At 46.0% G+C, this 71,302-nt stretch overlaps 4 protein-coding genes across 5 annotated transcripts in view; 2 read left to right on the forward strand and 2 right to left on the reverse strand.

Moving 5' to 3' along the window:
• CORO1A (coronin 1A) overlaps positions 1–41 on the forward strand; it is a 70,547-nt gene extending 70,506 nt beyond the window's left edge. The window contains exon 11 of the mRNA XM_073636009.1: positions 1–41. This exon is cut by the window's left edge and continues 784 nt beyond it. The gene's annotated coding sequence lies outside the window, so the exon portion shown is untranslated.
• Positions 42–10,724: 10,683 nt separating this feature from the next.
• Positions 10,725–20,556, reverse strand: LOC141147603 (bolA-like protein 2). Its single transcript, XM_073634835.1, has 3 exons — positions 20,401–20,556; positions 16,061–16,158; positions 10,725–11,007 (listed from the first exon to the last, which is right to left on the reverse strand). Exons 1-3 carry the CDS (start codon positions 20,473–20,475, stop codon positions 10,908–10,910), a joined length of 273 nt encoding a protein of 90 aa, XP_073490936.1. The 5' UTR covers positions 20,476–20,556; the 3' UTR covers positions 10,725–10,907.
• A 296-nt stretch (positions 20,557–20,852) lies between these two features.
• LOC141148491 (structure-specific endonuclease subunit slx1-like) lies at positions 20,853–41,015 on the forward strand. Its single transcript, XM_073636010.1, has 7 exons — positions 20,853–20,937; positions 24,333–24,564; positions 28,688–28,739; positions 32,829–33,170; positions 34,247–34,374; positions 37,835–37,919; positions 39,705–41,015. Exons 2-7 carry the CDS (start codon positions 24,392–24,394, stop codon positions 39,732–39,734), a joined length of 810 nt encoding a protein of 269 aa, XP_073492111.1. The 5' UTR covers positions 20,853–20,937; positions 24,333–24,391; the 3' UTR covers positions 39,735–41,015.
• Positions 41,016–42,772: 1,757 nt separating this feature from the next.
• Positions 42,773–57,672, reverse strand: SGF29 (SAGA complex associated factor 29). Of its 2 annotated transcripts, none has more exons than XM_073636012.1 (10): positions 57,551–57,672; positions 56,488–56,584; positions 52,750–52,825; positions 52,603–52,675; positions 52,445–52,509; positions 52,245–52,374; positions 50,344–50,490; positions 50,229–50,264; positions 49,725–49,887; positions 42,773–46,691 (listed from the first exon to the last, which is right to left on the reverse strand). In XM_073636012.1, the coding sequence occupies exons 2-10, from the start codon at positions 56,560–56,562 to the stop codon at positions 46,575–46,577; spliced, it is 882 nt and encodes a 293-aa protein (XP_073492113.1). In that variant the 5' UTR covers positions 56,563–56,584; positions 57,551–57,672; the 3' UTR covers positions 42,773–46,574. The 2 variants fall into 2 exon arrangements, with proteins under 2 accessions (XP_073492113.1, XP_073492112.1); XM_073636011.1 differs by having other exon boundaries at positions 57,438–57,564.
• Positions 57,673–71,302: the final 13,630 nt, after the last annotated feature.

The following is a 71,302-nucleotide window of genomic DNA, read 5'->3' on the forward strand; positions in this document are numbered from 1 at the left end:
ATCTTGTGTTACCCAATAAATGATTCCTTGTCTGTTCTGTATCTGAGATAGAAAATTCATAACGATGTGCAAACAGAATAAAATGTTTTTACTTTGAATAGTAAAGCCAAATCTTTAGGGGAAGATCTCGTAGGGGAAGGTGACACAGGGGAAGGTCACAGAGGGGAAGGTCACACAGGAGAAGGTCACACAGGAGAAGGTCACACAGGAGAAGGTCACACAGGGTAAGGTCACATAAGGAAGGTCACACAGGGGAAGGTCACACAGGAGAAGGTCACACAGGTGAAGGTCATACAGGAGAAGGTCACACAGGGGGAAGGTCACACAGGGTAAGGTCACACAGGGGAAGGTCACACAGGGGAAGGTCACACAGGAGAAGGTCACACAGGAGAAGGTCACACGGTAAGGTCACAGAGGGGAAGGTCACACAGGGGAAGGTCACACAGAAGTAGGTTACACAAGAGAAGGTCACACAGGAGAAGGTCACAGAGGGGAAGATCACATAGGGGAAGGTCACACAGGGTAAGGTCACACAGGGTAGGGTCACATAAGGGGGAAGGTCACACAGGGTAAGGTCACACAGGGGAAGGTCACACAGGGGAAGGTCACACAGGAGAAGGTCACACAGGAGAAGGTCACACGGTAAGGTCACAGAGGGGAAGGTCACACAGGGGAAGGTCACACAGAAGTAGGTTACACAAGAGAAGGTCACACAGGAGAAGGTCACAGAGGGGAAGATCACATAGGGGAAGGTCACACAGGGTAAGGTCACACAGGGTAGGGTCACATAAGGGAAGGTCAAATAGGGGAAGGTCACACAGGGAAAGGTCACAGAGGGAAAGGTCACACAGGAAAAGGTCACAGAGGGAAAGGTCACAGAGCGAAAGGTCACACAGGGGAAAGTGACAGAGGAGAAGGTCACACAAAGGAAGGTCACACAGGAAGTCACACAGGTGAAGGTCACACAGGAGAAGGTCACAGAGGGGAAGGTCACAGAGGGGAAGATAACACAGAAGTAGGTCACACAAGAGAAGGTCACAGATGGGGAAGGTCACACAGGGGATGGTCACACAGGTAGAGGTCATACAGGAGAAGGTCACACAGTGGGAAGGTCACACAGGGGAAGGTCACAGAGGGGAAGATCACATAGGGGGAAGGTCACACAGGGTAGGGTCACATAAGGGAAGGTCACACAGGGGAAGGTCACACGGGAAGGTCACAGAGGGGAAGGTCACAGAGGGGAAGGTCATGCAGGAGAAGGTCACACAGGGAAGGTCATATAGGTGAGGGTCACACAGAAGGTTACACAGGGGAAGGTCACAGAGGAAAAAGTCACACAGGGGAAGGTCACAGAGGGGAAGGTCACATAGGAAAAGGTCACATAGGGGAAGGTCACATAGGGGAAGGTCACACAGGGGAAGGTCAGATAGGAGAAGGTCACACAGGGGAAGGTTACACGGGGAAGGTGACATACTGGAGGGGAAGGTCACACAGGAAAAGGTCACACAGGGAAAGGTCACATAGATGAAGGTCACACTGGGAAAGGTCACATAGGGGAAGGTTACATACTGTAGGGGAACGTCACACAGGAGAAGATCACACAGGGGAAGGTCACAGAGAGGAAGCTAACATAGAGGAAGGTCACATAGGGTAAGGTCACACATGGGAAAACTATATAGTAAATACCAAAGGTCACTGGAAATAGCAGTTAGTTGCCACCACAACCTACTGTTCTGTGTGTAACCCCTTGCTACTGCCCCTTTAATGGGTTCTGAACAATAGAAGGGGGAGGTCCTGATCATGTGACCTCTGTGATTGGCTTTCATATGATCGTGAGCCCCTCCCACGGTTAACAGTGACCAGGAGCTATCGCTGACAGCTCGGTTGAAGTGCTGGGAGCATGCTCTCTGCACAACACAGTAGTGCTCTGTGACGCATATGTTCTGCAAACACATGAAAGTGATTGTAAAGGCTCGTTTTTTGTTTTTTCCCCTAAGATAGGAAAACGGAAAATTGTATCAATTACTTACCGTAATTTTCTTTTCCTGGCGCCAATCCATGGTAGCATACATGTGGTAGTATGCTGCCATGTTGGCACCGGGAAAGAGGTTTATACGAACCTGCTCTGTGCAACGAGCTGCCCCTTTCCTCCTCTTCTGGGGTTCCCTGCCAGCACTCTCCGCTTTTCCTCTGAGTGTCCCCATAGCAAACCCTGTGCTATTAGGGGCACACTTGTAGGTGAGCTCCTGAGCCAGGCTGTGTGCATTCATAGATACACACAACACAGCTTGGCCCCACCCCCTCCACACAGGATTTGTCTGACAGCAGCAGGAGCCAATGGCTCCACTGCTGCCTGTGTATCCTGTCAGAAAAGGAAGAGAGAAGAGCAAAGCTGCAGCTGGGAACAGCATGGAATCGATAGAGCACTCAGGTGAGTGTTTGGGGGTGGGGGGAGGGTAGATGGAGCAGCTAGTGGAATGCCGAGAATACATTAAGGTAAAAAACCTTTTGACTTCAGAACCTCTTTAAGGCATGATTCACACCTATGCATTTTCAGTGCTTTTTGCATTTTGCAGATTTGCACTACAGAATGTGTTCCATAGGAAACCATGATAAATGGACTGTATTGCAAATCTGCAAAATGCAAAAAGCACTAAAAATGCACAAGTGTGAATCAGGCCTAAAACTTACTTGCCCTGCTGTAGCACATATGTGTTATGCGATTGACAAAAAGTTAAAGTACGCCTGTCAGGAGGGCCACCATTGCTAGCAATACCAGTCATAGACCAGCAAAAAACTGTTCTGTGTTATGCCGCGTACACACGGTCGGACTTTTCAGCTACAAAAGTCTGACAGACTTTCGACAGACTTTTGGCGGACTTTCAACAGACTTTCTAACGACCGGACTTGCCTACATACGATCACACAAAAGTCCGACGGATTCGTACGTGATGACGTACACCGGACTAAAATAAGGAAGTTCATAGCCAGTAGCAAATAGCTGCCCTAGCGTGGGTTTTTGTCCGTCGGACTAGCATACAGACGAGCGGATTTCGGGGTCCGGCGGAGTTACGACGTAAAGATTTGAAGCATGTTCCAAATCTAAAGTCCGTCAGATTTGCGGCTGGAAAAGTCCGCTGAAAGTCCGGGGAAGCCCACACACGATCGGATTGTCCGCCGGACTTGGTCCGTTGGACTTTTGTAGCCAAAAAGTCCGACCGTGTGTACACGGCATTATCCATAGATAGTAGTAGGTAAGTAATAATATATAGGTGATACCTATATTTTATATATATATATATATATATATATATATATATATATATATATAAATAAATAATGGGCACTCACCAATTGTGTATATTTATTATATAGGTGATTCCCCACTATTTATTTGATTTTCCCCAAAAAACGGGCGATTGTCTTAAGCTTAGTTTTTGCAAAAAGTATATTGTTAATATGTGAAATGTCATCACTTTACAAGAGAGAAAGCAGCCGGAGGACCATAAGAAGCGATCAATGAAGCACTGATGTCACTTTCTTTTCTTTTTCGGTGCCGCTGTATCTGAACTACAATTACCATCAAGCAGTGGGAATTATTAACTACAATTATTGGGATGTAGGTTGGATTTTAGGAGGGGTTATTGTGTGTGATAAAGCAGGAGGTTTCTGGCCTGTCAATCATAGTGTTACATCATTCTAGGCAAGACAGACTAGTAGTCTTTTGGCCTATCAATCATGATGTTGGCTCCTCGTAATCTTCTGGCCTGCCAATCATGGTGTTAGGCCCTTGTGGGCAGGAAAGACCAGTAGTCTTCTGGTCTTCTAATTAAAGTATTATGCCCATGAAGCAGCGGGATTTATTAACTTCAATGAATGGAATATGGGTGGGATTTTAGCAGGGGTTTTTGGGTGTGATAAAGCAGGAGACTTCTGGCCTGTCAATCATGGTGTTAGGTCCTCGTGGGCGGGACAGACCAGGAGTCTTCTGGCCTGTCAATCATGGTGTTAGGTACTCGTGGGCCAGACTGACCAGGAGTCTACTGGCCTGCCAATTATGGTGTTAGGCCCTTGTGGGCAGGACAGACCAGGAGTCTTCTGGTCTGTCAATCATGGTGTTATGTCCATCAAGCAGTGGGAATTATTAACTTTAAGGAATGGAACATGGGTGGGATTTTAGCAGGGGTTTTTGGGTGTGATAAAGCAGGAGTCTTCTAGCCTATCAATCATGGTGTCAGGTCCTTGTGGCAGGGACAGACCAAGAGTCACCTGGCCTGTAAATCGTGCTGTTATGCCCTCATGGCGGGACAGACCAGGAGTCTTCTGGCTTGTGAATGATGGTGTTATGCCCTTGTGGGCAGGACAGACCAGGCATATTCTGGCCTGTCAAGCATGGTGTTAGGTCCACGTGGGCCGGACTGACCAGGAGTCTTCTGGCCTGTCAATGGTGGTAGATCCTTGTGGGTGGCAGAGAGCAGTTTTCTGTCCTGGTAATCATGGTGTTATGTCACTGTAAGTGGAACAGACCAGGAGGCTCTTGGCTTTTCAATCATGCCGTTATAGAGGGAGGGACAGACCAGAACTCTCCTGCTCTGTCAATCAATATGGCTGTGAAAGTGGAAGGGACAGATTGGAAGCCTGAAATTCCTGGGTCCTCCACTGACACCACCTTTAAAATCTACCGTGGGGAAGTTACACAAAATGGTGACCCGGGAAAGGAGGTCACAGCAGCCACCAGTCTTACATACCGAATAATAAGGACACTGAACCCTGGAAATGCTGCATTAAATAACAGATTGATCAATGGCTGCTGCTTGTTTAAAAACAGAAGACCATATTTGTTAAAAGTAGGAACTGACATTTATAGTAGTGATGAAAAATACCGGACAGAGCTCTACTTCTGTAAAATACTATTGAATAGGGTAACAAGAAATTCTGCGCTGGCAAAAAAAAAGGAAGAATAAGCAGCTAACACAACCAATGGGATATAGGCATATAACAGTAAAACAAAAATTTATGTGTAGCGCTAAAAGTTCATAAAGATAATGTCCAACCAATGATGAAAGGTATCAAGAAAGAGCCTAGAAGAAGGTCCTCCATGTGTGTAAGACTCATAAAGTGGTTGATGTAATTTCAGTGACTTCGTGTGAGGAACATATCAAATATGTGACATCTGGAATGAACACAGAAGAGACACACCACCAATAACTATAGGGAGGCTTACCAGATGACGTGGACCCAAGAGGGCATACGCCCAACTGGGTCCAATCAGGCTTGGGTGGTGGGTGATGATAGATGTTCCAGAGGAGTGATGAGGATGGAAGTCCGAGAGCAGACCGGATGCTCATCAGCGATCATACACATGATCAGTCCCGGGTCAGAAAAATACTGTAAAATACTATTATACTGATTTATAATGGAGAGGATAGGGGTGTATTTCTCAATACCGCAACCTGCTTGGGCCTCATTTACAGGACGTACCTATCTGTACACCCGTGTGAAGGGCAGCCTGCATTGGAAGCATAGGTGTTTGTGCATTTGGGTACAGGCAGTCCAATTCATGTTTACTGGGAAGCAGTGACTGCACGGACACAGACGCTGGTCACGATTTGGACGTTGTGACGGTGTGTGTCCCTGAACACAGACAATGTGAATTCGGGAACATGCACCCGCACGGTCCCCAAATTGGGACCAATAGCTTTGTCTGTGCAGTCGCTGAGTACCAATAAACATGAATGGGACTGCCTGCATGAGAATGAACAGAACACCTCTGCATCCCGTAGGGGCAAAGACGGCACAGGTGTACGGATAGGTACATGAATGAGGCTTTGAGATAACGGAAAAAAATAATGTAGCCACCACATTTAAGGACTGGCAAGCTGAAAAACATGACATTTTTGGTTTGGGGTTTAGATACACTTTAATAAATCCCACCATGTACTAACAACACATGATAGCAGTACATTATAAGGCACTGCTTGCATCCATTCACTTGTCCCAGGCAGCAACAAAGCAGTAAACTTCTAGCAGTCAGTGGGGCGTCTCACCCAATCAAGGGGATATCATCACCAAATGGAAATAAAGCAGCATATAGTGAAGGCCGTCTCACTTGTGAAAGGATTTATTGTAGCAACCTACATGTACAGTCAAAGAAAACGATCGTTATAAAACAAAACAGCCGCGGCATTCAGCGTGCTTAGGCTGGATATGAGACACAAGCACGTTGAATGCCGCGGCTATTTTGTTTTATGACGATCGTTCTCTTTGACTGTACATGTAGGTTGCTACAATAAATCCTTTCACAAGTGAGACGGGCTTCACTATATGCTGCTTTATTTCCATTTGGTGATGATATCCCCTTAATTGGGTGAGACGCCCCACTGACTGCTAGAAGTTTACTGCTTTGTTACTGCCTGGATGGATGCGAGCTTTGCAGTGTATTTTAACCATCTACTTACTGGTAGGGGTGCACCGAATGGGTTTTTTGGTGTCGAAACAGATACCAAAAATAAAAAATACACTAGGCCGAAACCGATACCGAAAATGACTGTTTTAAAAAAATGTTTTTATATATTTTAAATAAAATGTATACATTTTTATATAACACATTGCTAATCGTATCAGCAAAATTTCCATGCAGTGCACCTCTAGCAGATATGATACAGGAGATGGTCAGAGACTGAAGACATGATACAAGAGATGGTCAGAGACTGAAGACATGATACAAGAGATGGTCAGAGACTGCAGACATAGTACAGGAGATGGTCAGAGACTGCAGACATGATACAGGAGATGGTCAGAGACTGCAGACATGATACAGGAGATGGTCAGAGACTGCAGACATAGTACAGGAGATAGTCAGAGACTGCAGACATAGTACAGGAGATGATCAGAGACTGCAGACATAGTACAGGAGATGGTCAGACTGCAGACATAATACAGGAGATGGTCAGAGACTGGGGACATGGTACAGGAGATGGTCAGAGACTGGGGACATGGTACAGGAGATGGTCAGAGACTGCAGACATAGTACAGGAGATAGTCAGAGACTGCAGACATAGTACAGGAGATGGTCAGAGACTGCAGACATGATACAGGAGATGGTCAGAGACTGCAGACATAGTACAGGAGATGGTCAGACTGCAGACATAATACAGGAGATGGTCAGAGACTGGGGACATGGTACAGGAGATGGTCAGAGACTGGGGACATGGTACAGGAGATGGTCAGAGACTGGGGACATGGTACAGGAGATAGTCAGAGACTGCGGACATGGTACAGGAGATGGTCAGAGACTGGGGACATGGCAGAGGAGATGGTCAGAGACTGCGGACATGGTACAGGAGATGGTCAGAGAAAGCGGACATGGTAGAGATGGTCAGACTGCGGACATGGTACAGGAGGTGGTCAGAGACTGCGGACATGATACAAGAGATCAATGCAGCCTCACCAGTGCTTGTCAGATGCAGCCTCACCAGTGCCCATCATGCAGTCCGCGTTTGCCCCTCAGATGCAGCCAGCGTGTGCCCATAAGATGCAGCCCATGTGTGCCCATAAGATGCAGCCTCCCTGTGCCTATAAGATGCAGCCTCACCTGTGCCCATCATGCAGCCTGCCATTGCCCGTCATGTAGCCTGCCAGCTCCCGAATTAGAGCGGCGATCTCCGTGTGTCACGGAGCTGCATTTGAATTGCCTGGGTCGCAGTAACAATGTCCCGCCTCCTGAAATCACGTCACACCATTGGATCAGTGTGCTGTCTGTCACAGGAGGCGGGTCATTGTTACTACGGGCTGTGCAGTTAAGCTCCGCGACACACGGAGATCGCAGCGAGGAGGGAGGGAGGGGAGGAGAAGAGAGAAGACTGCGGCGCACTGCACCAGAAAGACACCCAACATAATGGGCGGCACCAGGGACAGGGCCCTGCCCCCTTTTTCGGCATGATTTCCTTTTCGGCATTTTGCCAAAAAGGCCATTTTCGTCCGATATGTTTCGGTGGCCAAAATTTCGGTGCATCCCTACTTACTGGTGATTGACGAGTTCAGATGTGATCCCTTGGGAAGTTATTAATCAATGCCTATCACTTGCTGATATCGGGTAAGCAGATTTGATTCTCACGTGGTGTAGTGTGCTTCCCTATACACACTGAAAACTGGTGAAGGGATTTTCATCTTATCCTATTTTAATACTTCAAAGGCTGTTGCTCTTTATCAGCTCTGCATGTGGACTTTTTATATTTGCTTATCAACAAATAGTGCTGGCTGCTTTCCTCTTCCAATATTAGTACCTTTTTCAGTAGCACAGATACCCGTTTTTATTGTTTTAAAAATATAGTGGAACCAATTTTCTTCAGAAGTCACCTAATTAGTAAAACGAGTCCACCTCTGTGTAATTTAATTTCAGTATAAATACAGCTGTTCTGTGAAGCCCTCAGGAGGTTTGTTAGAGAACCTTGGTGAACAAACAGCATCGTGAAAGGCCAAGGAACACACCACACAGGTCAGGGATAAAGTTGTGGAGAAGTTTAAAGCAGGGGTAGGTTATATAAAAATATTTTTTATATCTCCATATCCCAAGCTTTGAACATCTCAAAGAGCACTGTTTAATCCATTATCCGATAATGGAAAGAGTATGGCACAACTGCAAACCTACAAAGACATGGCCGTCCACCTAAACTGACAGGCCGGGCAAGGAGAACATTCATCAGAGAAGAGCCAAGAGCCCCATGGTAACTCTGGAGGAGCTGCCGAGATTCACAGCTCAGGTGGGAGAATCTGTCCACAGGACAACTATTAGTCATGCGCCAGTGTTAATTTTGGCAGCAAATTTCGCTTTAGTTTTAGGCTTAAGACGAAGATGGCATTTTAGTCTTTTGACTAAAATGCCATTTTAGTTTTAGTCGTATTTTAGTCATCTCAGTCGTTTTAGTTTTAGTCAAGTTTTAGTCAACTAAATTAACACTGTCGTGCACGCCACAAATCTGGCCTTTATGGAAGAATGGCAAGAAGAAAGCCATTTTTGAAAGAAAGCCATAAGAAGTCCCGTTTGCAGTTTGTGAGAAGACATGTGGGGGACACAGCAAACATGTAGAAGAAGGTGCTCTGGTCAGATGAGACCAAAATTTAACTTTTTGGCCTAAAAGCAAAACGCTGTGTGTGGTGGAAAACTAACACTGCACATCACCCTGAACACACCATCCCTACCGTGAATCATGGTGGTGGCAGCATCATGTTGTGGGGATTCTTTTCTTCAGCAGGGACAGGGAAGCTGGTCAGAGTTGATGGGAAGATGGATGGAGCCAAATACAGGACAATCTTAGAAGAAAACCTGTTATGCTGCGTACACACGAGCAGACTTTTCGACGGACTAGGTCCGGCGGACCGAACTCCGTCGGACAATTCGACCGTGTGTGGGCTCCAGCAGACTTTTTTTCCCAAAAGTCCGATGGACCTAGAAATAAAACATGTTTAAAATCTTTCCGACAGACTCAAGTCCGGTCGAAAAGTCCGCTCGTCTGTATGGTAGTCCAAAAACCGACGCTAGGGCAGCTATTGGCTACTGGCTATGAACTTCCTTGTTTTAATCCGGTCGTACGTCATCACGTACGAATCCGTCGGATTTTGGTTGATCGTGTGTAGGCAAGTCCGTTCATTCGAAAGTCCGTCGGAAAGTCCGTAGAAAAGTCCGCCGGACCTAATCCGTCGAAAAGTCCGCCCATGTGTACGCGGCATTAAAGTCTGCAAAATACTTGAGACTGGGGCGGATGTTCACCTTCCAGCAGGACAATGACCCTAAACATACAGCCAGAGCTACAATGGAATGGTTTAGATCAAAGCATATTCATGTGTTAGAATGGCCCGGTCACAGTCCAGACCTAAATCCAATTGAGAATCTGTGGCAAGACTTGAACATTGCTGTTCATAGATCCTCTCCATCCAATCTGACAGAGCTGGAGCTATTTTGCAAAGAAGAATGGGCAAAAATGTCCCTCTCTAGATGTGCAAAGCTAGTAGAGACATCCCCAAAAAGACTTGTAGCTGTAATTGCAGTGAAAGGTGGTTCTACAAAGTATTGACACAGGGGGGCGCCATACAAATGTACCCCCCACACTTTTCACATATTTGTAAAAAATGTTGAAAATAATTTATCATTTTCCTTCCACTTCACAATTATGTGCCATTTCGTGTTGGTCTATCATAGGGCTGGGGGAAAAAAAAAAAAATCGATCTAAATCTTGAATCGAGTTGAGAGGTCAAATCGATTCAAAATTTAAGCAAATCGATTTTTTTTTTCACCGCACCGGTGCTGAGGAGCTGCAGGTAGGAGTTTTTAGGCGAGGCCGCGGCTTCGGCCTAGTCCGCGAGACCGGACGCCGCGGACTAGGCCGAAGCTGGAGCCTGGCCTAAAGACTCTTGCCCGCAGCTCCTCGGGACCGGCGCGGTGTCCACAAAAACAAACCTCGATTCAACTCATGAATCGAGTTTTTTTTTTTTTAGGAAAATCACAGATTTTTTATTTTTTAAGAAAATCACCGAGCCCTAGTCTAGTCTATCACATGAAAACCCAATAGAATAGATTTACCTTTTTGGTTGCAACATGACAAAATGTGGAACATTTAAAAGGAGTATTTTACTGAATGCTTTTCAAGGCACTGTATGGCTAGCTTAACAGCTGCAGATTGGAAGGCTGAAGCAAAACAAGTCGTAGTAATAAAGCACCTCTGACAGTAACTACAACTCCATTTATTTTGTATTTATTTCCCCTTGAAGTGGGTTAGATATCCCCATGTGGTCCCAGGAGTGTCTATGTGAGACAGCCAGCATCCTTCTTCTGAACACCACAGTCCACAGAAAAATGGCGGAAGGCGAGTCGCTGAGGACGGTTATGTCAGTAAGCCGGCGGTCAGGTCTTACTTCTGCTTTTCCTGCTCCCACTGAGCCGGTGTCAGAGTCTTCTGTTCAAAGGCGTGAATGATCTTCAGCTCCTCGGCCAGGCAGCTGTTCACAAGCCTGCAAGAAGGAGGAAGAGTCAGCAATACACATCACACCATGACCCCAATGTACCCTAAACACAGCGGGGACACAATCATCTCAGCCTGAAAATATATGACAGGGGGCACATATTATCTCTCTAGAAAGTGTGTGTGTGTGTGTGTGTGTGTGTGTGTACATATACACACAGATCAGCCATAACATTATGACTACTGACAGGTTAACTGAATAGCATTAATTATCTTCTTACAATGGCATCTAAAATTCAGTGGGATATATTAGGCAGCAAGTGAACATGTTGTCCCAGAAGTTTATGTGTTGAAAGCAGAAAAAAAAGGTCATTTCAGTTTGTTGTGTATGGGGCTGCGTAGCGGCAGACCAGTCAGGGTGTCCATGCTGACCTGTGCCCACAGGCAAAAGTGCCTACAATGGGCATGCGAGCATCAGAACTGGACCACAGAGAAATGGAAGAAGGTGGTCTGGTCTGATGAATCACATTTTCTTTTACATTATGTCAGCGATTCTCAAACGGTGTGCCGCATGAGATTTGTACGTGTGCCGTGGGCGTTTTGAAAAATATTTAAAATTGCTAGCGCTTTGAAACCTTAAACATATCGAAAAATGTAATGGTAAAACCAAAAAAAAAAAAAAAAAAGTAACATATATAAAAATCTCTGCCATTCATTGGTTGCTTTCATAAAGACGAAACTTGTGCGAGATCTCAGGAGAACTCGATCGCTCTAAATATATTATAATAATAGAGACCGTTCCATTCAGACTTTGGTGCTTATAAAGTTTGTTCACTGTTTAGCAAAAGGAGAAATACTTATTCAAGTCTGGAACTCTGATCAAGAAACTGTTAAATAAAAAGCAAGGAAGCGAAAGTACAAAGAAGATTTCATCGAGTAATCAAACTTCAATCTGATTTGCTCTCAAAAAGCAGGCACAGCCTTCACATGAAATTTCAAATTAAATAAATTTATATATATAAGTTTTTTAGATCTTTTTGGTGCGCCGAAAGACAAAAAAAAAGTTTGAGAAACATTGCATTATGTGGATGGCTGTGTGTGCGCGCGCAACTCTTACCTGGGAAGATATGGCACCAGTATGCAGTATAGGAAGAAAGCAACCTGGCAGAGGCAGTGTGATGCTTTGGGCAAATGTTCTGCTGTGAAATGTTGGGTCCGGCCATTCATGTGGATGTTACTTGACACGTGCCACCTACCTAAACATTGATGGTGACTACCCTGTTTCCCCGAAAATAAGACCTAGCGTGATTGTCAGTGATGGCTGCAATATAAGCCCTACCCCCCAAATAAGCCCTACCCTGTTTCCCCGAAAATAAGCCCTACCCTGAAAATAAGACCTACAAGGACCTCAACTAGGGCTTATTTGGGGGGTAGGGCTTATATTGCAGCCATCACCGACAATCACACTAGGTCTTATTTTCGGGGAAACAGTGTAAGTACACCCCTTCATGGAAAACGGTATTCCCTGATGGCAGTGGCCACCTTCAGCAGGATAATGCACCCTGCCACACTGCAAAATGGCCCAAGAATGGTTTGAGGAACACAATAATGAGTTCCAGATGTTGACCTGACCTCCAAATTTTCCTGATCTCAATCTAATCAAGCATCTGTGGGGATGTACTGGAACTTACAGGACATAAAGGATCTGCTACTGACAGATATCACAGCATAGCTTTAGAGGTCTAGTGGATTCCATGCTGTGACTGGTCAGGGCTGTTTTGGTGGCAAAAGTGGGACCTACTCAATATTAGGCGGGTGGTCATAAAGTTATGGCTGATCGGTGTAAATACACGTACGAGAGTATATATATATATATATATATATATATATATATATATATATATATATAAATTTTTTTAAATTTATTAATCAGCTGGCAGCAGAGTCAGTAGTACATGTCACAACATGACCCCAATGTACTTGATACACATCGGGGACACACATCCTCTACCCTGAATAGATACATAGATAAATACGATGGGTGGGGGCAGAATCAGCAATGCACATCACACGGTGAGGTTGATTTACTAAAACTAGAAAGTGCAAAATCTGGTGCAGCTGTGTATGGTAGTCAATCAGCTTCTAACTTGTTAAGCTTTGGATGGGGAAAAAAAAAGAAGAGCTGCACCAGATTGCACTCTCCAGTTTAAGTAAATCAAGCCCAGTGTGACACATCTCTCTCCCATCATGGCAGTCAGCAATACACCATGACCCCAATGTTTCTGGAACACAGGGGGGGGGACACAACCATCTCTCCTGTATATAAGTGAAACTCTGGGCAAATGGCGATGGACACGGCAGAAACATCTACTGTCTGTTTATCATTTCACCTGGTAAAGAATCTGAAATGTTGTCTTTTGTGGTACACACATCTCAAAATGTCAATCTGGTCACTCTGCTACTTTCCGGTTTGCCATTAGACCTCCCGCTGAAAGCGGACGTAAAGCTGTCACAGGTGCCAAGGCTACAGGGGGGCCACATTTCTCACCCCAAGTACAGAAATTCATAGTGAAAAGCTGCAGAACTCCCAAAACCTCTCCTTCTAAAAAATGTATTCCATGGAGAACCGTGCAAACAACCCAGTCCACCAGACTCTGCTCCTGCTCTATCTTCCAATGCGTTTCGTCCAATAAGAGGTTTAATTATTGGATGTCATGATTGAGCCCTTCCTGGGTGGGGGGGAGGACAGACTAAAAGAACAGGATATGGTGGACAGTGTTATTTGCTTTCTGTACAACATTCTTGTTGGAAAACTTTAGATAAATCAGTATCGCGGGCTATAGCCGCCAGCGCTGATAATTGTATTCTGACAGCAAGGAAGACTCCCCACTGCCTGAATACAAAAAGGCACAGCAGGAAGATCCCCCCCCCCATCCACAATAAGCCTAGGTTCACACTGACGGGAATGAAATTAAGCGAGTTCAGCTGAACACATACTATTTCATTCCCACATGTCAGTCCCGACTTCGGGGGCGATTTCAGAGACATCTGTGTGGTTTCGTCCGGCCTCACCTAAAAACTCCTTGCCCACAGCTCCTCAGGTCCGGCGCGGTGTCAGCGCCGGTCCTGAGGCACTACGGGCATGAGTTTTTTAGGCGAGGCCGCGGCTTTGGCCTAGTCCACGGTGTCCGGCCGAAGCCATGGCCGAAGCCTAAAAACTCATGCCCGCAGCGCCTCAGGACCGACGCAGTGAAAAAAAAAAAAAAAAAATCGATTTGTTTACATTTTGAATCGATTTGACCTCTCAACTCGATTCAAGATTTAAATCGATTTTTTCCCCAGCCCTAATATATGAGTGTGGTGGGTATGTACAAAGACCCCGGTGAACAAGTAGAGATAAATGGGGATGTAGTTGTCACTGGAACAGGAAGCCACAGACGTTCTGCCCTGATAGGAGATGGGCAGGAATCTCTCCAATAGGGACACAGACGGGAATAAAACAATACCCCATGATGACAACGTGAAAATTTGTTTGAAATTTTTGCAAAATTTATTAAAAATAAAAAAGGAAAAAAAATCCCATGTACATAAGTATTCACAGCCTTTGCCATGACACTCAATATTGAGCTCAGGTACATCCTGATTCCACTGATTATACTTGAGATGTTTCTACAACTTGATTGGAGTCCACCTGTGGTAAATTCAGTTGATTGGACATGATTTGGAAAGGCACACACCTGTCTATAGCAGGTCCCACAGTTAACGGTGCATGTCAGAGCACAAACCAAGCCATGAAGTGCTAAGAATTGTCTGCAGACCTCAAAGACAGGATTGTATGGAGGCACAGATCTGGGGAAGGGTACAGAAACATTTCTGCAGCATTGAAGGTCACAGTGAGCACAGTGGCCTCCCATCATCTGTAAATATAAGAAGTCTGGAACCATCAGGACTCTTCCTAGAGAGGGCCGCCTGGCCAAACTGAGCGATCGGGGGAGAAGGGACTTAGTCAAGGAGGTGACCAAGAAACCGATGGTCACTCTGACAGAGCTCCAGTGTTTCTCTGTGGAGAGAGAAGAACCTTCCAGAAGAGCAACCATCTCTGCAGCACTCCACCAATCAGGCCTGTATGGTAGAGTGGCCTGACGGAAGGCACTCCTCAGTAAAAGTCACATGACAGACCATCTGGAGTTTGCCAAAAGGCACCTGAAGGACTCTCAGAGCATGAGAAACAAAAGTCTCTGGTCTGATGAAACAAAGATTGAGCTCTTTGGCCTGAATGGCAAGCGTCATGTCTGGAGGAAACCAGGCACTGCTCATCACCTGGCCAATACCATCCGTACAGTGAAGCATGGTGGTGGCAGCATGTTTTTCAGCCACAGGAACTGGGAAACTAGTCAGGATCGAGGGAAAGATGAATGCAGCAATGTATAGAGACATCCTTCATGAAAACCTGCTCCAGAGCGCTCTGGACCTCAGACTGGGGCGAAGGTTCATCTTTTAACAGGACAACCACCCTAAGCACACAGCCAAGATAACAAAGGAGTGCCTACGGGACAACTCTGTGAATGTCCTTGAGTGGCTCAGCCAGAGCCCAGACCAGAACCCGATTGAACATCTCTGGAGAGATCTGAAAATGGCTGTGCACCGACACTCCCCATCCAACCTGATGGAGCTTGAGAGGTCCTGCAAAGAAGAATGGGAGAAACTGCCCAAAAATAGGTGTGCCAAGCTTGTAGCATCATACTCCAAAAGACTTGAGGCTGTAATTGGTGCCAAAGGTGCTGCGGGTAGTCTGCGAGGCCGGACGCCGCAGACTAGGCCGAAGCCGCGGCCTCGCCTAAAAGCTCATGCCCGCAGCGCCTCAGGACCGGCGCGGTTTCCACTGAAAAAAAAAAAAACCTTGATTCGAATCGTGAATCGAGTTTTTTTTAAGAGAATCGAGTTTTTTTTTTAAAAGAAAATCTCCCAGCCCTATCATATATACAGGACCACCAGTACCCTAAATTCTCTGCTTCATCACATGTGTCTCTGTACTACAACCCCCCCCCCCCCCCCCCCATACATCCAGTACCAACTGTACCCAGAATGCTCCTCTTCCTCACCTGTGTCTCTGCAGCAGAGGCTTCCCTTCAAACAGAGGCGACACCACCACAACCTTGAAGCTGGTGGAGCAGTGATCGGGGGACGTGTCTTCCACCTCCTGGGGGGACAAAAGAACACACAATTATAATGCAGCAAAAGAGGTGCTGGGACTTGTAGTCCTCCGGTACATGCCCCCCCCCCCCGACGCAGAGCCCAGCAGTCGGGAAAATTACATGCCACCACAGATGCCTTATGAATATTACACAGTAACGGAGTTTCTTGTATTTCTCCAGCAGCATTAAAGGGTCACTCCACCCAAAAGAAAATCTCAGTCCTAAGTGGATGGATAATGGAAGGTAAAGTATGTCACTTTGTGCATTCAAGGCAGACTGGCAGGTTCTCTTTTTTGCCCCGCCCACCTTTCTCCCACAATGCAGCAGTCAACACCTGAGCAGCCAAATGTCAGACCCCAGCAGTCACCTGTGGGTGGGGCTGGAAGCTCTGGGTAAGCCCCAGTACAGGTGGTGTAGGTGGGCTTTGGGTTTGTGAGTTGATGACCTCAGTCTGAGATCATCTACACCTCGTCTATGATGAGCTCAGGGGCTGCGACAGGAGAGCACACTGCGCATGTGTGGCCTGATAGAACAGGACAGCGCTCCCTCCTGTGACACTAGGGGGGTGATGGTCCCAACGGCTGCTCCATCCCTTCAATACCTCGGGATGGAGCCATCTCCGGCTGCAGAGGATCCCAAGACTTCTAAATACAGTTTTGGGCTATATTCATTAACCTCTTGTGTACCAGGAGCCTTTTATACATGGCATAGTATACAAGGGGTTAAAGGAAGCACACGGCTGCTGTAGCTGGGTATTGATTTTTACAGCCGGTGTATGGGTTTCAGATATGAGCACCAGGCGGAGCCGTCCTTTAACCTGTAAGGTCAGCACTGGGCGGAGCCGTCCTTTATTCTGCAATGTCAGCACCGGGCGGAGCCGTCCTTTATTCTGCAATGTCAGCACTGGGCGGAGCCCTCTTTTAACCTGTAAGGTCAGCACCGGGCGGAGCCGTCCTTTAACCTGTAAGGCCAGCACCGGGCGGAGCCGTCCTTTAACCTGTAAGGCCAGCACCGGGCGGAGCCGTCCTTTAACCTGTAAGGCCAGCACCGGGCGGAGCCGTCCTTTAACCTGTAAGGCCAGCACCGGGCGGAGTCATCCTTTATTCTGCAATGTCAGCACCGGGCGGAGCCCTCTTTTAACCTGCAAGGTCAGCACCGGGCGGAGCCGTCCTTTATTCTGCAATGTCAGCACCGGGCGGAGCCGTCCTTTATTCTGCAATGTCAGCACCGGGCGGAGCCGTCCTTTATTCTGCAATGTCAGCACCGGGCGGAGCCGTCCTTTATTCTGCAATGTCAGCACCCGGCGGAGCCCTCTTTTAACCTGTAAGGTCAGCACCGGGCGGAGCCGTCCTTTAACCTGCAATGACAGCACCGGGCGGAGCCGTCCTTCAACCTGCAATGACAGCACCGGGCGGAGCCGTCCTTTAACCTGTAAGGTCAGCACCGGGCGGAGCCGTCCTTTAACCTGTAAGGTCAGCACCGGGCGGAGCCGTCCTTTAACCTGCAATGACAGCACCGGGCGGAGCCGTCCTTTAACCTGCAATGACAGCACCGGGCGGAGCCGTCCTTTAACCTGTAAGGTCAGCACCGGGCGGAGCCGTCCTTTAACCTGCAATGACAGCACCGGGCGGAGCCGTCCTTTAACCTGTAAGGTCAGCACCGGGCGGAGCCGTCCTTTAACCTGCAATGACAGCACCGGGCGGAGCCGTCCTTTAACCTGTAAGGTCAGCACCGGGCGGAGCCGTCCTTTAACCTGTAAGGTCAGCACCGGGCGGAGCCGTCCTTTAACCTGTAAGGTCAGCACCGGGCGGAGCCGTCCTTTAACCTGTAAGGTCACCACCGGGCGGAGCCATCCTTTAACCTGCAAGGTCAGCACCGGGCGGAGCCATCCTTTAACCTGTAAGGTCAGCACCGGGCGGAGCCATCCTTTAACCTGCAAGGTCAGCACCGGGCGGAGCCGTCCTTTAACCTGTAAGGTCAGCACCGGGCGGAGCCGTCCTTTAACCTGTAAGGACAGCACCGGGCGGAGCCGTCCTTTAACCTGTAAGGTCAGCACTGGGCGGAGCCCTCCTTTAACCTGTAAGGTCAGCACCGGGCGGAGCCGTCCTTTAACCTGTAAGGTCAGCACCGGGCGGAGCCGTCCTTTAACCTGTAAGGTCAGCACCGGGCGGAGCCGTCCTTTAACCTGCAATGACAGCACCGGGCGGAGCCGTCCTTTAACCTGTAAGGTCAGCACCGGGCGGAGCCGTCCTTTAACCTGCAATGACAGCACCGGGCGGAGCCGTCCTTTAACCTGTAAGGTCAGCACCGGGCGGAGCCGTCCTTTAACCTGCAATGACAGCACCGGGCGGAGCCGTCCTTTAACCTGTAAGGTCAGCACCGGGCGGAGCCGTCCTTTAACCTGTAAGGTCAGCACCGGGCGGAGCCGTCCTTTAACCTGTAAGGTCAGCACCGGGCGGAGCCGTCCTTTAACCTGTAAGTTCAGCACCGGGCGGAGCCGTCCTTTAACCTGCAAGGTCACCACCGGGCGGAGCCATCCTTTAACCTGCAAGGTCAGCACCGGGCGGAGCCGTCCTTTAACCTGTAAGGTCAGCACCGGGCGGAGCCATCCTTTAACCTGCAAGGTCAGCACCGGGCGGAGCCGTCCTTTAACCTGTAAGGTCAGCACCGGGCGGAGCCGTCCTTTAACCTGTAAGGACAGCACTGGGCGGAGCCGTCCTTTAACCTGTAAGGACAGCACTGGGCGGAGCCGTCCTTTAACCTGTAAGGTCAGCACTGGGCGGAGCCCTCCTTTAACCTGTAAGGTCAGCACCGGGCGGAGCCGTCCTTTAACCTGTAAGGTCAGCACCGGGCGGAGCCGTCCTTTAACCTGTAAGGACAGCACCGGGCGGAGCCGTCCTTTAACCTGTAAGGACAGCACTGGGCGGAGCCGTCCTTTAACCTGCAAGGTCAGCACTGGGCGGAGCCCTCCTTTAACCTGTAAGGTCAGCACCGGGCGGAGCCGTCCTTTAACCTGTAAGGTCAGCACCGGGCGGAGCCGTCCTTTAACCTGTAAGGTCAGCACCGGGCGGAGCCGTCCTTTAACCTGCAATGACAGCACCGGGCGGAGCCGTCCTTTAACCTGTAAGGTCAGCACCGGGCGGAGCCGTCCTTTAACCTGCAATGACAGCACCGGGCGGAGCCGTCCTTTAACCTGTAAGGTCAGCACCGGGCGGAGCCGTCCTTTAACCTGCAATGACAGCACCGGGCGGAGCCGTCCTTTAACCTGTAAGGTCAGCACCGGGCGGAGCCGTCCTTTAACCTGTAAGTTCAGCACCGGGCGGAGCCATCCTTTAACCTGTAAGGTCACCACCGGGCGGAGCCATCCTTTAACCTGCAAGGTCAGCACCGGGCGGAGCCGTCCTTTAACCTGTAAGGTCAGCACCGGGCGGAGCCATCCTTTAACCTGCAAGGTCAGCACCGGGCGGAGCCGTCCTTTAACCTGTAAGGTCAGCACCGGGCGGAGCCGTCCTTTAACCTGTAAGGACAGCACTGGGCGGAGCCGTCCTTTAACCTGTAAGGACAGCACTGGGCGGAGTCGTCCTTTAACCTGTAAGGTCAGCACTGGGCGCAGCCCTCCTTTAACCTGTAAGGTCAGCACCGGGCGGAGCCGTCCTTTAACCTGTAAGGACAGCACTGGGCGGAGCCGTCCTTTAACCTGTAAGGACAGCACTGGGCGGAGCTGTCTTTTAACCTGTAAGCTCAGCACCGGGTGGAGCCGTCCTTTAAATTCCCATCATCTCTTTCCCACTGGAAGCTCCAATAAAGCGGATTCTGTGTACAATGCCTGCTGGGAGAAGGGAGGAAGCGGGGGTGGGGAGGAGACACTGTATAAAGAGGACCTGTCACCAGCAACAGGAATGTTTATCAACCCCAAGATCCATCATTGTGCTGTCCAATCACCACCAAATGGGGGAATGGAGAGGGGGAAATAAAAGAAGGGGGGGGATAAAGAAGAATGAAAACGGGGGGGGCGCAAAGGGTATGCAAAGGGGGAGGGGCAAAGGGAATTAAAAGGGTATGCAAAGGGGGGGGCAAATGGAATGGAAAGGGGGGGGGGGGAGAGGGATCATGGTTATGTTACCAATGACAGGTTCTCGTTAAAGGAGAAGTTCACCTTTGGTGACAGGTTACACTCATATTCAGGGTGTGACATGTTATAAATCTACTGGGCTCCTCCAGAGACTGGTGACGTCAGGTGCCCTTACCACGTGTTCAGCTTTCAGTTCCCGCTGTATCTTCTCCTTCAGAGCCTCAGCGCTCACCGCTCCTTCCCCAGCCATGATACCGGCAACCTGCTAAATGATTGCGCCTGCGCGACCCCGGCCACACCTCCTGTCTCACCAAGGGCCGTACCGCCGCGTGTGTGTGACCGACATTTGTGTCAACCAATAGCAACCGAGCTCTGCCCAAGTAAGGGCGGGGACGAGTACGAATCTATCCATTCAAAGCTGTTAGATGGTGAAGCCCCTTCAGGCCCTGACGGTAGGTGTCCATGAACCGCCTGGTGATAATAATCTAGTATCCTAAGTTCCATTAAGTAATATTCCAGTCTTAAAACAAACATACGTAACATTTATATATTTAGTCAGATAAAGCGCTGATTGTTTTTGTATTAAATCTCTCGGTGAGTGGAATGAATCTATCAGGCGTATAGGAGGTCAGCCTAGTTGTTAGGGAAACGGCGAAATGTATGTAAACAGGAAGTGACGTACAAGAGGCGGAAGAAGGAGTGTGGGCAGCTGGTTAGTGTTTTTTTGGATTATTATATATTACTGGTTTGCTATATATTCCATCAGGAGGGTTCTCAAGGGAGGAGGGGTAGAATTATAAGGCTGCAGATAACAATAATAGAGGAGTCCCCCTCCAAGTACTGTGGTGGACATTGTATTGGGCCAAATCTTATTCCTTTCCCTGGAGTTTTGCTTTAAGGCCCCATTCACATCATTGTGTTTCAGAAATCTGCAAATTTTGTGCAAGTTCTTGAAAATGCACTAAAGCATTATTTTTAATGACACCTCAAACACGGCTAGGAGAGAGATGACAGAATACAGCAAAAACACACATTACAAAAAACGTGCAGGGGCTGCTTTGGTGCCTTTGTTGTCTGTAAGGGAGCCCATTCACCTGACCATCTCTTGTATCATGTCTGCAGTCTCTGACCATCTCTTGTATCATGTCTGCACTCTCTGACCATCTCTTGTATCATGTCTGCAGTCTCTGACCATCTCCTGTATCATGTTCCCTGACCATCTCCTGTAACATGTCTGCAGTCTCTGACCATCTCTCTGACCATCTTCTGTATCATTACTGCAGTCCCTGATCATCTCCTGTATCGTGTCTGCAGTCTCTGACCATCTCTTGTATCATGTCTTCAGTCTCTGACCATCTCCTGTACTATGTCTGCAGTCTCTGACCATCTCCTGTATCATGTTCTCTGACCATCTCCTGTAACATGTCTGCAGTCTCTGACCATCTCCTGTATTATGTCTGCAGTCTCTGACCATCTCTTGTATCATGTTCTCTGACCATCTCCTGTAACATGTCTGCAGTCTCTGACCATCTCTTGTATCATGTTCTCTGACCATCTCCTGTAACATGTCTGCAGTCTCTGACCATCTCTTGTATCATGTCTGCAGTCTCTGACCATCTCTCTGACCATCTTCTGTATCATTACTGCAGTCTCTGACCATCTCCTGTATCATGTCTGCAGTCTCTGACCATCTCTTGTATCATGTCTGCAGTCTCTGACCATCTCTTGTATCATGTCTGCAGTCTCTGACCATCTCTCTGACCATCTTCTGTATCATTACTGCAGTCTCTGACCATCTCCTGTATCATGTCTGCAGTCTCTGACCATCTCTTGTATCATGTCTGCAGTCTCTGACCATCTCTTGTATCATGTCCGCAGTCTCTGACCATCTCCTGTATCATGTCTGCAGTCTCTGACCATCTCCTGTATCATGTCTGCAGTCTCTGACCATCTCCTGTATCATGTTCTCTGACCATCTCCTGTAACATGTCTGCAGTCTCTGACCATCTCCTGTATTATGTCTGCAGTCTCTGACCATCTCTTGTATCATGTTCTCTGACCATCTCCTGTAACATGTCTGCAGTCTCTGACCATCTCTTGTATCATGTTCTCTGACCATCTCCTGTAACATGTCTGCAGTCTCTGACCATCTCTTGTATCATGTCTGCAGTCTCTGACCATCTCTCTGACCATCTTCTGTATCATTACTGCAGTCTCTGACCATCTCCTGTATCATGTCTGCAGTCTCTGACCATCTCTTGTATCATGTCTGCAGTCTCTGACCATCTCTTGTATCATGTCTGCAGTCTCTGACCATCTCTCTGACCATCTTCTGTATCATTACTGCAGTCTCTGACCATCTCCTGTATCATGTCTGCAGTCTCTGACCATCTCTTGTATCATGTCTGCAGTCTCTGACCATCTCTTGTATCATGTCTGCAGTCTCTGACCATCTCCTGTATCATGTCTGCAGTCTCTGACCATCTCCTGTATCATCTCTGCAGTCTCTGACCATCTCTTGTATCATGTCTGCAGTCTCTGACCATCTCTTGTATCATGTCTGCAGTCTCTGACCATCTCCTGTATCATGTTCTCTGACTATCTCCTGTATCATGTCTGCAGTCTCTGACCATCTCTTGTATCATGTCTGCAGTCTCTGACCATCTCCTGTATCATGTTCTCTGACCATCTCCTGTATCATGTCTGCAGTCTCTGACCATCTCCTGTATCATGTTCTCTGACCATCTCCTGTATCATGTCTGCAGTCTCTGACCATCTCCTGTATCATGTCTGCAGTCTCTGACCATCTCTCTGACCATCTCCTGTACTATGTCTGCAGTCTCTGACCATCTCCTGTATCATGACTGCAGTCTCTGACCATCTCCTGTATCATGTCTGCAGTCTCTGACCATCTCTTGTATCATGTCTGCAGTCTCTGACCATCTCTTGTATCATGTCTGCAGTCTCTGACCATCTCTTGTATCATGTCTGCAGTCTCTGACCATCTCTTGTATCATGTCCTAAGTCTCTGACCATCTCCTGTATCATGTCTGCAGTCTCTGACCATCTCTTGTATCATGTCTGCAGTCTCTGACCATTTCTTGTATCATGTCTGCAGTCTCTGACCATTTCTTGTATCATGTCTGCACTCTCTGACCATCTCTTCATGTCTGCAATCTCTGACTATTTCTTGTGTCATACCGATAGCCTGACTGTATCCTGTTGTGTGTCTGCTGTCTCTGACACAGAATATTCACTGAATTCACACTTGAAGGTTGACCATTCAATTCTATCAGTATGACTGGCCTTTTCTCCTTTGGATGTACTGGTGGCTGGGGTATAGGCAGGGTTGCTGTTAGAAATCACGGGGCCCCCATACAGCCTACCTGAGGCCCCCCCCAGCAGAAAGTGACTGAGGACATACTGTAGATTTATTAGTCATTTTCTCTGTAGCCTCAGCTGCACAGATGAAGGAATAGGGAAGCCCTCTGAGCCTTCCTGTTCTTTCACTGAAACATAGTAAAGACAATTTACTATGCATAAATGATGAATGTACGCAGGACTGATTTGGTACTGATCGCTCACTATGTTCATTCAGGAAAGGAATGGGCCAGTAAACAACATATTTACTGGCCCCTTCCCCCCGCTCTCCATCCTGAAACATTCCTATGTGTGCCCGCAGAAGCTTCCGGCAGGAGAGGAGGGAAGCCGGCAGCGCTGTGGTGGAAAGGGGCACACAGGAGGGCCCAGACAGCAGATGGAAGGAGTGCATGTGCTAGAACCAATCCTCTTGCAGTGCAGCCAGAGGGAGAAGGAGGAGGAGAAGCTGGCAGCATTGCCGGGGGGGGGGGGGGAGCAGGAGACGATCAGTGTCTGCAATAACACAGTACAGCTGGGCCTCCTGCTCAGCAGGTGCCCGGGCCCCCCTTTTGATCTGATGGGGTCCGGGCCCAGTACAGGTGGGCTGGCTGTACTGACTTATCCGCAGTCCTGGGCATAGGGAGAGCACCCAGTCAGCCAGAAGGGTGACCCGGTCTCATGGGCTTGTGAGTGGCAGACATTTTTTTTTTTTTAAACTTGTCTTTCTCCTCTATTGTCTCTGGTCAGTGTACAGGAACACTTTGTGTTGCTGGTCCATCTTAGGAATCTTCCGACAAGCGGAGAGGATGGTGGTGGAGGTGGAGAGCTTCTATGGCGTCTATCTCTTATTTTGCACCAACCCAAAATACAAAGGACGCATCTACATCGGCTTCACGGTGAACCCCGAGAGGCGCATCCAGCAACACAATGGGGGGAAGCACAAAGGAGGAGCCTGGAAGACGAGCGGGAGAGGACCCTGGTAAGGAGGACAGACCATCAACATGTCCCTGGGTGATAGATCACAAGGACTGCAGGATTTAGACTGGGGGTAGGGGAATATTGCGTGTTAAATAAAACTCTCTTAAAGTGGTTGTAAACCTCAGACATGAAATATAAACAAAGCATATCCCTCCCTATTGCAAGGCTCACAGCTACAAGCATGACTCCCAAAGGCAGAGGCATGATGGGAATTGTAGTTCCGCAACAGTTGGAGGGCCACCAGTTTAATACCCATAGTGTGTCCAGAGCACTAAGTGTCATTTCCGTGTGCTGCCTCCATCCTCTGCTATCAGCATGAATAACTTATCACAAGTTTTCCTGACACCAAGAGAAAAATGGTGACAGGGGAGGGACCTCCAGCTAATTGACAGCCTCAGCTCTGTTTCTGTGAGCTATGTGAAGGGGGGTGTGTCCCTTCCCTCCAATCAGCTCTCAGATCTCTCCTCACTGAGCTCCGCAGAGTGTAGTTTCAGCTCTCCGCCCCCTTTTTTCTGACAGCTCAGACAAGCTTTAGAGATTCAACACCTTTAACTGGTGTAGAGAAGACCTCAGATAAACAGGTACAACTTATGTAGGAGGATTGGTATCATCTCTGTTATCATCTGAGGCCAGTCACCTCACTGGGTATATGTGAGGGTTTACAACCACTCTAAAGCCGAATTCCAGATATGGCAAATTTTACATAGTTACATTGTTCCAGCTTGGGCCAATGTAACAATGTGTATATATACCATACCTGTAGCATCCGCACAGGAGCTGGAAATGACTATAATAGGCACCACGACTCCAGTGATCTCCACTAGCTTCCAGGTTCTGTGCCGAGTGGCTGACCTGCTGTTTAGTGAACACTGGAGGTTGCATGCTGGGCACAGGAAGATTTGCCCCCTTAATGACCAGGCCATTTTTTGCAATTCAAGACTGCATCGGTTTAACTGACAATTGCACAATTGTACGACGTTGCACCCAAACAAAATTGACGTCCTTTTTTTCCCACAAATAGAGCTTTCTTTTGGTGATATTTGATCATGTCTGCAGTTTTTATTTTTTGCGCTATAAGCAAAAAAAGAGCGTCAATTTTGAAAAAAAAACACAATATTTTGTACTTTTTGCTGTAATAAATATCCCCATTTTTTTTTAAAAAAGCACATTTTTTCTCAGTTTAGGCCGATATGTATTCTTCTACATATTTTTGGTAATAAAAATTGCAATAAGCGTATATTGATTGGTTTGCGCAAAAGTTATAGCGTCTACAAAATAGGGGATAGAGTTATGGCATTTATTATTTTAATTTTTTTACTAGTAATGGCGGCAATCTGCGATTTTTATCGGGACTGCAACATTATGGCAGACACATCGGACACTTTTGACACATTTTTGGGACCATTGCCAATGATACAGCGATCAGTGCTAAAAAAAATGCACTGATTACAGTGTAAATGTCACTGGCAGGGAAGGGGTTAACACTAGGGGGCGATCAAGGGGTTAAATGTGTTCCCTATGTGTGTGTTCTAACTGTGGGGGGGAGGGACTGACTATAGGAGATGACAGATCGTGGTTCCTGGCTAGTAGGAACTCACGATCTGTCTCTCCACTCCTCACAAAACAGGGACGTGTGTGTTTACACACACGTCCCTGTTCTGGCTCTCGTGCCCGCAGTTGCGCGTGGCCGGCGGTCATCGGCACCCCGGCAGTGCAGCGGGCGCACAAGCCTGCTATCCCGCTTAAAGGAGCCGACGTACAGCCATGACGGCTCGTGAGAGTGCTGACCTGCCACAGTATAATGACGGCGGCTGGTCGGCAAGCGATTTAACAAGATTGAGAGGTGGGGAAGTGATGTCACGATCTCCACCTCATCCAATCAGAGTACACTTTACATTCATTGAGAAAATGCAAAGTGTTCTCTGAATGGTGCCCATGTCAAGCAAGAGACCCAAAAAATCTAATGGAGATCACTGTAATTAGCGGTGCCTGCTTAAGTGATTTCCAGCTTTCAAGAGGATCCAACAGGTATGGCAAATACATACTTACATTGGTCCAAGCTGGGCCAATGTAAAAATTGCCATACCTAAATTTCAGCTTTAAAGCAGTAGTAAACGCCACTTGGGCACTTGTACCTTTTTATAATAAAGCCTACTTGTAGGTACAAGGAATATCTCCTAAACGTGCACCATTTAGGAGATATTCAGTGTTTCTGCAGCCGGTGACGTCCCCGGCACATGTGCTCTGAAGGGAGGGCATACTCATGTTGTCCCTTCAGAGCTCTATGCCACGGCCATGACTTCCGCGGGAGTGACATCATCACATGTCGGCCATTTAAACAGCCGGAGCCCATGAACCCAGAAGGAAGACCGGGTGAAGATGGAAGCCCTGTCCGCGGTGACAGCGCGGCGCTGGAGGACTTCCTTTTAAGGTAAGTCTGCCATAATGTGCTAGTGTGCGATACATACTAGCACATTATGATATTGGAGGAGGAAACTTTTATTTATTTTTATTTTTTTTCAAATGTTCACTACAGCTTTTAAAAGTTTCTAAATCCAAGAACAAAAATGCAATATGTTTCAGTCCACCGGTCCTTAGATTTTGTGACTGCTTTCCTTTTCTTATTTAAAGCTAAGAAACTTTCTGCAAGTACATAAAAATACCTGTTGATCTTACCAGAAATCTTGAGTCCTTGTCACTCCCCGTGTGCTAAGCTGAAATATCTAAGCATCCTATCGGCCTTCCCTGCTAGCATCTGTGAATTACAGGACACCTCCTTCTATGTAATAGAGATGAGTAGAGGGGGAGGTGTTTGTAGTCCAAATCAGAAGGGTGCCTATGGTGACAACACTACTCCTGCATAGATAAAGTTCAGTGAGCGTTGTCTCCCAAGGACAGGAAGTGTTACTGGCCAGGTGAAAATAAAGGAAAAGAAAAATCAATGCAGCCACCGCACCCAATGACTGGTGAACTACAATATATAAAAATTTTTGTTTTTATGTTTGGATACCTGCTAACAGGTATAAAATGCAAGGAGAGGCACACAAGCTGGCCGCAGCAGCATGTAACAGGCAGAACTCTGGCACATCCTTGTAATGACAAAGCTTACCTACCCCCTCCCCCCTCACACACATTCCTATTGGTCAAGGAGGCAAGAGGTAGGCAGGGTGGAACAGGCAAGCTTTCACACTATCAAGAGTTTATGTGTAACAAGAACACTTCTTCATTCAGATACTATGCTAAATCTGAATCCTCACTATCAGCAGTGCCCCCAATACTGAATTCCTGTCAGTAAACTGCACAGCAGTGTGGAGTAGACATGTGCAAATCGTTTCGTTCCGAATTTCGACAAATTCGTCAATATCCGAATTAACGAAAACCGTTGAATTTTTCCAAATATTCGGAAATTCGTTAATTCGTAATATGTAAATTCGGAAATTCAAAATATCGGAAATTCGAAAATAAGAGCGAAAATTCGAAAATCTGAAATAATAACTAATGATAACTTAACTATTAAATTATAGGTATTGGAATTTCCTTTCAAATTTGTCTGTTAGTGAACGTAACGAATACGAATTTATCAGAAGTTACGAATTTTCTGAAATAACGAATGCCGCGTCTAAACGAATGGAACGTAACGAATTAATAATAATAAATAATAATAATAAAAACTTTTTATTATTAATTATTCATTTGTTCCGTTCCATTTGTTTAGATGCGACATTCGTAACTTTGTATAAATTCGTATTTGTTATGTTCACTAACAGCCAAATTTGAAAGCAAATTTCAATACCTATAATTTAATAGTTATTATTTCAAATTTCCGGTTTACGAATTTTAGAATATACGAATTTATGGATTTAAGGATTTTCAAATTTACGAATTTCAATCATAACTCATAACCCGAAAAACGAAAAAAAAAACAAAAAATACGAATGAGATGAAAACGAACAAATTTTTCGGCAGTGCACATGTCTAGTGTAAGGATGTAGAGTGCTACGGAGGATCCAGCTAGATTGAACTAACCAAGATGTTTTTGTTGAGGCCTAACAGCCCACAGGGGTTTCATTGTATTTTATTGATTGAAAAAAATCCTAATTTTTCATTTCATTCCCCCTATACAGGGACATGGTACTGATTGTTCATGGGTTCCCCAATGATATTGCAGCCCTGAGGGTAAGATAAACTGTATTATTCTGCCTACTTTTATTACAGTTCTAGTTTCTCAGAATATTTAAAAATGATGTTAACAGAATTAACTGATGAGACTTTGAAATTATATACTGTGTCTATTTTGGGGAGATTTTGTCCTTTAAAGTGTTAGACCCCCTTCACAATGGTAGTTTTCAGGCGTTTTAACGCTAGAAATAGCCTCTAAAAAGCGCCTGAAAACTGCCTCCTATTCATTGTAATGAGTGCTTTCACACTGGGGCGGTGCGCTTGCGGGACGTTAGAAAAAGTCCTGAAAGCAGCATCTTTGGGGTGGCATAGGAGCGCTATAATAGCGCTCCCAAAAAATGCCCCTGCTCATTGAAATGAAAGGGCAGCGCTTCCAAAGCTCCTTATAAGCGATTTGAAAGCGCTGCAAAATGGGACTTCTTTCCCTTTTTTTAAGGTCACGTGACCTTAAAAAAAATCCCGCCCTCTAGCGCCTGAAAAGCACTGCTAACACGCAGCTAAAGCACCGCAAAAATGACAGCCGCTTTGGCGCTGTTTTTGGCTGCAGTGTGAATGAGGTCTAATACATTTTCTATCAGATAGGCAAACACGAACAGGTTGAACGAAAAAAAAAAAGCCTTGCAGATCCCTGCATCCACATGGGCAATGTGGGTGCAGGGATCTCTCCTGCTGCGCTATTGTATTCTGACAGTGAGGACTAACCCCGCCCCTCCCCGCCCCCTCGCTTCCCTGTCAGAATTTTGGTACATGTTTACCTAGCTCTACATTTATTTTGTGAACTATATTTTTTTTTTCAGCATTTAGTTCTTTCTTATTTTTGCACCCCCCTGAATTTAGTTACTGGGGTGGCTCCTATCACTAACCGGTGTTCTGTCAGATTACTGCTACCCATCAGATTGTGCAATGGAAGTGACATTCCGACCTAAAAATACTTACTGTGCATGCGCTATGCATTCCACCATGCGTTTCACACACTTTATGATCTGACGGGTAGCGGTAATCTGATAGAACACCCATGCGGACATCTTACTACACCCAGCTACGTCTTGAATATCTGAGTAATTTTAGCATTAAAGTGAGCGTATATATAAATAAATATAGTATATTGACATCTGTGATGGTGTTTGAATATTTAATTTTGAAAGGCTAAAGGTTTAGCGCTGAACATTGTGTGGTGTACCAACATGGCCTCCGCCACTTTCCTACTGCTGGCGTCCAGCTTCTTTCAGAATGTAACATCCAAACAGCATCACAGATGTCACTATACTATATTTATTTATATACGCTCCCTTTTTGCTAAAATGACTCTGAAATTCAAGATATAGCTGGGTGTAGTAAGATGTCTGCATGGGTGTTCTATCAGAATACCGCTACCCGTCAGATCATGAAGTGCGTGGAACGCATCGCGCCGTGGAACGCATGGTGGAACACATCACGCATGCGCAGTAAGTATTTTTTTGGTCGGAACGTCACTTCTGTTGCACAATCTGATGGGTAGCGGTAATCCGATAGAACACCGGCTCTCTATAGAGACACCACAGCGTGCATGCTTCAAAAACCCAACCCCCCACAGTCCCAAGGGACTTGTGCTGTCAATCTGTGCACTAAAACACACAGGTGGCACAGACAGACTGCAGATGAATGGAACTGTTGTACTTATACAATAAAGTTGGTTACAAAAATCGCTGTAATATTACAATAAAGTATATCTAAAGCCTAAGTGCAGTCAAAAAGGAAAAAATCAGTACAAGGGAAATAATGTACAGTCAGTAGGCTGTGCTCCTTCTGCTGATGTCTCTTTTTTTTTTAGTTGAAATCCTCCTCCATCCATTCTCTCCCACACACCGTAATCTCTGGTGAGACGGGGCTTAACAGACAAAGGGGTCGTCACAGGCTCTCATCAGGAGCCTGACATTGCCTGCCCTCTCTGTCATTCATAGAAGCCATACTACCGCTTCTGTGAATGGAGGATGGGTGGATGATAGCTCCGCCCCCTCCATTCATGGATTGTTTCATTCATAGAAGTTGTAGTACGACTATGAATGGCGGAAAGGACGGGTCTAGTTGGGCTCTCTTGTGGGGAAGAGGTAGGGACAAGGACTTCTACTACAGAGGATTTCTACTAAGGAATCGGCTCTCTAAGTTATGTCCCTACTGCTGATTTTCTGTTTGATTTTGGCTGCACTCAAACTTTATTGTAAGACTACAGCCCTTTAAGAAATAAAATAAAGCCTAATTTAAAAAATCGCAGTGATAATATTAAAAAAAAAGAAACAAAAAAGTTGATGAAAATACTGGGAGTGCTTTAGAATACTCACGTGAAGGTTGTTATGGGACATGTAATCCCAGTGGAGACATTTTGAATAAAAACAGAGCAGATTAATAAGTTAGTTTGTGTACACAGTAAATGAATATAGATTTACTAAAAGTGGTGCACTCAGAATCTGGTACAGCCGTGCATAGTAACCATAATGCATAGTAACCAATCAGCTTTTAACTTCAGCTTGTTCAATTAAGTTTTGAAAATAAAACCTGGAAGTTGATTGGTCACCATGCACAGCTGCTCCAGATTCTGTGTGTTCCAGTTTTAGCAATCCCCCCCCCCCCCTTTGAGTGCTTATTTTTTTATTAAGGATTTAATATTTTTAAAGTTTTCTAAAATCCTAGCAAAGATACAGTTCACCTGGAGGTTTTTTTTTTTTTTATAAGGCCTGTTTCAAGCTTCCAAAAAGCATTTGCAGAACTTTCAGCAAGCTTTGTTGAAGCTTTTAAAGTACCATTCAACTCCAGAATGTAAATGCTGAACTCATATCCTAATAGGAATGCTGATTGTCACTTTAACCACTTGCCTACCGGGCACCTTCACCCTCTTCCTGCCCAGGCCAATTTTCAGCTTTCAGCACTGTCACACTTTGAATGACAATTGCGCTGTCATACTACGCTGTACCCAAATGACATTTTTTTATCATTTTTTTCACACAAATAGAGCTTTCTTTTGGTGCTATTTAATCACTGGTGGGTTTAACGAAATAAGACCAGAAGTTTGAAAAAAAAAAAAAATGTTTTTTCATTTTCTGTCAGTAAATTTTGTAAATAGGTAATTTTTCTCCTTCACTGATGAAGCGGCACTGATTAGGTGGCACTGATGAGAAGGCACTAAAATGCTGCATGATGGGCAGTGATAGGTGACACTGATAGGGGGCACTGATGAGCACTGAAAGGCAGCACTGATTGGTGTCACTAATGGGCACTGATTAGGTGGCACTGATGAGGAGGCACTAATATGCCGCACAGATAGGCGGAACTGATGGACACAGAAAGGCAGCACTGATTGGTGTCACTAATGGGCACTGATTAGGTGGCACTGATGGGCACTGCTGGGGCTGTACTGTAATCATGGTATTGATAATCAGTGCCCTGATTACCTGAACATGTCTCCCCTGCGAGGATATGCCACTAATCGGCTCTCCTCGCCACACACTCTGTCCGTGTGAGCCGAGGAGAGACGATAACCGGCACTTCCTTGTTTACATGTGACCGGCTGTGATTGGACACAGCCGATCACATAGATAAAGAGCCGCGTCATTGGCGGTCTTGGAGCACCGTCATATGGCGTCCTCCCAGAACAAGAGCGCATCCCTCCTGCTGTCAATTTACTATATGGCGGGTGGGAAGTGGTTAAACAAGCTTGCTAGCAGGCTTCAGCAAGTTTCAAGAAGCGCTGAAGCCTGCTAGCAGCTTGTTTAAAATGACAATCAGCACTCCCATTAGGATCTGTGTTCAACATTTCTAAACTGGAGTTGAATGGTGCCTTAAAAACTTCAACAAAGCTTGTTGAAAGCTCTGCAAATGCTTTGTCATAGCTTGCTTGTTACCCTGGTGAAGCCTAGGGCCCAAAACAGAAATTTCCAATGAAGTAAGCCAAAATACAAAATAATACCGTATCACGCTGTGGTCGATTTAAAGAGTTAGTAGTTCTTAGTAGTAGTCTAGTCCTTTATCAGTCAGTACAACAGAACATTAATACATTGGAATTAAGCACATGCTGCAGTCAGCAATCTGCTTACTCTGTCTTTCTCTTCGCAGTTTGAGTGGGCATGGCAGCACCCCCACGTGTCCCGCAGGCTCACCCACGTGCCACGTAAGACAAAGAAGCAGTCCAGTTTCGACTTCCACCTGATGGTCCTCTATCACATGCTACGGGTGGCCCCGTGGAACCGCCTGCCCCTCACCCTTCGCTGGCTGCGACAGGAGTACCATCGGGAGCTGCCCCCCCTGCTCCAGCCTCCTCTTCACATGCCCTTGGCTTTTGGTCAGGTGAGGGCACGTCCGATCTCTAAAACACAAGGAGAAAAGGGCCAGGGGGAGGAAGGGACCAGCCAGCGACCCTCCCCACAGCGATGCCGGGTCTGCTATGATAAAGTGCAGGTACGTCTCTGAACAAGAAGCCTGTAATAGTTGTGTGTCTTATTCTTATCATTATCAGGATCGAGCCGTGTCCTAGTCCAGTGGTTCTCAACCTCGGTCCTCAAGTACCCCCAACAGGCCATGTTTTCCTTTATCTTGCACAGGTGCTTTAAATCAGAGTCAATGACTTGGTATTTTGGACAGCTATTTTATCTAAAGAGAAATTCCCAAAACATGTTCTGTTGGGGGTACTTGAGAACTGAGGTTGAAAACCACTGGTCTAGTCAACAAATCCATCCCAGAGGATTCTCCACGGATTGGCTCTTCAATCCCAGATCAGTATTAGGCGTTCAGCAGGAACTGGCCGAATTTTGATCCATGTATGGGCAGGCTGGTTGTACTGAAGCCATACTAGTTTTTTTTTGTTGTTTTGTTTCGATTGCTGCTGACAGCAGTGATCGTTGACAACAGGCGATTTCACTACCATCAGAATACAACGATCACGATCGTTGTATTCTGATGGTAGTGAAATCGCCTGCTGTCAGAATACAATAGCGCAGCAAGAGGGATTCCACCATCAACACGGGAATCGATCGGTATTTCTTTCCTTGACCTTTATAATTTGGGGTCCATCAGATTTGGTAAGAGGCCATCTGGCTCTGCTTATGTATATCTTCTTTCCAGATTTAAAGCTTCTGATCAAGTTTTTTGCGGAGTGTGAAAGGCGGCATCATTAGTTTTTTCACCTTGTTACTTTGTTTCAGGTTGGACATTTTTGACACATTAATATAAATATTTTTGTGAACACTTCATTTATTTCAAATTTTTTAGAGTTTTCACTTGGGATGTTTATACACCATCACTTAATAATTTTTTAGTGATTCATTCACTTTAGATTCATTCATTGTACACTTTTTTTTATATATTGTGTTCATATAGTTTGCGCATCTCCTTTGTGTTTATAAATTTCTTTCCTTCAACACGTGGCTGAACGGGTTGGAGGAAAGAAAATTGTATAATGTATGGTCTGCCTTACTGTAGCTGGTAAAAATTGCAAGTCATTGTAATTTAACCATTGACCCTTCTCTCCTGTACAGAGTGAAGACGACGCTCTGCACTGCTTCCATCCCGGCTGTTCTCTCACTGCACATATCATTTGTCTGGCTAAACTTTTCCTCCTGAAACAGCCCCAACAGCTTATCCCCGTGGAGGGCCCCTGTCCGAGGTACAGAACACTTTTCTAACCCCCTTTTATCCAGTTCAGCTCTCAGGGCCAGTTCACACCACATGCAGTTAGGTGCGTTTTTTTGCTGCATCAAAAACGCATGGAAAGTAGGTTATATGGTTTTCAATAGTTCACACCAGTGCTTGCAGTTCCAGAAAAAAAAAGCAGAACATGGTACATTTTTCCTGCGCTGGACTGTACTGGAAACACGCATGCAGAAAAGCATCTGGATCGCATCCAGACTGTGTTTCTATGGTGTGAACTGACACTCACACCTGTACAACGCCCATAGGCCAGAGAAATAATTACATTTCTGCTGCGGGTCTGTATTTTGGCTGTAATTAACCAGTTAAGGACCGGCCTATAGCAGATTTACTGCTACAGTGCGGCCGCCCTGTGCAGAATCACATATATATATATATATATATATATATATATATATATATATATATATATATATATATATATATATATACACAATTTGCACTTCCGCCTAGGGGGGGCGCCGCCGACGAGCCGCTTCTGCTGTGATTACTCACAGCAGAAGCCAATCTGCGGGCGCCGGGAATTGGATGTCTGCCGATTGTCGGGCAGAGACACAGAACAGAGATCTGCCTTGTTTACATAGTCCGTTCTGACGGTTAAGGGATAGATTTTGTGTGCAGAGAATAAAATCCATCACTTGCCTTAGCAAAAGCAACACCTATAGTACAGTAAGCCCTGATCCACACTTATGTGATGTGGGAAATGCAGCAAATCCTGTGCGTTTCCTGCACCACATTGCAATCGCACGGTGTCCATGCAATCTGCTGCGGGTGTCAATGTTATCTTGACAACACTCCAAAACGGATTGCAAAATGCAGTGCGATTTGCCAGAATTGGCGATTCAGGTGCGTGGGGGGAAAAAAAGGGTCCTGCACCATTTTGGTGCGGATGCGATTTCAGCTATACAAATAAATGTATGGCTGAAATCGCACTACAGACATCGCATGTGATGTGCACAGGAAAACTGTACAATTCCTGTGCGAATCACATGTGGTGTCTACATTGCACAAGTGTGAACCTGGGCTAAAACACTGGCTAGGCACACATTTAACCCTTTGATCATCCTAGATGTTTATCCCCTTCCCAGCCAGTGTCTTTAGTACAGTGACGGTGCATATTTTAGCACTGATCACTGTGTTGGTGTCACTGGTTCCCGCAAAGTGTCAGTTAATGTCTGACTGTCCGCTGCAATATCGCAGTCCCGCTATAAGTCGCTGATCACCGCCATTACTAGTATAAATAAATGTAAATTCCAGTATATATCGCATAGTTTGTAGACGCTATACCTTTTACGTAAACCAATCAATATTAACAAAAAATATGTAGAAGAATACATATTGGCCTAAAGTTACGAAGAATTTTTTTTTTATTATTTTGTTATTGGATGTGTTTTTTTTGTTTTTTTCAAAATTGTCCAGTTTTAAGTTTATAGCGGAAAAAATAAAAAAGGACCAGATGGTCGCCGGAGTCTCTATGATTGTTCGGAGGTTATGACGTCTCGTCCGGCCTCTGTATTAAAAACAGCGCCGCTTCAGCTGGGAAGCGGTGATCGTTTTTTTTTTTTTTTTTGATTTCAGGCTTCTAAGCCTAGAGGTAAGATGTGGGGTCTTATTGACCCCACATCTCACTGTAAAGAGCACCTGTCATGCTTATTCCTATTAGAAGGGATTTTTACATTCCTTGTAATAGAAACAAAAGTGATCAAAAAAATTTTTTTTGGAAAAAAAGTGTCAAGCTAAAATAAAAAAAAGTAAAATTAACAATAAAATTTTTTTTTTTTAAAGCGCCCCTGTCCACGTGAGCTTGCACGCAGAAGCGAACGCATACATAAGTCCCGCCCACATATGAAAACGGTGTTCAAACCACACATGTGAGGTATCGCCGTGAATGTTAGAGCGAGAGCAATAATTTTGGCCCTAGACCCCCTCTGTAACTCAAAATATGTAACCAGTTAAAATTTTTAAAGCGTCGCCTAAGGGGATTTTTAAATAGCGAAGTTTGGCGCCATTCCACGAGCGTGTGCAATTTTGAAGCGTGACATGTTGGGTATCTATTTACTTGGCGTAACTTCATCTTTCACATTATGCAGAAACATTGGGCTAACTTTCTTGTTTTGTTTTTTTTGAAAGCCCAAAACTGTTTTTTTTTTCTCCAAAAAAACACATTCGAAAAATTGCTGCGCAAATACCGTGCTAGATAAAAAGTTGCAATGACCGCCATTGTATTCTCTAGGGTCTCTGCTAAAAAAACATTTATAATGTTTGGGGGTTCTATGTAATTTTTTAGCAAAAAAATTATGATTTTTACATGTAGGAGAGAAATGTCAGAATTGGCCTGGTAGGCAAGTGGTTAATACAGAAGAGAGATACTGGGGTTGATTTACTAAAACTGGAGAGTGCAAAATCTGGTGCGGCTGTGCATGGTAGCCAATCAGCTTCCAGGTTTTTTTTGTCAAAGCTTAATTGAACAAACTGAAGTTAGAAGCTGATTGGCTACCATGCAGAGCCAAAACCAGATTTTGTACTCTCCAGTTTTAGTAAATCAACCTCACTGTGTCTTCTGCCTTCATTCTTGCCTACCTGCCCACATGCACAGCTCCGTATACGATTTCAGCTTCTGCCAAGATAGATGAACTCCAGCGAATGTGCAAGAGTGATGTCATTCCAGCCTGGCCAATCAAAACAGCCGGAGATCAGAGCCCAGGAAGAAGATGTTTGTAGCCAGCAGGGAGCTCCTGGACATCCCACCATGGAGAGAATACAAGGAATGCCGGAGTTTTTTAGGACAGATGAGGCTTTATTTTGGTGTTACTGGGCTCCATTCACTAAGCACACGATATTTGGGCCACGTGACACATTTTTCCCAAATATCGCATGCGATATGGAAAATGTCAATTCACTATCCTTTTATGCAGTATTTACCTCCAAAAAGCAAAAATGCACAGTAAATACCGCATAAAACAGCGTTTAAAGTCAATTCACTAAATGAAATGAAGTAAATGCATGCGTTTAATAAGTAGTGGTCCGGGCATGCGACAATTAAAGAATGTATTTTATTTCAGCCAATTGTGAAGGAGGCGGCACACGCATGCTCGGATAAGGGTCCCAGTTAAGGGAATGGGGCCGAACCAAAACTGCAAGCCAGAGGTTTGGCTCTCAGTTGTGGCATAGTATTTGCATACAAAATTCCTATTCAGCTGTCAAAAAAAAAAGGGGCAATCAAGAGGTGGAACTATTGCTTCCTGAATGCCTAACAGCTGCTGCTCTACTGCCCTCTGAAAAGTGATCCACCATGGATTGCTTTTCAGAGGGGTGTCATTAGCTACCAATATATCTCCCATGTTCTCAGGCTATGGACACTGGCCAAGTGTCATCCCTTTTTTAAGTGTTATTTCTGCTCTGTTTTTGTCTGACAGTTGTGGAAATTCTGTGCTGTGGGGAGATCTGATCCGACACAAGAAAGGCTGCTATGGAGATCTGGAGGAAGTCTCAAATTCTCAGGTACATGTTCTGTTTGAGTTGGGTTTAGATCAGCCAAAGGTACAAATTGTCCTCTGCTCAGATCCAAGTTCTACATCAGCCCCAGGTATACAAACATTCCTAACCCTGAGCAGGGTTCTAGATCATTAGCCCCAGGTACAAACATTCCTAACAATAAGTGGGGTTCTAGATCATTAGCCCCAGGTGCAAATATTCCTACCTGAGCAGGGTTCTAGATCATTAGCCTCAGGTACAAACATTCCTAACCCTGAGCAGGGTTCTAGATCATTAGCCCCAGGTACAAACATTCCTAACCCTAAGTGGGGTTCTAGATCAGTAGCCCCAGGTGCAAATATTCCTAACCCTGAGCAGGGTTCTAGATGAGTAGGTAGCCCCAGGTGCAAACATTTCCAACCCAGAGCAACGTTTTAGATCACTAGCCCCAGGTGCAGACATTTCCAACCCAGAGCAGGGTTACAGATCACTAGCTCCAGGTGCAAACATTCCCAACCCCAGAGTAGGGTTCTAGATTACTAGCTTCAGGTGCAAACATTGCCAAAACAGATCGCAGGGTTCTAGATCAGTAGCCCCAGGTACACAAATAATCCCAACTCACAGCAGGGTTCTAGCTCACTAGCCATAGGTGCAAACATCCCCTGCCTTTTATATTAGCCCCAGGCACAGAACTCCTCTTTGCGCAAGGGTGTTGTAGATCAGAGCATTGTGTGCTCCTCCAAGGTCCTCCTAAAGGGAGAAAGATTGAAGAACACCCCAAAAAAGCTGAACTTTTCTTCTTCTTCTCAAATTGGCCTTAACACAGAGCCTACATGCTTCTGTGAACAAAATTCAAGATCCCTTGCATATACCATCTGGGTTCTAGCTAGTAAAGATGGGTGCTTGATCACCTGGCATGGACCATTCTGCTTCTCTGCTCCAAGTTCTAAATCTTCTCAGTCTCTATAGAACAGTTCCTCCTCTTAGGGCTTGTGTCAATGGGATCGGTTTAATATCAGTTGAGACGATTCTGAGATCATTTAGAATTCATTGACCGGTGCAACGGACCTCCTGATCTGCTTTAAGTGGATATTTGTGGTCTCATAGTTTTTGTATGGGATTGTGCTTGGTCCATGACTGTATCCTTTCTCAGACCAGTATTCTTGATCAGGACATATCACCAGAATCCTACTTTACACAGAACTTGGTTAGTGGCACCTTTTGAGCACATGATGAGTGTCTACTAGGCTGTGACAGAACCAGTAATGCATGAAAAAGGATTTCCAGAGCACCATGGGTTAGCTGATAGAAATGCAGCAAGAGCACCTTGCTTTGCGATCCCCTCTGTGTGATTGAAACCTTCGATAGTCACTGCACTGGTGACTCAGTGAAGTTCTGTAAACAAGGGGCTTCTCTAAGATGTAAAGTAATTGTGGTAATAATGAGAAAAGAAGAGCAGGGCGCCACCTCCAGCCTAGATAGCATTCTGCGTAATTATTATATACTATGAATTTACAAATTGTGTGACTATCCACCGAACCCCTCACATCTTTTTAATTGGTTCTGTACGCCCGGGAGGTGGGAAGAATCTACTGATCATGTGACCACTGTGATTGGCTGCCATGTTTGGTGTGTCTTTAAAGCCCAGCGTCTTTGTGCTGCCGTACCTATGCGTTATGTGGGCAGCAATAGGTTAAAGTGGTTCTACAGCCTAAACAATTTTTACCTTAAAGTGGTTGTAAAGGCAGAAGGTTTTTTTTTTTTTATCTTAATGCATTCTATTGGTAATTGTATCCTTTCACCTCTTTGCAGGCTCACTGGGTGGATGAATTGCACAGCTGACCCCAACTATGCGATCGGTGCACAGAATGGTGGGTCAGGTGACCAGAGAGCAGGCTTCCACATGTGTTTACAGGGCATAAGACACTTTAACTATTTTACCTTTTTTTTTTTTTTTTTCTTTCTTTTATCTTGGATAAATTAATTTTAATAAAGGTATGCGTATGATGAACTATTACCTATGGAAAAAAATGGAACTTAGTTAATGAAATAATGTTAATGTGATTGGTTGGTGTACAATTGTATTTATTAATCATGTGTGCCTAGAAAATAACGTATTGTTTTATTTTTATTATTATTTTATTGCAGGTAGTTATATAGCGCCTTCAATTTACGCAGCGCTTTACATATAGATTGTACATTCACATCAGTCCCTACCCTCAAGGAGCTTACAATCTAAGGTCCCTAACACACATTCATACATACTAGGGCCAATTTAGACAGGATCCGATTAACCTACCAGCATGTCTTTAGAGTGTGGGAGGAAACCGGAGTACCCGGAGGAAACCCACGCAGGCACAAGGAGAACATGCAAACTCCAGGCAGATGGTGTCGTGGTCAGGATTCGAACCTGCTAGGTGAAAGTGCTAACCACTACACCACTGTGCTGCCCTGTTTTGTAGATGTATGTATGTATGGCTAGCTATGGACAACACATTTTTCCCTTTAAATGTGACCGTCAGTCTTGCACAGTTGTACCGGCTCCTCTCCTGGACTGAAATGGCTTCCTCTGATTTCACTGCACACTGTGAGCTTCTCAGATTTTCCTGTCTCTAGGTGTCCAGCATCATCTAGCCCCTTTCCTCTCCAGCCAGACTATACCTGGCCCGCCCCTTTTCTTCATTTGATTTCAGTTCTTTTCATCATGGAGGCTCAGCATTACATGTGGGCATTACTTGTGTAAATGGTTTTATTTAAAGGATAGCTCCACCTTTTGGCGCATGTTACACCCATATTTAAGGTGCAACGTGTAATATGCTTCAGGTCTTACCCGCCCATCCCCTGTGACAGCGGGCAGGGGATCCTCTCTCCATACAGAAAACTGTGAAAAAAAAAAAAAAGAACTACAAGTCCCGTTTTCCACTGCGGCAGATGGCTTATATTTCTCAATGAACTGTGAGGTTGTATGGGCAGGCAAGCTGGAGGCAGTGTCTGCAGGAGCCTGACATTACACCTGTGATCTACTGATTGTGGGTGCAATGTTCTGCAAGCTCATCAAAAAAAAAAAAAAATTAAGAAGTATGTTTTTTTTTTTTTTTTTACTCATCATACTTACCTAGGTGGAAGCAGCATCGGTCTGATGATTCTGTCCTTCAGCATCTCTGCATTGAGAACTGAGCGATCGAACATCGCTGATGGCTCAGTTCTCTCAGCTACCTGAGTGGAGAGCTGCTGTCTGTCAATCGGCAGCTCTCCTCTCTGCTCCTCCACGCTCATTGGAGTGCTGAGCTGTGAAGGGGCGGGGAGCGGCCATTTCAGGCTCTCAGCCTAACGAGCTCAGCTTGGACTTCTCCTTTAACCACTTCAATACCAGGCACTTACGCACCTTCCTGCCCAGGCCAATTTTCAGCTTTTAGCGCTGTTGCAATTTGAATGACAATTGCGCAGTCATGCTACACTGTACCCAAACCAATTTTTTATCATTTTGTTCCCACAAATAGAGCTTTCTTTTGGTGGTATTTGATCACCTCTGCGATTTTTACTTTTTGCGCAACAAATAAAAAAAGACCGAAAATTTAGAAAAAAAAAAAAAATTTTCTTTGTTTCTATTAAATTTTTTTTGTAAATAAGTAAGTTTTCTTCTTCAATGACGGGCACTGATATGGCTGCACTGATGGGCACTGATAAGGCGGCACCGATGAGCATTGATGATGGGCACTCATAGGCGGCACTGATGGGTGGGCGATGGGCACTGATGGGTGGCATTGCTGGGCATCACTTTTTTTTAGCTGGACCATAATGTTGCCAGTCAGTGCCCATTTGTGGGCACTGATTGGCATGTATTGTGCAAATATTTTCATATGTGGCAGGCCATGGTGTACATACCTGGCCATCCACATGTTGCCCCCTTCCCTGGTGGTCCTGGACAGCATGATGGTGGTCCTGGGTGGGCATCCGTGGGAGGGCTGCGCTAATAAACAGATGCGAGTCAGACAAAGCCGGTCACTGGCTCTTCCCATTTACACTGTGATCAGCCGTGATTGGACACGGCTGATCACGTGGTAAAGAGCCTCCGTTGGAGGCTCTTTTCCGAGATCGGTGTGTCAGACTAACACACCGCACCACTGATGGGCACGCGGCGGCTGTTATCCTGAAGGACGTCATATGACGCCCAGTCAGGATAACTGAACCACCGACCGGCCGTCATTCTGCTATAGGCCGGGCGGGAAGTGGTTAAAGTGTTACTAAACCCAGGACCCTGCATTCACTATATCTGGTCTCCCACAGTACACAGAACATGGAAATGTAATTATTTTAGTAAATATAAACTGCTAAATACCTTTTCTCATCAGCAGTATATAGCAGTCTTGTGACTTCTATCAGTGTTCAGCCAAGCACTGGTTAAAACTTGTAAGAGGAATTTTCTGACTGACCTATCAGACTGCAAAACCCCTGACCCTCTGTCTGGACAGTGCGGATTGGCCCTGTGCGGTTTACATGCACCCTCCAAAAGAAAAAAAAAAAACTCTCTAGCAATACACACCAAACTGAGCATGTGCAGCCTGACTCCATATTCTCAGTGTTATTAGGAAATTATCAGGGGGCAGTGGAAGAAGGGGAGGATCAGAGAAGCCAGGATCAAACAGCATTTTTACACAATGCAGAGGATTAACCCCTTAGGTTCCACAGTGAGTATAACAAGCATTCTACACTGCATATATAGGCTGATTTTACTGTTGTGGGTTTAGTGACACTTTGAATGAATTTATTTTTGTTTCTTAAAAGGTGAACTTATCCTTTAACAAGATCATTAGCATGTTGATGAATGGGAGAAAGGAACAGACACACATATATGTAAAATAAGAGAAGAGGACTCTGTGTTTTTGCTGTACATATTTATTGGAGATCTTTCTTCCTTAGGCAGAGTTTTATTCTCCGTGTCTGTACAAAATTGCTTTATAAAAACAAAGACTCCAGGTGAGTTTCTTTATCCCAATATGGAAATTCAATTACATCAATTCATGTAAAAATGTCTATCTTACACAGCTGGCAGAGCAGACTATACTCAGGGAGTAAGTCAGAGTACAGCACCTGTGTGAGAAGTCTTAGAAGGAAGCTGTCATTCTAACTGCAGGCTGCACACTAGTCCAAGACAATAAAGGCAGAATTTTTCACACTCTGGTCCTGCCTATGCTCACTGCAGCCCCATTCATTCCAATGTCTGGTCTGTACTCCTGGCACAAAGTATGTGTGATCCTGAGGCATGCAAGGCCCAGACAGGACTTTTAAAAATCCTTTCTTCCTGAAATGGGTCACAGGCTCAAAAGAAGTTTTCACAAAGCAGGTGGTCAAATTACAGGCATCCCCTGAAATGGTGTTGAGCTTACTGCATGGGGAGTTACTTATCCTTGCATACTGTTATGCCGCGTATACAAAAGCGGAATTTCTGACAGAAAGAGTCCAATGGGAGCTTTTCATCGTATATTCCGACCGTGTGTATGCCCCATCTGACTTTTTCTGTCGAAAATTCAGACGGACTTAGATAGAGAACATGCTCTATATTTTTCCGACGGAACAAATTACTAATCGGAAAATCCGCTCGTCTGTATGCTGTTACGACGCACCAAAAACAAAGCATGCTCTGAAGCATGTACGAGACAGCAGCTACTAGCTATTGAACTTCCGTTTTCTAGTCCCGTCGTACGTGTTGTACGTCACCTCGTTCTGAACGGTCAGAATTTGGTGTGACCGTGTGTAGGCAAGACAGCTTGAGCGGAATTCCATCGGAAAAACCTTCAGAGTTTATTCCGGCGGCAAAACCGGTCGTGTTTACAGGGCATTAGAGGTCTTCATGTGGAGTCTCCTGACCCGTCAGTCTAGGTATGAGGGCATGGTGGGAGGGACAGACCAGGAGTCTCCTGACCCGTCAGTCAAGGTATGAAGGCATGGTGGGAGGGACAGACCAGGAGTCTCCTGACCCGTCAATCAAGGTATGAGGGCATGGTGGGAGGGACATACCAGGAGTCTCCTGACCCATCAGTCAAGGTATGAGGGCATGGTGGGAGGGACATACCAGGAGTCTCCTGACCCATCAGTCAAGGTATGAGGGCATGGTGGGAGGGACATACCAGGAGTCTCCTGACCAGTCAGTCAAGGTATGAGGGCATGGTGGGAGGGACAGACCAGGAGTTCCCTGACCCGTCAGTCAAGGTATGAAGGCATGGTGGGAGGGACAGACTAGGAGTCTCCTGACCCGTCAGTCAAGGTATGAGGGCATGGTGGGAGGGACATACCAGGAGTCTCCTGACCAGTCAGTCAAGGTATGAGGGCATGGTGGGAGGGACAGACTAGGAGTCTCCTGACCCGTCAGTCAAGGTATGAGGGCATGGTGGGAGGGACAGACCAGGAGTTCCCTGACCCGTCAGTCAAGGTATGAAGGCATGGTGGGAGGGACAGACTAGGAGTCTCCTGACCCGTCAGTCAAGGTATGAGGGCATGGTGGGAGGGACATACCAGGAGTCTCCTGACCAGTCAGTCAAGGTATGAAGGCATGGTGGGAGGGACAGACTAGGAGTCTCCTGACCCGTCAGTCAAGGTATGAGGGCATGGTGGGAGGGACAGACCAGGAGTTCCCTGACCCGTCAGTCAAGGTATGAAGCATGGTGGGAGGGACAGACTAGGAGTCTCCTGACCCGTCAGTCTATGTATGAGGGCATGGTGGGAGGGACAGACCAGGAGTGTCCTGCCCCATCAGTCTAGGTATGAGGTCATGGTGGGCGGGACAGACCAGGAGTCTCCTGACCTGTCCATCAAATTAGGCAGTGAGAATCAGCAGGACAGAGTCTGGGATTTCCCACCACAACCATGGTAATGAAAGGATGCTGCCGCTGTTACAAAGGAGAGGGCACAGTGCCTACTGCTCTTGCATGCAGCACATTAGGGATTTTAAACCCTAGGAATGCTGCATTTAGAATGCGCAGTGGCTGCTGCTTTGTTTGTAAAAAAGACCACGTTAGTTAAGAGGTAGGATCTGACATTTCTAATACAGAGTAGAAATTTCTGTCCGGAGTTCAGCTTTAAGCTTGATAAAAAAAAGTCTGTCCTGTGAAAGTCCTGATCTGATTGTTTCCTCCTTAACAAAACTAATGAAAAATGGCATTGCTTCCACTGGACTAATAAATCAGAACAGCAGCTTCTTTCTAAGCTTTCTCATAGGAATAATAGACTCAATTCACAAAGCTTAAACCCCTTTCAAGACCAGAGTAATTAATGCCTAGATAAACAGGACGCGATCAAAGCGATTGTAAAGTCTCCTTTTTTCTTTTTTAAATAACAAACATGTTATACTTACCTGCTCTGTGCAGTTGGTTTTGCATAGAACAGCCCTGATCCTCCTCTTCTCGGGTCCCTTGTTGGCTCTCCTGGCCCCTCCCTCCTGTCGAGTGCTCCCAAACCAAGCAGCTTGCTATGGGGGCACCCAAGCCAACCTGCAGCTCCATGTGCCGTTGTTTCATCTGTGTGTATTACCTGAGGCCAGTCACCTCACTGGGCATAGGAAAGGGTTTACAAGCACTTTAATAGGAGGACATTTGCCCCAGAATAGGGGAAGTTAATATATAGATTACAGGTGGGGGGGACCTTTAAAAATATTTAGTAACATTTATCTGAGTGTAGTTTGTAAATCCTGTTGCATCCATAAAAATAATTGTCATTGTTTTAGACCTCATGTACACGGCTGCTGGTAAATGGATGTTTAAGAGCAGTTGGGCATTTTTTTTTCCCAGCTGCCCCTAAAGTCTTCTATTGTCTTATCAGTACATGTACACAGGGTTGTTTCTAGGCAGTTAAGTTTAGAAGCATTTTTTTTTTTTGAAACGCTAAATGCCTGTAAACGCTGCTAAACGTGGTAACTCTCATTTAGTTTACAGACATTTTTCATTTTAACAAAAAAAAAAAAAAATTATTTTTTTTTTTTCCTAAAAACAATTCTAGCCGCAAACCCGGATAAGTGCGGGATGTAAAACGCGGCTAATCGGACATTTTTTTTTTTTTTTTTTTTTAGACGGTTTCTAACTGACAAGTTAAATCATTCACGAGAGGTTAAACAACATCCCATGTACATGAAGCCTTACAAAAGACATAATCTTAGCATTGTGAATTGAGCCTAATGTGCTTTATGATAGATTCCCTAAAACACAGACTATAAAAAATATGAAGATTTAGCTCCACCTGTCCCATAGCCCAGATGCTAAAATAAAAAAAAAGGTACCAAGAGCAGGGACACCTAGAAAGAGGACTGAACATACCTCTCCTGGTGCCTGCACCACCGAACACTGCTACAATGCATTGGATGCCGGATGAAGATTTAAAAAAACAACAAAAAAAACACAGACATTTCCTGGAGTGTCAGATTCCTTCTCTTCCCTGCTGCACTCAATGGTTCCTCCCAATGACACCGATGGGCACAGTAGTGAAGTAGAGGCCGGCAGATCTGAGCACAGCAGGGTGGCATGAAATAGTTTTCAAGCATCAGTTTCTATTTATTACAGCAGGGCTCAGAGAGGAGTATTTACCACCTTCTTTCCAGGTGACCTTTGATTTGGCAGGTTGCGTTTAGTAACAGAGACACTTTATTATCAACATTTCTGGCAGCTTCACATAATGCACATGGAGTGACCAACTTTACTTCTTCTTTGGTTCTTTACAGGCGACCACATATCTCTGAGCCACGTTTAGAGGGGGAGAGTATCCGTCAGCATACGACGTGTCTTCAAACAGCACAGAATAATCATCCTGCGGCTGTGGGAAAAAATACAGGAGGCATCAGAAAAACAGCCCAACACTTCCTAATGACCTGGGCTAAACCACTATTTCTAAAAATTCAGCAAACCAAGTACAAAACTTCCCCCACCCCAAAAAATAATAGATGAATCCAAAGTTAGAATACTTGGGGAGATTTACTAAAACTGATGCACTCAGAATCTGGTGCAGCTGTGCATGGTAGCCAATCAGCTTCTAACTTCAGCTTGTTCAATTAAGCTTTGACAAAATAATAATAAAAAAAAAAAAAACCTGGAAGCCGATTGGTTTCTACACAGAGTTGCACCCAATAGTGTCAGTAAATAACCCCCAAAGTGACTTGGTGAAAGATTTAAAGGGGTTGTAAAGGCTGAAGGTTTCTACCTTCATGCATTCTTTGTGCTGCTCCCCCCCAGCCCCCCCCTAATACTCTCCTGAGCCCCCTCTCGATCCAGCGATGTGCACAAGAACCTCAGCTGTCCCAGGACACCCTCCTCTGCTCATTAATTGAGAGAGAAGCGGGAGCCATTGGCTCCCACTGCTGTCAGTCACAGCCAGTGGAGTCGATGAGAATGGGGGAGTCCAAGCCGCGGCTCTATGTGTCTTTTGGACGCATAGAGCAGGGTTCGTGGGGCAAGCACACACACCAGTGCCCCCTTAGCAAGCATCTTGCTATTGGGGTCACTGGTCAAGAGGAAGGAGCGCCAGCAGGGGACAGGAGAAGAGGAGGATCGGGGCTGCTCTGTGCAAAACCACTGTACAGTGCAGGTAAGTATGACGTTTGTTGTTCATTTTTTTTAATTTAAAGCTGAACCTATAATACCACTTTAATCTATTTACAAAATCAGATTAACAGGTAGTAAGGAGACAAGATGCTGGACTCCACACTTACCTGCATGTCACTTCTAGGGTTGCTGCCTGCCCCTTGAACACAACAGGAGGTCAGAAAAGGAAGGCTCCAAAATGGTCTTCTAGCATTCATGCAGCCACTGTCAGGAGGCTTGTCAAGAAGAGGCACCCCACATGCCAGAGTTGCTTAGTAATGGGAGCTGTGGCACCCAGGAAGCAACATCACCCACAACTGGCACTGCCAGTCAAGTTGTTTTAGCCTGGCACATTCCCAGACAGGAATGAGCATTCATTGCTCTAGGACCTCTGACAGGAAGGATCCGAATTGGGCCAGTCCAGTATACTTGGAGGGTAAGTCACCTCACACTACTGGCCTTCTCAGGGCACCTGAAAAAGGAAGTGGGCCCAGACCTCCTCCTGCTTGCAAAGAGGAAGGGACTGGGAGGCCAAAGAGGGTGGGTGGAGGACTGCAGAGGACAGCCCTATTCCATAACATTTAAAATGATGGGTCTCCTATGAAGAGAGAAACCACAAAACTGACCAGTGCTGTAGACAGACTTTTTAAAGCGATATTAAACCTTCCTTTGTTTTTAGTTTAAAAAGAACTAAACAAAAAACAGGTTATGGTTTTGCACAGAGCAGCCCCAATCCTCCTTTTCTGGGGTCCCCTGCCAGAGCTCCAGGCCCCTCTTTGACCCCCAACATCACAGAAGAGAACAGGATTCTCATTAAAATTGCAATGTTTGAAGCCAGACTGCTGAAAACACCCAAGGGTGGGGTTGGTGCATGCAAGGGCGGACTTCTTTACGGCTCCGCTGACAGTCTCCATTCAAATCCCGAAGCATGCACAGTGAACTCTCTCCCTGTCAGTAGCATAGTCCTAGAGAAGAAGCATGTGTTTTCCGGCCCCACCCCCTTGGTGATGTCAGCAATCTGCTCTCAGATTTGCTGCAAAAATGAAAGTGCACTGCAACTATAATGAGCAATGCTGCTCGCTCCTGTTATGCTGGGGGCAAGAGCTGGCTAGGACTGGTAGATTTTCTTAAAAAAAAAAAAAAAAAAAATCTTCGATTCTCTTAAAGAAAAACACTATTCGAATCGAGTTTTTTTTTTTCTTTGGAAACCGCGCCGGTCCTGAGGCGCTGCGGGCATGAGCTTTTAGGTGAGGCCGCGGCTTCGGCCTAGTCCGCGGCGTCCGGCCTCGCAGACTAGGCCGAAGCCGCGGCCTCACCTAAAAACTCCTTGCCCGCAGCTCTTCAGGCCTGGCGCGGTGTCAGCGCCGGTCCGGAGGCGCTGCGGGCATGAGTCTTTAGGCGAGGCCGTGGCTTCGGCCTAGTCCAAAGCCGCAGCCTCGCCTTAAAACTCATGCCCGTAGCGCCTCGGGACCGGCGCAGTGAAAAAAAAAAAAAAAAATCTAAAATCGATTTGCTTAAATTTTGAATCGATTTGACCTCTCAACTCGATTCAAGATTTGAATCGATTTTTTTCCCAGCCCTAGAGCTGGCATGTTCTGCCAATAAGAAAGAACACAATGGGCCATTTTAAGCTAGGCTTCCGGGGGGGGGGGGGGGGCGGGGGGGGGGCACATGGCCTACAGGTTTAAGATTTACATTAGAGTTCACCTTTCCTGAAAAAAATAAATAAATAAATGCACATATTTTTGCAGGAAAAAAAATGCATTTATTTTTTTCCTGCAGGAGCCTGGAAAGCATTTCACCCATGTTGGTTAGGGATGCAATGTCAGGCTTCCCCAAACAACCCCTGCAGCTTTCTGCCCGTATCTCCACACAGGCTGTACATTGAAATCTGCAGGGCTTGTGAATGAACTACTAAAGCACTTATTAGCTCCCTCGCAGTTCATTTAGAATTACAAGCCATCAGCCACAGTGGCCGATTGAACAACTACATTCATTCCCAAGAAACTGAATGAATGACGCAGCTCTGTGGGCGCAGCCCCAAACACGTCTACACTCTTATTAAAAGTAACAGTGGGAACAGGGAGAAGATTCTCCAAGGGGGGGGGGATTGGAGGAACTGGCAGCAGGAGCTGTAACATGTTAGATGTTCCAAAAGGTGAACTTAGCCTTTAATGGAAATCTAACAGGAGTATGTAGGCCTTTGTGCTGCATATATCCTGTATCTACATAACATCTTCCCTAAAATCTAAATGGGCCCTGTACTTACCCGTTGTGGCGGTGCGTGTATCAGGGCCCGATAGAAGCATGTCGTCTGGGGGTACAGCGCTAGTACCAGCTGATCCTTCTGGAACAAAGCCTCTGGGTCGGTCTCTGGATTGGCTTTCCACTGTGGCAGAGGGATGATCCTCCGACGACTGAGTGTGTGACGCCTGAAGACAGAAGGATAAGAGATCGCTTAGCATAAAGGGTGTGTGCTCACCATCGAATATCTACAGCTCATTCCAGAACTTAGGCCCAAGTCATCACATACAGGCTGCACTGAAAACGGATGGATAGAGAGAGAGAGAGAGAGATTACACACACACACACCAAAGCTGACATCTCCTAACTACCACAGAAAGTGGAAAATTAAAGAAGAAGCTCACAGTGTGCATTGAAATCTGGAAGTAGATTTAGTCCAGGAGTAGCACCTGTACAACAGTGCAAGACAGAAGGAAAGGCCAGAGTTGAGCTGTAAGAACAATACCATTAAGCCTCAGCTGATACTCACTCTTTCCCCTCCTCGTCAATGTCGTCCACTTCATACCTACAACAGAGAAGATATTTTATTCCCGTGTATTAGAGTCACATTTCCTGCTGACCACCCCAGAAAAAACAGGACTTACTTGTTTGCTGCATGGCTGTAGCTGACCACCTCAGCCAGAATCCACTGCTCATCTCCGTCCACGGCCTTAACCCTGGCCGCTACCTTATCACCGGGCTTGGCTACGTAATCGCTGGCAGCAGGGATGGCGCCGCATAAAGGAGGCGGCCTGTGCGACAAAAGCAGAAAGTAATAAAAAAAATTAATTAAAAGCTGGAAATGTTTTAACCAGTTTCCCCACCAGGCCAATTCTGATATTCTCTCCCACATGTAATATCAGCATTTTTTTGCTCAGCACCCCCAGGACACACTTTTTTTTTTTAAATTTATTTATTTTAGCAGAGACCTTAGAGCAGGGGTAGTGGATTAAAATTCAAGGAGGTCTGGTAACTAAATAATTTTTCTGCCCGAGGTCCGAATCACAAGTCTGTGCCATGTAAGATTGTACAGAGTCTTCTTTAAGTTTTTTGGCACAAGCCAAACTCTCTGGTGCTTTTCTTACGGTTTCCTCCACACACTCTGGTAACACTCTGTAAATGTAAAATGTTCCCAATAGTGTTCCCCCTTACATCAGGTGCCTCTACCAGAGTTATTCATTACATTGGGTGCCCCCATCAGACTACCCCCATAATTTAGTTGCCACCATCAGAGTGCCCCCTTACATCAGGTGTCCCCCATCAGTGTGCCCCTTAACAAAATATGCCCATCAGCATGCACCACAACAAATTATGCCCCACATACCTTGATGGCAGGAGTCAGCACATTCGGCAAGCTGCAGGGGTGGGGGGGTGGAAGCTGCGAGATATACCTCACAAATGAAAGCCAGGAGCAGGGGGCCACTAGCAGCGGGGGGGGTGGTGCGCACGTCTTGACCGGCAGCGAAAACGAGAGGAGCAGGGAGGTGGGGCGCACACACGCAATGCCACTGGTTGCTGGGCAACCCGCGGTCCCAGCAAACCATTGAATACTACTACACTGGCGGTCTGGGCAGGAGCGTCACACGGGCCGCCATTTAGTGACGGCTGCCGTAGAGAATAATAAAGGTGGTTGTTGCAATTTTTTTATGTCACATGGTATTTGCGCAGCAATTTTTCAAACACAATTTTTTTGGGGGAAAAAAAATAAAAACACACTTTGATGAATTGTAATGCAAATAAATAAATAGATAAAAAAAACCCACCAATATAAAACCCAATTTTTTCCTAAAATATAAAAAAAAAAAAAAAATGATGATGTTACGCCGCGTAAACAGATCCCCAACATGTCAAGGTTTAAACTGGCGCACACTCATGGAATGGCATCAAACTAATAAAATAAAAAAAAAAATAAAAATCTTCATAGGCGACACTTTACAAATTTTTACATGTTACCAGTTTAGAGTTAGCTGTTTTTTTATCACTTTTATTTCCATCACAAGAAAGGTAAACATCTTTTGTGATAAAAATAAGGCATGACAGGTCCTTGTTATAGAGAGATCTGGGGTCTATAAGACCCGATATCTCCTCTACTCTGGAAAGCATGAGATTATAATTTATACACTATATATATATATATATATATATATATATATATATATATATAATCACAAACATTGATCTCTGATTTCCAGGAAAAAAATGGCAGTGTTTACATCTACCAGAGCAGGAAGTGATGTCATAATGTTGCTTCCGGTCTCCCAGGATCATAGAGATGGCCAGAAACCATTGGCAAAGCACTGTGGTAACCCAGTGCTGATGCTGGTTCTGATCATAGGAGAGACTTCGAAGAAGAGAGGGGGGGGGGGATTGCCTGTAAAAGCAATCCAGAGGCTAGGTAAAAGGAAGTTAATGAGGTTTTTGCATCCCATAGTAACCAGACTTGGGATTTGTTGGGGCCATCATAGAGAAACCTTTAATGCCGACCCCGCTCTCTTTCTATACATACTTCTCTCCTGGTTTTCCAATCCACAAGGGAAGGGTCATGGCAGATTGTTGTAGCAGTGTCATCAGCACCCCTCGTCTCATGGTCTTGCGGGGGGGCTCCGAGTCATGGTACAGTCCGGCAATCTTTGCAGCTGCAGAATAAAAAGAAGAGGATGAGAATCGAGCAGAGACAGGAAGAACAGAGGAAGCTGCAATACTCACCGATCCGTCTCTCCTCCAGAAGAGATTTGATTTCTGCAATTTTATCCAGAGATCTGCGCAGGATACTGGGGAAGAAACACAACAAAATGTTCAATAAGATGATGACCAAACAGAACTACATCACTGGATCTTGCAGTATCCTATTCCTCGGCACTCACTTGCACTCGACCTCAGCGTCAGCCTTGGCGGTGGTGTAGAGTCCTCGCAGTTTGGTGCGGTAATAAGGAGAGACTGCAGAGAGAACAGACCATTACTGACTAGTCCCAGCTCTTCCCAGACCCATACACCCCATCGGTGACACCTACTCTTGTTCTCTGTCTGCATCCTCTCATGAGTCTTCTGGATGTTCACCAGGTTGTGTTCACTTCTCGACCTCTCCTCCTGGAAACACAAATTAGCATTTTTATTATGTTCCAATTTTATTATTATTATTTATTATGTTTTTAGTCATTTCATGTACCTATCGCTGGTTGACAAGTTCCCTTTAAATTTTTAAAGTCTCCTCCCAGCAGCCACTGTATATGGAGCCCTCTGTCAGCTGTAATTGAGCTTCCATTGGAAAGGGATGATAGGAATTTAACCGCTTCCTGTCTGGCCACAGCCCATAAATGGGCAAGACGGGAGTTGCGCTAATGTGGGTGGATGTACCTGCTCCCGCATCGCCTGCTCGCCCTCCTGCATCGCCTGCTCGCCCTCCCCCATTGCCTGCTGGCCCCCCCGCATCGCCTGCTCGTGCTCTCTAACCACTTATCAACCATCCACAGTAAATTTACACAATTACTTTGACATTTAATATGGGGGATATGGCAGCAGTGGTATCATTGTTTTCTGTGGGCGATTTGGCATCTGCTACAAGTGATCCCGGCGACGGATTCGCCACAGGATCACTTTTAAAGGCGGCAGGGGAGGTGACCCCACCCCCGCTGCTGCTTTCCGGCTGTTTCTAGGATTACCATGGCTGTCGGCAAACCCGGAAGTGATCCGATCTGTTGGATGGAAGGGCAGAAAGTCGAGTATTGGCTCCCATTCGGCTCTATGCCCTTGGAGGACCGGAGCGACCTCCCACTTCACTCCTGGTTCTCTGGCTTAAAAGAGATGATTTTTTTTTTTTTAAGTCAAAGTGTCAACGTTTTTTTTTTTTTTTTTTTTATAGAATGAGTTTTGCATTAGTGTTTTTCAGCATTTTTTTAAGCTGCAGTGTATTTTTTTTTTTTTTTTTTTTTAGCAAACCTATACTCCCACAAAAGCTTATGTCTCAAAAACGCTGATAAACAGCGAACAGACGCATTTTTCAGCTTTTATCACAGTTTGAGCATTTTTACAGCTTAATGGGGTTGTAAACCCTTGTATTTTTTCACCTCAATGCATTCTATGCATTGAGGTGAAAAACCTCTTGTAGTCCACCAGCCCCCCTTTTACTTACCTGAGCCTGATTGTTCCTGCGCCGGGGACAAGCACATCTGCTCCAGCCAGTGTCTCGGGCTCTGATTGGATAGATTGATAGCAGCGCAGCCATTGGCTCCTGCTGCCGTCAATCAAATCCAATGACGCGGGAGCCGGGGGGGCGGAGACGAGTCCTGCTGTCTGTGTCCATGGACGCAGCAGCAGGACATGGGAGCGTGCTTGCATGGGTGTCCCGAGGGAGAGCGCTTCTCCAACGGGGCACTCGAGAAGAGGAGGAGCCAGGAGCACCGCTGAGAGACCCCAGAAGAGGAGGATCGGGGCAGCTCTGTGCAAAACCCACTGCACAGGAGGAGGCAAGTATGACATTTTTTTTTTTTTTTTTTAGGGACTGAACCTTTAGTTATCCTTGAAAAACTCTTCAAACCCGCTAGTTCTGGGAGTTTTTTCCCCATCCAGAAAATGCCCCTGCAAAAAAAAAAAAACAAAACAAAAAAAAGCGCTGATATCAGCCTATGTGTGATTGAACACATAGGATCACATGCTGGAGAGTTTACTGGCTGCAGAAACAAAAACAAACAAAAAAAAAAAAAAAAACACCTGAAGCCAAAAACCCATCAGCTGTAAAAATATCCCATGTGCATGAGGCCTAATACATAAAGCTAATACTTTGTCTCTCTCTCTGAACAAGGTTTATAAACAATGCGCATTTTTTGACAACAGCAACTCCCAAAACTCATGTTAAACCACTTCAGCCCCGAAAGGTTTGGCTGCTCAATGACCAGGCCATTTTTTGCGATTCGGTACGGTGTCGCTTTAACTGACAATTGCATGGCCGTGCGACGTTGTACCCAAACAAAATTGACGTCCTTTTTTTCCCCACAAATAGAGCTTTGTTTTGGGGGTATTTGATCATCATCGCTTTTTTTTTTTTGCGCTATAAACAAACAAAAAACAAACAAACAAACAAACAAACACGATATTTTGTACTTTTTGCTATAATAAAAATCCCCAATTTATTAAAAAAAAAAAAAAAAAGCAAATTTTTTTCCTCAGTTTAGGCCAATATATATTCTTCTAAATTTTTTTTTTTTTTTTTTATTACCAAAAATATTGCAATAAGTGTATATTGATTGGTTTGCGCAAAAGTTATAGCGTCTACAAAATATGGGAAAGTTTTATGGCATTTTTATTACTATTTTTTTTTTTTTTTTTACTAGTAATGGCAGTGATCTGCGATATTTAGCGGTTCTGAAACATTATGGCGGACACATCGGACACTTTTGATACATTTTTGGGACCATTGACATTTATACAGTGATCAGTGCTATAAAATGCACTGATTACTGTATAAATGTCACTGGCAGGGAAGGGGTTAACACTAGGGGGGGCGATCAAGGGGTTAAATGTGTTCCCTCGGTGTGTTCCAACTGTAGGGGGGAGGGGACTGACTGGAGGAGGAGAAAGATCGTTGTTCCTAGCTAGTAGGAGCAGACGATCTGTCTCTCCTCACAGAACAGGGACACGCATGGCGGGTGGTCATGCATCGGCACCCCCACAGTGCAGGTAGGGTTTCCACCTCATCCCTTTAATCCAGGACACATATGAATTACACAGGTTCTGAGGCTGATTTAATGCAGATAAGGCAACAAGTGAGATTAATTAGCACCTTAATCAGCCACAGAACTGTGTAATTCATATGTGTCCTGGATTAAAGGGATGATGTGGCAACCCTAAGTGCAGGGCGCGCGCCTGCTATCCCCGCTTAAAGGGCCGGCGTACAGCTACGATGGCTCGCGGGAACATGCCGACCTGCAGCTGTATAATGGCAGCGGCTGGTTAACCAGCAAAGTACACTGGCAAAGTGCAACCAGGAAGTGGCACCGAGGTACTACATACATCCTATGTGCTTCCATGAAGTTTTTCCATGAAGTCCCTTATACATTGTAAAGCGCTGAGTAAACTTTTGGCGCTATATAAATCTCGTATAATAATAAAAAAAAAAAGGTGTGTGTTGCACTTCTTGTGTCCACAACCGGTTAGACCCCCTTCACACTGGAGGCCTTTCTTCAGACGCTTTATCGCTAAAAATAGTGCCCTAAAAATGCCTCATCTGCAGCCCCCAGTGTGAATGCCAGAGCGCTCTCACACCGGGGCGCTGCGCAGGATGTTAAAAAAAGTCCTGCAAGCAGCCTCTTTGGGGCGCTTTAGGTGCGCTGTATACACCACTCCTAAAGCACCCCTGCCCATTGAAATCAATGGGCAGTGCCACTGAAGCACCTCTAAAACGATGGTGATGGTAAAGCGCCGCTAACGTGGCCGCGCTGTCAGTGTGTAAGGCATGGGTGCTCAACCTGTGGCCCTGCAGCTGTTGCGGAACTACAACTCCCCTCGTGCCTCTGCCTTTGGGAGTCATGCTTGTACCTGTCAGCCTTGCTATGCCTCATGGGAATTGTAGTTCTGCAACAGCTGGAGGGCCCCAGCTTGAGCACCCATGGTGTAAGGGCTCTTAGAGTCAAACTTTTTTTTTTTTTTTTTAAAGGTTCATCATAAATGTGGCTTGACAGAGGGAAGCTGATCCACAGACCAGAGCGCTCACATCCCATCTGATCCCATCTGATCCCATCGGATCCCGTCCTCACCTGTGTCTGTTTGATGAGTTGGTGCAGTTCATTCAATAACTCGGATATCCGCGTGTCCGCCGATACCAGCGCCATCTTCACTTCCTTCCTTTCCTTCCTGAGGGAAGAAAAAAAAAAAGATTTAAAAAAAGCTTCCTTTTGTGGGTGATGAGGTCTGAGGGAATTATGGGAAATCAGAACAATTACATTTACATTGCATAGCATAATAATATCAGTATAAGGCTGCCCTGGTTCTCTCCTATCAGTCCTGTGTGTGGTGGCAGAGCGCCCCCTGCTGGTCACATATATACATTACATCAGTATAAGACCCTCTGGTTCTCTCCTATCAGTCCTGTGTGTGGTGTGGAAGGTGAGAGCGCCCCCTGCTGGTTACATATATACATTACAACTGTTGGCGCTATATAAAACCTGTATAATAATAATTACATCAGTATAAGGCCTCCTGGATCTCTCCTATCAGTCCTGTGTGTGGTGTGGCAGGTGAGAGCGCCCCCTTCTGGTCCTATATATACACATTACATCAGTATAAGGCCCTCTAGTTCTCTCCTATCAGTCCTGTGTGTGGTGTGGAAGGTACGAGCGCCCCCTGCTGGTCACATATATACATTACATCAGTATAAGGCGGGGGGTTCTCTCCTATCAGTCCTGTGTGTGGGACAGTGCCCCCTGCTGGTCACATATATACATTGCATCAGTATAAAGCCCCTGGATCTCTCCTATCAGACCTGTGTGGGAGGTGAGAGCGCTCCCTGCTGGTCATATATACACATTACATCAGTATAAGGCCGGCCCCCCCCCCTGATTCTCTCCTATCAGTCCTGTGTGTGGTGTGGAAGGTGAGAGCGCTCCCTGCTGGTCACATATATACATACACATTACATATACGCCGCCCCCCTCCCCCTGCTCTTTCTAGTAGCGCCTCCTACCGGCGGCCTGCAGCGGATACGTACGGCATTGCGGTGCCCGGAACTCCGCACAATTTCTGTAGGGAGAGGGAGTGCTCTATATATCGCGATACACGCCTGCGCACACCAGCGACCGATGGTTATCGCCGCACACTCACCTCACAGGAGACGCGGCCGATCAACCGGGGGACAACAGCGCCAGCAGTACTGAGGCGCGAAATGATGACGTCACGGTCGCCTGGGAGACGGCGGGCAGAGCTGTGTGTGGTGCGCGCATGCGCGTTGAAGTCAGGGAGAGGACACTGCAGTCCAAAATCTATATTATAGAGGAGATAACAGACAATAAATAAAGAGGAATACAAATGTCGTACTTAGAGAATGGGGGGCAACACCTGACTGGACTGAGGGGTCCCTCAACTCTTCTCAACCATAATATCAGAAGATTGCTTAAAGCCCCAAAACATTATATATATATTTCTAGGCAGAGGCCCTAAAGAATAAAATGATGGGTGTTGACATTTTTTTACATCACATGGAATTTGCGAAACATTTTTTCCAATGCAATTTTTTTGGGAAAAAGTACACTTTAATGAATGTTAATGTAAAAAAATAAATAAAATTAAAAAACATAATATAATACCCAATTGTTTGGTAAAAAAAAAAAAGATGATGTTATATTGTATAAATAGATAACTAACAGGTCACACTTTGAAATTGTGCAGGCTCGTAAAATGGCGACAAACTACGGTACTTACCAGTTTAGAGTTACAGATGAGGTCTGGTGCTCTCACTATAATGTTTGTGGTGATACCTCCTATGTGTGGTGTGAACACCGTTTACATATGCGTTTGCGACTTAGGTGCTTTTTTTATTATTATTATTATTATTTATTTATTTTTCTTATTATTTATTTTATTAAAAAAAAAATAATATATTTTTACACTGTCTCTTTAACCACCTGACCTCCGGAAGATTTACCCCTCTTCATGACCAGGCTGTTTTTTGTGATACGGCACTGCGTTACTTTGACAATTGCACGGTCGTGCGACGCTGTACCCAAATTGTATTAATAGTAATGGCGGCGATCAGCAACTTGTAGCAGGACTGTGATATTGCGGCGGACAGTCTGATACTAACTGACACTTTGTGGAGACCAGTAACACTAATATAATGATCAGTGCTAAAAGATATACACTGTCACTGTACTAATGACACTGGCTAGGAAGGGGTTAAACATCTACAGCGATCAAAGGGTTAAATGTGTGCCTAACCAGTTTTTGTGTACACAGTGTGCTGCTTTGCAGGGAAAGAAAATCCATCACATCCCTGCTGACAGAACGAAGCTCTGCGTTGTTTACATAGGTAGAGCTCTGTCCAGCCTCTCTTCCCAACGATCATCCATTGGCCGGCACCCGCTGATCGGCTTCTGCTGCGACCAATCACAGCAGAAGTGGCGCGCCCCCTAGGCAGAGGTGCAGAATCATGTATACATGATTCTGCACAGAACAGTCACCCTGCTATATGGCGGTCGTTAAGTGGATAAGGTTTGGAGTGATACCTCTCATGTGTGGTATGAACAACGTTTACATATGCGTGTACAACCTACATATGCGTTTGCATTTGCCACGGGGAGGATGGGGGCACTTTAATTTATTTTATTATTATTATTTATTTTATTAACAATTTTTTATTTTTACACTGTCTTTTTAAGTTTTATTTTTGATCACTTTTATTGCTATCATGTAGGATGAACAACATCCATTGCGATAGCATGGGCTGTGACAGGTCCTCTTTATTGAGACATCTGTGTTCCATGCTCTGCCCTTAGTAACCAGCTATAATATTCCATACTCCAAACTTAGTAACCAGCTATAGTGCGCCATACTCGGCCCTTAGTAACCAGCTATAGTGCGCCATACTCGGCCCTTAGTAACTAGCTATAGCGGGCCATACTCGGCCCTTAGTAACTAGCTATAGCGGGCCATACTCGGCCCTTAGTAACCAGCTACAGTGAGCCGTACTCAGCCCTTAGTAATCAGCTACAATGGGCCATACTCCACCCTTAGTAACCAGCTATAGTATTCCATACTCCACCCTTAGTAACCAGCTATAGTATTCCATACTCCACCCTTAGTAACCAGCTATAGTATTCCATACTCCACCCTTAGTAACCAGCTACAGTGGGCCATACTCGGTCCTTAGTAACTAGCTATAGCGGGCCATACTCGGCCATTAGTAACCAGCTATAGCGGGCCATGCTAGGCCCTTAGTAAGAAGCTATAGTATGCCACGCTCTTCCTATAGTAACCAGTTATAGTAGGCCATGCTCGGCCCTTAGTAACCAGCTATAGTGTGCCATACTCGGCCCTTAGTAACCAGCTACAGTGGGACATACTTCACCCTTAGTAACCAGCTATAGCATTCCATACTCCACCCTTAGTAACCAGCTATAGTATTCCATACTCCACCCTTAGTAACCAGCTATAGTAGGCCATATTCCACCCTTAGTAACCAGCTACAGTGGGCCATACTCGGTCCTTAGTAACTAGCTATAGCGGGCCATACTCGGCCGTTAGTAACCAGCTATAGCGGGCCATGCTAGGCCCTTAGTAAGAAGCTATAGTATGCCACGCTCTTCCTATAGTAACCAGTTATAGTAGGCCATGCTCGGCCCTTAGTAACCAGCTATAGTGTGCCATACTCGGCCCTTAGTAACCAGCTACAGTGGGACATACTTCACCCTTAGTAACCAGCTATAGTATTCCATACTCCACCCTTAGTAACCAGCTATAGTGGGCCATACTCGCCCTTTAGTAACCAGCTACAGTGGGCCATTCTCGGCCTTTAGTAACCAGCTATAGCGGGCTATACTCGGCCCTTAGTAACCAGCTATAGTGGGCCATACTCCACCCTTAGTAACCAGCTATAGTATGCCATGCTTCTCCTATAGTAACCAGTTATATTAGGCCATGCTCGGCCCTTAGTAACCAGCTATAGTGGGCCATACTCTGCCCTTAGTAACCAGCTACAGTGGGCCATACTCCACCCTTAGTAACCAGCTAAAGTATGCCATACTCCACCCTTAGTAACAAGCTATAGTATGCCATACTCTACCCTTAGTAACCAGCTATAATGGGCCATACTCCACCCTTAGTAACTAGCTATATTATGCCACACTCCACCTTAGTAATCGGCTATAGGGGGCCATACTCGGCCCTTAGTAACCAGCTACAGTGGGCCATAATCAGCCCTTAGTAACCAGCTATAGCGGGCCATACTCAGCCCATAGTAACCAGCTATAGCCGGCCATGCTCGGCCCTTAGTAAGAAGCTATAGCATGCCATGCTTCTCCTATAGTAACCAGTTATAGTAGGCCATGCTCAGCCCTTAGTAACCAGCTATAGTGGGCTATACTCTGCCCTTAGTGACCAGCTACAGTGGGCCATACTCCACCCTTAGTAACCAGCTATAGTGGGCCATACTCCACCCTTAGTAACCAGCTTTAGTGGGCCATACTCCACCTTTAGTAACCAGCTACAGTGGGCCATACTCGGCCCTTAGTAACCAGCTATAGTGGTCCATACTCGGCCCTTAGTAACCAGCTACAGTGGGCCATTCTCCACCCTTAGTAACTAGCTATAGTATTCCATACTCCACCCTTAGTAACCAGCTATAGTGGGCCATACTTGGCCCTTAGTAACCAGCTACAGTGGGCCATACTCAGCCCTTAGTAACCAGCTAAAGCGGGCCATACTCGGCCTTTAGTAACCAGCTATAGTGGGCCATAATCGGCCCTTAGTAACCAGCTATAGCAGGCCATACTCAGCCCATAGTAACCAGCTATAGCCGGCCATGCTCGGCCCTTAGTAAGAAGCTATAGCATGCCATGCTTCTCCTATAGTAACCAGTTATAGTAGGCCATGCTCAGCCCTTAGTAACCAGCTATAGTGGGCTATACTCTGCCCTTAGTGACCAGCTACAGTGGGCCATACTCCACCCTTAGTAACCAGCTATAGTGGGCCATACTCCACCCTTAGTAACCAGCTTTAGTGGGCCATACTCCACCTTTAGTAACCAGCTACAGTGGGCCATACTCGGCCCTTAGTAACCAGCTATAGTGGGCCATAATCGGCCCTTAGTAACCAGCTAGAGCTTGCCATGCTCGGGCCTTAGTAAGAAGCTATAGTATGCCACACTCTTCCTATAGTAACCAGTTATAGTGGGCCAGACTCAGCCCTTAGTAACCAGCTATAGCCAGCCATACTCGGCCCTTAGAAACCAGCTATAGTTGGCCATACTCGGCCCTTAGTGACCAGCTATAGTATGCCATACTACACCCTTAGTAACCAGCTATAGTGGGCCATACTCCACCCTTAGTAACCAGCTACAGTGGGCCATACTCGGCCCTTAGTAACCAGCTATAGCGGGCCATATTCTGTCCTCAGTAACCAGCTATAGCGGGCCATGTTCGGCCCTTAGTAACCAGCTATAGTATGCCATGCTCTCCCTATAGTAACCAGTTATAGTGAGCCATGCTCGGCCCTTAGTAACCAGCTATAGTGGGCCATACTCGGCCCTTAGTAACCAGCTACAGTGGGCCATTCTCCACCCTTAGTAACTAGCTATAGTATTCCATACTCCACCCTTAGTAACCAGCTATAGTGGGCCATACTTGGCCCTTAGTAACCAGCTACAGTGGGCCATACTCAGCCCTTAGTAACCAGCTAAAGCGGGCCATACTCGGCCCTTAGTAACCAGCTATAGTGGGCCATACTCCACCCTTAGTAACCAGCTATAGTATGCCATACTCCACCCTTAGTAACCAGCTATAGTGGGCCGTACTCCACCCTTAGTAACCAGCTATAGAGGGCCATACTCCACCCTTAGTAACCAGCTATAGTATGCCACACTCCACCCTTAGTAACCAGCTATAGTGGGCCATACTCGGCCCTTAGTAACCAGCTACAATGGGCCATACTCGGCCCTTAGTAACCAGCTATAGCGGGCCATACTCGGCCCTTAGTAATCAGCTATAGCCGGCCATGCTCGGCCCTTAGTAAGAAGCTATAGTATGCCATGCTTCTCCTATAGTAACCAGTTATAGTGGGCCATGCTCGGCCCTTAGTAACCAGCTATAGTGGGCCATACTCGGCCCTTAGTAACCAGTTTAGTGGGCCATACTTGGCCCTTAGTAACCAGTTACAGTGGGCCATACTCGGCCCTTAGTAACCAGTTACAGTGGGCCATACTCCACCCTTAGTAACCAGCTATAGTATGCCATACTCCACCCTTAGTAACCAGCTATAGTATGCCATACTCCACCCTTAGTAACCAGCTATAGTGGGCTATACTCAGCCCTTAGTAATTAGCATTAGTGTGCCATGCTCCTCCCATAGTAACCAGCTATAGTGGGCCATACTCAACCCTTAGTAACCAGTTATAGTGGACCATACTCAGCCCTTAGGAACCAGCTATAGCGGGCCATGCTCGGGCCTTAGTAAGAAGCTATATTATGCCATGCTCCTTCTATAGTAACCAGTTATAGTGGGCCATGCTCGGCCCTTAGTAACCAGCTATAGTGGGCCATACTCTGCCCTTAGTGACCAGCTACAGTGGGCCATACTCCACCCTTAGTAACCAGCTAAAGTATGCCATACTCCACCCTTAGTAACCAGCTATATTATGCCACACTCCACCTTAGTAATCGGCTATATGGGGCCATACTCGGCCCTTAGTAACCAGCTACAGTAGGCCATAATCGGCTCTTAGTAACCAGCTATAGCAGGCCATACTCAGCCCATAGTAACCAGCTATAGCTGGCCATGCTCGGCCCTTAGCAAAAAGCTATAGCATGCCATGCTTCTCCTATAGTAACCAGTTATAGTAGGCCATGCTCGGCCCTTAGTAACCAGCTATAGTGGGCCATACTCTGCCCTTAGTCACCAGCTACAGTGGGCCATACTCCACCCTTAGTAACCAGCTAAAGTATGCCATACTCCACCCTTAGTAACCAGCTATAGTATGCCATACTCCACCCTTAATAACCAGCTATAGTGGGCCATACTCCACCCTTAGTAACCAGCTATAGTGGGCCATACTCGGCCCTTAGTAACCAGCTACAGTGGACCATACTTGGCCCTTAGTAACCAGCAATAGTGGGCCATAATCAGCCCTTAGTAACCAGCTATAGCAGGCCATGCTCGGGCCTTAGTAAGAAGCTATAGTATGCCACGCTCTTCCTATAGTAACCAGTTATAATGGGCCAGACTCAGCCCTTAGTAACCAGCTATAGCCAGCCATACTCGGCCCTTAGAAACCAGCTATAGTTGGCCATACTCGGCCCTTAGTGACCAGCTATAGTATGCCATACTACACCCTTAGTAACCAGCTATAGTGGGCCATACTCCAACCTTAGTAACCAGCTACAGTGGGCCATACTCGGCCCTTAGTAACCAGCTATAGCGGGCCATATTCTGTCCTCAGTAACCAGCTATAGCGGGCCATGTTCGGCCCTTAGTAACCAGCTATAGCGGGCCATGCTCGGCCCTTAGTAAGATGCTATAGTATGCCATGCTCTTCCTATAGTAACCAGTTATAGTGGGCCATGCTCGGCCCGTAGTAACCAGCTATAGTGGGCCATACTCGGCCCTTGGTAACCAGCTACAGTGGGCCATACTCCACCCTTAGTAACTAGCTATAGTATTCCATACTCCACCCTTAGTAACCAGCTATAGGGGGCCAGACTTGGCCCTTAGTAACCAGCTACAGTGGGCCATACTCAGCCCTTAGTAACCAGCTAAAGTGGGCCATGCTCGGCCCTTAGTAACCAGCTATAGTGGGCCATACTCGGCCCTTAGTAACCAGCTATAGTGGGCCATACTCGGCCCTTAGTAACCAGTTACAGTGGGCCATACTCGGCCCATAGTAACCAGTTACAGTGGGCCATACTCCACCCTTAGTAACCAGCTATAGTATGCCATACTCCACCCTTAGTAACCAGCTATACTATGCCATACTCCACCCTTAGTAACCAGCTATAGTGGGCTATACTCAGCCCTTAGTAACTAGCATTAGTGTGCCATGCTCCTCCCATAGTAACCAGCTATAGTGGGCCATACTCAGCCCTTAGTAACCAGTTATAGTGGGCCATACTCAGCCCTTAGGAACCAGCTATAGCGGGCCATGCTCGGGCCTTAGTAAGAAGCTATATTATGCCATGCTCCTTCTATAATGACCAGTTATAGTGGGCCATGCTCGGCCCTTAGTAACCAGGTATAGTGGGCCATACTTGGCCCTTAGTAACCAGCTACAGTAGTGGGCCATACTCCACCCTTAGTAACCAGCTATAGTATTCCATACTCCACCCTTAGCAACCAGCTATAGTGGGCCATACTCAGGCCCTTAGTAACCAGCTACAGTGGGCCATACTTGACCCTTAGTAACCAGCTACAGTGGGCCGTACTCGGCCCTTAGTAACCAGCTACAGTGGGCCATACTCGGCCCTTTGTAACCAGCTATAGCGGGCCATACTTGGCCCTTAGTAACCAGCTATAGTGGGTCATACTCCACGCCTAGTAACCAGCTATAGTATGCCACACGCCACCCTTAGTAACCAGCTATAGTGGGCCATACTCGGCCCTTAGTAACCAGCTACAGTGGGCCATACTTGGCCCTTAGTAACCAGCTATTGCCGGCCATGCTCGGCCCTTAGTAAGAACCTATAGTATGCCATACTCCACCCTTAGTAACCAGCTATAGTGGGCTATACTCAGCCCTTAGTAACTAGCTATAGTGTGCCATGCTCCTCCCATAGTAACCAGCTATAATGGGCCGTACTCAGCCCTTAGTAACCAGCTATAGTGGGCCATACTCTGCCCTTAGTAACCAGCTACAGTGGGCCATACTCCACCCTTAGTAACCAGCTAAAGTATGCCATACTCCACCCTTAGTAACCAGCTATAGTATGCCATACTACACCCTTAGTAACCAGCTATAATGGGCCATACTCCACCCTTAGTAACCAGCTATATTATGCCACACTCCACCTTAGTAATCGGCTATAGGGGGCCATACTCGGCCCTTAGTAACCAGCTACAGTGGGCCATAATCGGCCCTTAGTAACCAGCTATAGCAGGCCATACTCAGCCCATAGTAACCAGCTATAGCCGGCCATGCTCGGCCCTTAGTAAGAAGCTATAGCATGCCATGCTTCTCCTATAGTAACCAGTTATAGTAGGCCATGCTCAGCCCTTAGTAACCAGCTATAGTGGGCCATAATCTGCCCTTAGTGACCAGCTACAGTGGGCCATACTCCACCCTTAGTAAACAGCTATAGTGGGCCATACTCCACCCTTAGTAACCAGCTATAGTGGGCCATACTCGGCCCTAAGTAACCAGCTACAGTGGGCCATACTCGGCCCTTAGTAACCAGCTATAGTGGGCCATAATCGGCCCTTAGTAACCAGCTAGAGCGGGCCATGCTCGGGCCTTAGTAAGAAGCTATAGTATGCCACGCTCTTCCTATAGTAACCAGATATAGTGGGCCAGACTCAGCCCTTAGTAACCAGCTATAGCCAGCCATACTCGGCCCTTAGAAACCAGCTATAGTTGGCCATACTCGGCCCTTAGTGACCAGCTATAGTATGCCATACTACACCCTTAGTAACCAGCTATAGTGGGCCATACTCCACCCTTAGTAACCAGCTACAGTGGGCAATACTTGGCCCTTAGTAACCAGCTATAGCGGGCCATATTCTGTCCTCAGTAACCAGCTATAACGGGCCATGCTCGGCCCTTAGTAACCAGCTATAGTGGGCCATGCTCGGCCCTTAGTAAGAAGCTATAGTATGCCATGTTCTTCCTATAGTAACCAGTTGTAGTGGGCCATGCTCGGCCCTTAGTAACCAGCTATAGTGGGCCATACTCTGCCCTTAGTAACCAGGTACAGTGGGCCATACTCCACCCTTAGTAACTAGCTATAGTATTCCATACTCCACCCTTAGTAACCAGCTATAGTGGGCCATACTTGGCCCTTAGTAACCAGCTACAGTGGGCCATACTCAGCCCTTAGTAACCAGCTAAAGCGGGCCATACTCCACCCTTAGTAACCAGCTATAGTATGCCATACTCCACCCTTAGTAACCAGCTATAGTGGGCCGTACTCCACCCTTAGTAACGAGCTATAGTGGGCCATACTCCCCCCTTAGTAACCAGCTATAGTAAGCCACACTCCACCCTTAGTAACCAGCTATAGTGGGCCATAATCGGCCCTTAGTAAACAGCTACAGTGGGCCATACTCGACCCTTAGTAACCAGCTATAGCGGGCCATGCTCGGCCCTTAGTAAGAAGCTATAGTATGCCATGCTTCTCCTATAGTAACCAGTTATAGTGAGCCATGCTCGGCCCTTAGTAACCAGCTATAGTGGGCCATACTCAGCCCTTAGTAACCAGTTATAGCGGCCCATGCTCGGGCCTTAGTAAGAAGCTATATTATGCCATGCTCCTCCTATAGTAACCAGTTATAGTGGGCCATGCTCAGCCCCTAGTAACCAGCTATAGTGGGCCATGCTCGGGCCTTTGTAGGAAGCTATAGTGTGCCATGCTCCTCCCATAGTAACCAGCTATAGTGGGCCATACTCCACCCTTAGTAACCAGCTATAGTATGCCATACTCCATCCTTAGTAACCAACTATAGTGGGCCATACTCACCCCTTGGTAACCAGTTATAGAGTGTCATGCTTAGCCCTAAGTAACCAGCTATAGTGTGCCATACTCCACCCTTAGTAACCAGCTATAGTGTGCCATACTCTACCCTTAGTAACCAGCTATATTGTGCCATACTCCACCCTTTGTAACCAGCTATAGTGTGCCACACTCCACCCTTAGTAACCAGCTATAGTGGGCCATACTTGGTCCTCCTTACTAACCAGCTATGGTGTGGCATGCTCTACCCTTAGTAACCAGCTATAGTGTACCATACTGTGCCCTTAGTAACCAGCTATAGTGTACCATACTGTGCCCTTAGTAACCAGCTATAGTGTACCATACTGTGCCCTTAGTAACCAGCTATAGTGTACCATACTGTGCCCTTAGTAACCAGCTATATTGTGTCATGCACTGCCCTTAGTAACCAGCTATAGTGTGCCATACTTTATTACCAGTCATGGTGCACCATGCTTGGCTCTCAATAACCAGCTATTGCATTACTTGCTGTGCCATTAGTTACCATGCTCGGCCCCTGTTAGATTCTTTATTGCCGTCTGGCAAGATTCTTCTCTCTTTTTGCCCTGATGACCATTGTCACTGTGACAGAAAATAATGGGAAATCGAAAATATTGAAGTTTTTCCATGAAGAGGAAGTAAGGGGAAATCTTCCATCAGAGACACCCATTCAGGTGACAATTACAAGGGGATCCCCTCACATTGAAGAGACCCCCTCTCACTTCCTATTGTGTCTCTGGAACAGGAAGTGAAACAAAATCTCCCCAACGGGACACAGATAGCAAGAAAATAAAAACAAGTGCTTGAATCATTCCTTTCTCTATCCAAAACTAAAAGTATATTTTAGGTTCTAGCTATCCTTTAAGTCACCTTTTTATTTTAATCTTTTTTTTTAATTGTTTGCAAAAAAAAACAAAAAACATTTGCACGCTACGTTGGCAAGGATTTTCTGTCCTGTTTACTGAAAGCAGTTACTTTTAAAGTTCACAACGTTCTCTTTGTCCAGAAATGCTGAGCCAGTGTCTAATCTGTATTTGTAGGTTGATCTTTCACCGCGGGTCTCGGCGCTCTTATCTGGCGAACACGTAGAGAATAACCTTGGGGCAGGAAAGCTGTTTACAATTATCGGAGAGGGAAATTTATTATTTATTGGAAGTGCAGGTTGAGCTAAGGGCAGCACGTGAACGGTGTTTGTATACAGAGTGTGTCATGCAGTGCATCATGCAGCCTGAGGGTGGTTGTACATAACATATGATGTGAGTCACACGAGGATATGACATCATAGTACAGGAATCCGATGGATGGACACAGAGGAGGCTGAAGAGATACCATCTGCTTTCTGCCAGTCTGCAATTTTATTTACAGTTACATAAAATTCATTTTCCCGGCGCCAAAGTGGCAACATACATACTGACAAGTATTTGTGACATGAAGGACTCGTTCACATCTGGGCGTAGCAAAAATGCGCAAAAACGCGCTAGAGTGCTTATTGGCACTCTAAACGTGCGTAGCAGTAATGCGTTTTGCCATGCGTTTTCCATGGAGCAAAATGCCCAAAACAGTGCAAAGATGCCCACGGCAAAATGCACTTGGTTCAGCGGCAAAATTTGGTGCATGGGCTTCTTTAGCGCATTTTTGAAGTGGAGGGAGGCCCATTCAAAAACTAGGGGAAAAAAATGATGTGGGCGGGAGCCAGTGTTAATTTTCGCACCAAACTTCGTTCTCGTTTTAGTCTAATGCCTCGTACACACGATCGGACTTTCCGCCAACAAAACCGTGGATTTTTGTTCGAAAGTTGCTAGCTCAAACTTGTCTTGCATACACATGATCACACAAATGTTGGCCAACAATTATGAACGTAGTGACGTACTAGACATACTACGTGGTTTTTCAGCTCTTTAGCGCCACCCTTTGGGCTTCTTCTGCTAATTTCGTGTTAGTAGAAGTTTGGTGAGTGTTGATTTGCGCTTTTCTTTTCGCGTTTTGCATTTAGCGCTTTTCAGTTCGTGCTTTTCAGTCCGTTTCTGAACGGCCGTTCGTCAAGAAGCCATGTTGCGGAATCGGAGGAGATAACGTGTTATTTATTATTGGCCTTGGAGTTATTGCTTTGACATTATTGTTTTGGTTGAATAATGATTTGATTTGTTATATTTTCTATATTTTTGGATGCATAGAATGCACTTTTTGGTTATGTTCTATTGGCTGATAGCATGTCTAATTTTATTTGTTTTCTTTTTTTAATGCACAATAAAAAAATTGTGTAGAATAATACTTGGCTATGTGTTTTACTTCAAATGACAGTTTGGCAGTTACATTTACAAAATACAATGTAAAATTGACAAGGAACACCAACATAGTTGTATCTTTGATCTTAAAACTACGGGATAATGGTGTTGTGGTAACTTGCCCAAAAAAAAAAAAAAGCATAATAATATTATTCTTGATATCACTAGAAAAAAAAGCCTTTGAAAATTAGTTGGCAATAATGGGATAATAATGAAGCAAAGCAGCTTCATTATTATCCCATTAAAGAAGAAGAGAATTGTGCGCTGCAATTAGAGATTTCCTAATTTGCCGCGTCACGAATGTTAATTCTCCATTACGAGCGTTAGTTTACAAGACCGACCGCTACTGGCTTGTCCTTACTTCCGAGCATGCGTGTTTGTACTTTTGTCCGACAGACTTGTGTACATACGATCGGAAAATCCGACAACACACATTTGTTGGCGGAAAATTTGAGAACATGCTAGCCAACATTTGTCCGCAGGAAAAACCAACAACAATTGGCCGATAGAGCGTACACACGTTCGGACTTACCGTCAACAACCAAATATCCAACATTTCCCGTCGGAAAGTCCGATCGTGTGTACGGAGCTTTCGTCTTTTGACTAAAAATGGCATTTTATTTTTAGTCCCATTTTAGTCTTCTGCAATTGTTTTAGTTTTAGACATATTTAGTCCACTAAGGCCCCTTTCACACTGGGGCGGTGGGGGCGTCGGCGGTACAACAGCGCTATTTTTAGCGCTGCTGTACCGTCGTTCTTGCAGCGGTATTCGGCCGCTAGCGGTGCGGTTTTAACCCCCGCTGGCGGCCTAAAAAGGGTTAAAATCCCTCGTACAGCGCAGCTATAGCCGCGGTATTGCCGCGCTGTCCCATTGATTTCAATGGGCAGGAGCGGTGAAGGAGCGGTGAATACACCGCTCCTTCACCGCTCCAAAAAATCGGTTTGCAGGACTTTTTTCACCGCCCTGCCTGCGCACCGCTTCAGTGTGAAAGCCCTCGGGCTTTCACACTGAACAAACAGCGGAGGCTGTTTAGGGGCGGTTTGCAAGCGGTATTTTTAGCGCAATAACGCCTGCACACCGCCCCAGTGTGAAAGGGGCCTAAATCTCTAAGTACATTTTAGTCATCTAAAATCGAATGCGTGTAGTTAAAGCGGAACCTCAGTCATTTTTTTTCATCTTTCCATCTATTAAATTATCTGCCCTTGTTGTTTTAAAGTGGAGTTCCATCCTAAAAAACATTTTTACATATTCACAGTCCTTTCACAGTATTAAGAAACATTTGGATGGAAAACGTTTTTTTTTACTCACCAGAAACGCCCTGTTGCTATGTAGTGGCTCCTTAATCTGCCACTTCCGGGTCCGCGGCGTTCTGCATCACTTCCTCCCTTGCCTTTGTATGATGACTCACATTTCCCAGGAGTCAGTGGGCAGTACTGTGAGCAAAAATCGCGTTATTTCCCTACAGGAAATGACACGATTTAAGGCGGATCTATCTATCTATCTATCTATCTATCTATCTATCTATCTATCTATCTATCTATGTTGCCATAACAACGGGGCGGAACCTTCCTCCGTCGCCGCCCATTCCTATGGCAACTTGATAAACAATCAGCGCTACGGCCACCAGAGCATCGCGCATGCACGAGATTGAGAGGTGCATGCTGGGTAACCTGCATGCACCTCTCCATCGCAAATCCAGGAAGAGGTTGCTATTGGGCTTCACATGCCCACAATCATCATGGCAACGGCCAGAAGAGGATTTTCTTAATTGTAAGTATAAAAAAAAAGATCTAATTCAGATCCACTAGCAAACATATATAAATTTTATTTCGGTTATTAATGCAATATGATGGGATAACCAAAAAAAAAAATTATGTGGCCGGAGCTCCGCTTTAACTTTAGA

Source organism: Aquarana catesbeiana, linkage group LG06, assembly GCF_042186555.1.
Source record: "Aquarana catesbeiana isolate 2022-GZ linkage group LG06, ASM4218655v1, whole genome shotgun sequence".
NCBI lineage: Eukaryota > Metazoa > Chordata > Amphibia > Anura > Ranidae > Aquarana > Aquarana catesbeiana.

Coding starts and splice junctions, on each gene's coding strand:
- SGF29 (XM_073636011.1), bottom strand. Junction 52,510..52,602: donor GACGCTGAGGTCGAGTGCAA/GTGAGTGCCGAG, acceptor TTTCTTCCCCAG/TATCCTGCGCAGATCTCTGG. Junction 50,265..50,343: donor TACAGCCATGCAGCAAACAA/GTAAGTCCTGTT, acceptor TCTCTGTTGTAG/GTATGAAGTGGACGACATTG.
- LOC141148491 (XM_073636010.1), top strand. CDS start 24,392: ATGGTGGTGGAGGTGGAGAGCTTCTATGGCGTCTATCTCTTATTTTGC. Junction 28,740..32,828: donor ATGATATTGCAGCCCTGAGG/GTAAGATAAACT, acceptor TTCTCTTCGCAG/TTTGAGTGGGCATGGCAGCA. Junction 34,375..37,834: donor GTGGAGGGCCCCTGTCCGAG/GTACAGAACACT, acceptor TTTGTCTGACAG/TTGTGGAAATTCTGTGCTGT.
- LOC141147603 (XM_073634835.1), bottom strand. CDS start 20,475: ATGGCTGGGGAAGGAGCGGTGAGCGCTGAGGCTCTGAAGGAGAAGATA. Junction 16,159..20,400: donor AACTGAAAGCTGAACACGTG/GTAAGGGCACCT, acceptor TTGTCCCCCCAG/GAGGTGGAAGACACGTCCCC. Junction 11,008..16,060: donor CCTCTGCTGCAGAGACACAG/GTGAGGAAGAGG, acceptor TCCTTCTTGCAG/GCTTGTGAACAGCTGCCTGG.